The sequence below is a fragment of the Camellia sinensis genome, chromosome 14 (assembly GCF_055761805.1).
Source record: "Camellia sinensis isolate YWXY chromosome 14, ASM5576180v1, whole genome shotgun sequence".
NCBI classification, from domain to species: Eukaryota; Viridiplantae; Streptophyta; class Magnoliopsida; order Ericales; family Theaceae; genus Camellia; species Camellia sinensis.
Window position 1 is genome coordinate 42,766,115 of NC_138974.1, and position 72,089 is coordinate 42,838,203.

General features: G+C 35.5%; 4 pseudogenes across 3 annotated transcripts; 2 read left to right on the plus strand and 2 right to left on the minus strand.

Moving 5' to 3' along the window:
* Nucleotides 1-23,085: 23,085 nt before the first annotated feature.
* On the minus strand, nt 23,086-23,223 carry LOC114282772 (small nucleolar RNA snoR137; annotated as a pseudogene).
* Nucleotides 23,224-24,436: 1,213 nt separating this feature from the next.
* On the plus strand, nt 24,437-26,867 carry LOC114268921 (uncharacterized; annotated as a pseudogene). The gene is made up of 3 exons (XR_014351463.1): nt 24,437-25,231; nt 25,390-25,639; nt 26,506-26,867. The product of XR_014351463.1 is annotated as an uncharacterized LOC114268921 (transcript).
* Nucleotides 26,868-36,891: 10,024 nt separating this feature from the next.
* Nucleotides 36,892-40,479, plus strand: LOC114268922 (uncharacterized; annotated as a pseudogene). The gene is made up of 7 exons (XR_014351464.1): nt 36,892-37,027; nt 37,652-38,072; nt 38,819-39,002; nt 39,124-39,343; nt 39,469-39,585; nt 39,744-39,858; nt 40,182-40,479. The product of XR_014351464.1 is annotated as an uncharacterized LOC114268922 (transcript).
* Nucleotides 40,480-42,422: 1,943 nt separating this feature from the next.
* On the minus strand, nt 42,423-51,074 carry LOC114268924 (putative inactive histone-lysine N-methyltransferase SUVR2; annotated as a pseudogene). Its single transcript, XR_014351465.1, has 10 exons — nt 50,919-51,074; nt 48,877-49,114; nt 47,942-48,521; nt 47,133-47,344; nt 46,157-46,981; nt 45,469-45,734; nt 44,699-44,765; nt 44,532-44,582; nt 43,514-43,610; nt 42,423-42,860 (listed from the first exon to the last, which is right to left on the minus strand). The product of XR_014351465.1 is annotated as a putative inactive histone-lysine N-methyltransferase SUVR2 (transcript).
* Between the last annotated feature and the right edge of the window lie 21,015 nt (nt 51,075-72,089).

Consider the following 72,089-nt stretch of genomic DNA (forward strand, 5'->3'; position numbering starts at 1 on the left):
TTATTTTCGGTTTGTGTCTAATTCGTGTCACGCTAACATGTTATTGTCAAAAATTCTCACCATTAATAAAAAATTATATGAAATTTTTAAAAAAAAATTCCACGAGTCAATTTAATAAAACTAATCTTTATTGAATGAAGTTATTCAATATTTGATTTCAACACAATTTGATCATTCTAATTTACAAAAACTACATCTTATTATTATATTATTTTACTAGATTAAATCAAATAGTAGACAAAAAATATATTATCTTCAATAAAAACAAACACAAACCTATATTAACCTTAAAAATGTATTTTACACATAAATGTCATGATACCCCCATAATAGAAATAATATTATTCTTTATCATGTTACTTTGATTTCGTTACAGATCAAATAGAACTCATTTAAATAAATAAAAAAATCTATACAATCAATAAGACTCACATATATATAATAAGTAAAAATAATCGCGCACAAATATACAATAAATGAGACTTCAAATAAATCTATTTATGTGCAAGTATTTTGAACGAGAAGCTTACCACATTGGGTGTCTATGTTATATCTGAACAGGTTCACTCTAACCATGCATATGTTTACTTTTTTAATGTAGTCACTGTATAATCCAATTTTCGCCATATGCAAGATTTCAAAAGAAAGTCAGCCAAGTATTAAAAACTAAACTTAAAATTTTAACAAGTTTCAAAATAAATTCAAATTTAGTTTATTTATATTACAAGCCAATCTCATAACTCAAACAATAAGGCCATTGTTAATATTTAACAATAACCCCATTGGTTACTGTATAAAACAATAATTAATATTTTCAAATTATTACTAACTATGAGGGTGTGCACCTTAACACATTAATATGGAGCAATGGGGCGAGGATGCTACCAGACCAAATCCGACACTATAACGTATATCAACCATGTAGAACACATAATACTCCAAAATTAATGAATAATCACTCAAAACGAAAAAAACAAATAAAAAAAGTAGCACAATGAAACCAAAGATACTAAGAAATTGTTCACCCTTTTCAGACCACAAACAAGAATAGCCATAGCCAAATCCAGCATCACATCATAATAAACTCAAAACCAAAACTTCCTAGTTCTGACAGGCCCAAAACAAAAAAGCCTGATACCACACCTAGACAAACAAAACTGATTGTTCCAAATCACTTGCTATTCAACTTCCTAAACAATAGCATTTGCAGCACTAGCAATTCTCGGCCAAAGTTCAGCACACTTCTTTCCTATTGAACCTGTTATTGCAGAACCTACAAACACCAATGCAAAAAAACCAAATGAGAATCACCAACACAAAATATGATGGCTCGGTTTCATGGAAACAAGATAATTTCAATATTAATCATGTCCTGATGTAAAAGCATATGATCATTGATGTTATTCAAACAACCTACAAGGAAAAAAATATGATGGGTTAAACGAGATAGTTCCTTAATAACCCCTGGTCCAAAGTCGGATGATCAGAAGTGAATGGTTCCCTTGATCAATGATAACTTTAAAGTGGTTCTCCAACCAAAATCACATAACCCAAGTAACAAACCAATCAAGTTAATGGAGATTCCACACCAACATGCATTACAAGAAAAAGGCCTAAAAAAGACGGAACTTTTTGCGATGGCGCTTTTCCCGTTGCAAAAAATGATATTTTGCGACGGCAGTTTAAACCATCGCAATAAATAGCTTTTGCGACGGCAGTTTTACTGTCAGTAATAAAGATACGCGATAAGTGTGACAAATGTGGAAGTATTCGCGACGCCGTTGTGTACCGTCGCAAAAATAAGTGTTTTGAGACGGGAGTGGACAATTTGCGACGGCAACTGTCCGTCGCAAAAAAACCATTAGTAAAACAACGTCGTTTTAACTATTTTTATTTATCATTTGTGACGGTTCAAATGTACTGTCGCAAAAAGTAATAAAAAAATCAAATCCCGCTTCTCCTATTGCTTGGCGCTTGATCGTTTTGATCGAAAATCCCTAAATGTTTGAAACATATATTTTTTCCCCAAAATCCCCAAACAAGCGACGGCGAACGGCGATTTCTCTCTCGATGAGTGACGAACGGCGAGCAGGCTCAATTGCTCTCGACGACGGCTAGCGGTGGTGCGGTGACGACGTATTATGGCTAGCGGTGGTGCTGCGTCTCCATCTTTCTCTCTCGCGAGCTCAGTCAATCTCAAGCGCTCTTCTCTCACTCATTCAACGTATGCTCTCTCTCTCTCTCTATATATATATATATGTATGTATTATATATGTCTCCTTAGAAGATGTCCTCGGAGCCAGCATAACTTGCATATTTTCTCACTCACTCAATTAACATATTTAAAAGAATAAGTTAACTTATCACTCAGTTAACATTTCTGCAAATTCGTGAACTGTTAAATTAATAGAAATATAGCAGGGTTCACACTCTCATTCTTGAATTCTGAAAATTAGCTGCTATATTAGTATTCTGTTATATTAGTGCATCTTCAGAAAATCTAGACTATAGTATTTGTGCGTTCTTGTAGATTTACATATCTGCCAAGTATTTGTTAGTAATGCTTGGTGATTCCCCTTTAGAATTTTTTTAGTTACTAATCAAATCAAGTTTTCTAAATTTTTTTACAGGTGCATTGATATATTTAACCCTACAGAACAAAGCATATTGAAGAAATATAGGAAGGAAAATTTTGCAGAGAAGGAACTTGTTTATAGTGAAAGAAGAGCTATTGGGAAGTGTCCATTAACTCCAGAAGAGGTATGGTTCCCATGTTCTTTCCTATTCCATTGCTCCATTTTTATTTTTTTTTGTCTGTATGCAACCGATGCATGACTAAACTAAAAATTTAGATGTCTACAAGACTACAACCTAGTCAATCTTCTCAATGCAATTGAAAAAATACGAGACAACACAAGTGACGACATTTTATAGTTAAGTTCCACATTCCAATGAGGATAAAATCTTCTGTGCATTTAGTTGTTTCTTTATAAATGACCACTTGGATTCAATCTGATCAAAACTTGGTACAAGAAATTGTGCTTGTGCTTGTTGGTGCTTCCATCATCGCAGGCAAGTGCTTACTTCTGGTGAAATGTTTCTCCTCAAGGAAAATTTATGGAAGTACCAATGCTTAGTTGAGTAATTTTGTGAAAGCATGTTGAATTTGAATGTTCTTCGGTTACATGTTTAGAGTAAATAGTGACTCTTGGATACAAGATCTTAATATATCATTTGGTTGTTGAAAAAAATGAAGGCTTAGAACATGAGGTGAATTTAAGACTCAATTGGAGTTTAGGTTTAATCACTTATGAGACTTTGGAACACCACTGACATATAAATGCCTCAACTACATTCCAAGTTGGAAGTGTTGAATTGTTGTTCTGCCAATATCCATATAGCTACTCCAATCACTACCTTCAGAAGTGTAACCATCTATTCTGCTAGTAAGTGTTTCGAACAGATTATCATATCATTGAGGCCATATATTAGTTGTTGATAGATAATACCACCATGAAAGACACCCTTGCTATCCATCTTTTGCTTCTTGCACTTCGTTTAACGACTAACTTGAAAGATACATAACAATTTTTAAACTTGTAAAATTATAGCAGCTAACTTGAAAGACACCCTTTCTGTTTGTACAAATCTTGCAAAATTATAGTTAGTGTGTGAAGTCTAAGTAGAGTAATATTAAATTTCAGGAACCACCTTCTAAAATACCTTTTGAAGGCTTTTTTATACACTAATATCAACTTTAAATACTTGTGTCTTGGGCATAATGTAGCTTGTCCATGTCAAGTGAGCACATATCCTTAATTTCGACCTAAGTCTTAAACTATTTAGTGTTGCATGTGTTTTTAATTTTTAATTTTTAATTTTCATAATAGGTATATATACATACAAGTACACACAAATACAGACAATAGGATCACCTGTGTATAGTAAGCTTTGAAAAAGCGAGAGCACTTAAAGTCAAGGTAGTGGTCTTTTTGGTCATATATGTATTCTCCTTGTGAAGACAACAAGGACCAAAGTTTAATAATTAAAAATAGTAGCAATTTCAATTAGAGAACGAAGTGCTTGCCTACAAGGCTCTAGTATGATAGAATAACATGGTGCTTGCACTATGTTTTGAACTAAGTGTCGTATTTTTTAGAACTAAGTGCCTTATTCATGTCAAAACTTGTCGGATTTTTTAGAACTAAGTGTCTTACTCAAAAAATTTTTAAACTTAAGGAGTCTGAATGAATATGATCTTCATATTCCGTCTCAAATCAATTCATTTTAGATCTTTTGATAAGATATTTTTGTGGATGTGTGCAGAAGTGATATTTGAGGGAAGTACAGATGATGGATAAGAGTTGGATTGATTTGCCAAATAGGATGTCGAGGGAATACATTAATGGGATTGATGAATTCCTTATGTTTGCCTACACCAATATGGTTGAAGGTTCGATGATCAGTTGTCCGTGTAGGAAGTGTGAGAATCGATACCATCTTGTACGAGAGGGTGTACGGGAGCATCTAATTTTGAATGGTTTTTTTTAAAAAGTAAAAACATTGGATTAATCATGGGGAATCTTACGTATCTCTGCATGGTAATTGAGAGAATGAAACATTGGCTAATTTAGACATTGGGGATGATATGGTTGGAATGATACAAGGGACTATGGGAAATCTACATGCCGGTACAAATGTTGAGGGTAATGAACCACAAGGGCCTGATCCCCATGCATTTGAACCCCAGCTCGGTCCAAATGTAGAGACTGCAAAGTATTTCAAATTTCTTCAAGATGCACAAAGTGAATTGTATCTGGGTTGTCAGAAGTTCACATCTTTGTCATTCATTGTTCGACTTCTACATTTGAAGGTGCTTAATCAGTGGACAGACAAGTCTGTTGACATGTTGCTTGAGTTATTGAATGAGGCGTTCCCGTTGGGTGTGAAACTCCCGGACTCATATTATAAAGCTCAAAAGGTCACAACAGATTTGGGCTTCACGTATGAGACGTGGGATGCATGTCCCAACAGTTGCACGTTGTTTCGAAACGAGGACGCCAATCTTGATAAATGTGTCATATGCAACAGTTGTAGATGGAAATCAAATGGTGATGTTGGCAAATGAATAGCTGCAAAACAGATGATGTATTTTCCTTTACAGCCAAGGTTACAGAGGTTGTTTATGTTATCCAAGACGGCGAAGTTAATAAGATGGCATGCAGAGGAATGAACTGATGACGGTGTCTTTAGGCATCATGCTGACTCCCTTGCATGGAAAGATTTTGACCGTTGAAATATTGACTTTAGTAATGATTGTCGAAGTGTAAGGCTTGGCTTAGCATCTGATGGTTTTAACCCATTCAGGACGATGAACATAGTTCATAGCACTTGGCATGTTGTGCTCATTCCATACAACTTGTCGCCATGGATGTACATGAAGCAACCATTTCTAATTTTATCCGTGCTTATTGATGGCCCGAAAGGACCTGGTGACAAGATTGATGTGTATATGCAACCGTTGATTGAAGAGTTGAAAGAACTATGGAATGACGGTGTCTCCACATTTGATGCATCAACAAATCAAATGTTCCAAATGCATACAGCTTTACTGTGGACAATTAGTGATTTTCCTGCATATGCAAACTTGTTAGGATGGAGCATTAAAGGCGAATATGCATGTCCTTGTTGCAATAAGGAAACTACATCGTGTTGGTTGAAGCATAGTAGGAAACAATCATACTTGGGTCATCGCAGATTTTTACCTAGTGGCCATAAATTCCAAAAGGATAAAGTATCATTTGATGGTAGTCGGGAAGTCAGATTCAAACCAAAATTGTTGTTTGGAACTGAGATGCTGCTACAATTAGAATCTGAGGGTATTTTAACCCAATACAAGAGGGATGACCTTAAGGAGAGGCATATGAGACAAGTAGAGAAGGATAAAGCTGGACATCGCACCCATAGTTGGAAGAAAAATAGTATCTTTTATGAACTGCCACATTGGGAGCACAATCTAATAAGACACAACCTCGATGTGATGCATATAGAGAAGAATGTTTGTGACAATGTGTTGTGGACAATATTAGGGGTTGCAGGAAAATCAAATGATGGTGTTAATGCTCGGCGTGATTTACAAGAAATGAATATTAGGAAACCCCTACATTTGCAGTTAAGAGGGTCGAATAAAGCTTCTTTACCACCGGCACAATTCACGATGACCAAGGATGAGAAAGATTTGTTCTTGAAAGTATTGAAGGAAGTTAGAGTTCCCGACGGGTATTCATCCAATATATCGCGTCGCGTGCGCTTACATGATAGAAGTATTGGGGGTCTTAAGAGCCACGATAGTCATATTCTGATGCAACAACTAATTCCATTGGTTATTCGAAGATCGTTACCGAAGAATGTAATTGAACCTTTGATTGAATTGAGCAATTTCTTTAGACAATTGTGTTCCAAAGTGAATCGTGTGACGGATTTGCAATATATTCAAGATCGTATCGACGTAACACTTTATCATCTAGAGAAAATATTTCCTCCTACTTTTTTTGATATAATGGAGCACTTGCCTATACATCTAGCTGACGAAGCATTATTGGGTGGAGCGATTCAGTTTCGATGGATGCATCCAATTGAGAGGTATCTTCTTACTTTGAAGCAATATGTGCGTAATAGAGCTCGTCCAAAAGGTTCAATTGCTAAAGGATATCTTATGGAAGAATGCATGAATTTTTGTGCACAATATCTCAATGATGTGGAAACCAAATCTAATCGACCCGTGAGGAACTACAGTGGTGATGATAATCTGGGTCGTGCTGTTGGTGAAAGCACAAGCTTTTATCTTGATAATACTTCTTGGGTACAAACTCATCGGTATGTCTTATTCAATACAAGCGCGGTTCAAACATTCATAAAGTAAGTTATGTCACTCACTCAATATTTTATTATGTTTCATTTAATTTTGAACCAAATTTTTTTTTTTGGGATCAAATTTCAATCTACACAGCAAACACCTTGAAATACTTAAGGTCAAAATGCCTTGTGTTGACGATCATCAGCTTCGGCGTGAACATTTTGAAACTTTTCACATTTGGTTCAAGGAACATGTATGTATTTAAATCTACAGATTCTATTTACCTAAGTCGAACTACATTTTAAATTTTACATTTTATTTTTTTTAAAATAGGTTCAAACTTTGCAAAGGACTAATGATGTCATATTTTCTGAAGAGATTATTGTATTGGCAAATGGTCCTCATAACATGGCAAGGAGGTTTAACGGGTATATAATGAATGAGTTTCGGTATCGAGTAAAGACCATGGATGACCGTTGAGCCACACAAAATTGTGGTGTAGCTTTGAAGGCAGATACCATAAGTTATGCTAATCGGAAAGACAAGAATCCTCGTGTGAGGTCTGTGTACTATTATGGACAATTGACAGATATTGTTGAGATTCGATATTCCAATGAGAAGAAGCATGTGTTGTTTAAGTGTGATTAGATTGACAACATTCACAAGAAGATACAAGATGTCTTCAATTTCACGTTGGTCAACTTCAATCATTTGTTGTATCGAGATGATCGAATTTCCAATGAACCTTTTATCTTGGCATCCCAAGCAGAGCAAGTTTGGTATGTTGCAGACCTGTTAGAACCAAACTGGCAAGTAGTGGTGAAGATGTCTCAAAGAGGTTTATTTGATATAAATTCGACTGATCCAGAAATCGAGCCATATATGAGCCAACAATTAGAAGAAAACATAATGCTCCATGATGAAGAAGTTGGTTGGGTGAGGGAAGCCGCAGAAGGAGAAACACTTGATGTGGAAATAGACTGATATTTAATAAACATCAGTAATTGAATTAAGGCCAACATTGTAGTTAATGTTTAATTTCTTAATTTACTTTGTCTTTGTAATTGTATTAGTTCAATTAATGTCATATTATAGTTGATTCAAAACCATTCTCTACGTTTCTAATGTCAATTAATGTCACGGCACTTGCAGATTATTATGGTAAGGAAGAGGAAGCCTGCTCATCCCCTACGCATGATGTCCGATGTGGTACGTAAGAGGACATCAGCAGCACCACCATCAGAGGGGCCATTAGTGCTACCACTATCTGACCAGCCACCGCAGCGACCACTATTAGTGGCACCACCATTAGAGGAGGCATCACAGCGAGCACTATTAGTGCCACTGCATCGACCACCATCAGTGGCACCACAGCAGCTATCATCTACTCAGCCTCCACGCCTACCATTGGTGCGTCCACCATTAGTGGCACCACCGTTAGAGGAGGCATCACAGCGAGCACCATCAGAGGGGCCATTAGTGCCACCGTATCGACCACCATCAGTGGCACCACAACAACTATCATCTACTCAGCCTCCACGCCTACCATCGGTGCGTCTGCCATTAGTGGCACCACAACAGCTATCATCCCGACTAGAGTCATCGGCTTATGAGCCATCCGTAGGTATATAAATTTGCTTTGATTTGTATGAAAATTATTTAAATATATATATTTATTTGTTCTCATTACATATAACTTATTTATTTTCATTGTATTTTTTAGACCCTTCAACTTCTTCACAGCCCACCTCAGGTATAAGAATTCGATTTGTATTGACATTATTTAAATTTGCATTTGTTTATTATCATTGCATATTGTTGATTCTTATTGTATCTCACAGCTCATGTTAGTTCTTCATCAACCTCGAGTAGGCGTGGTAGAGGATGTGCCAAGGGCATTAGGAAGTGGGGTACTGGTACAAAGTTGGACATACAATTTGATGAAAATTACTGTCCAATAGGGGATAACGTGTCTAAGTTAACTACTTAACTTGGCATTATTGTGCGGAATGGTAACATTGTTCCTCTTACTTTTCTTGACTGGAACACTGTGCCTGATGATATTCTTGATGCTATCTGGAAGGATGTGAAGGTAAAAGTATATTTTTGTCCAAAAATTTAAATTCCAAAATTGTATTATTTAAACTTTGAAATTGTGTTTTATAGGACAATTTGAATATATGTCCAGAGGAGTACAAGCCAATTTGCATGAAAAACTGCAACAACATATGGAAGGATCACAAGAATAAGATTAAGGCTAAGTATTTCAAGCCTAGAAGTTCTGATCCTAATCTAAAGGATGATGTTCCTTTGCACATTGTGCCAAGCCAGTGGAAAGAACTTGTGGAGTATTGGTGTACTTCCAATGCTGAGGTATACAAATAAGTTATATGTATGATATGTAAACATACAAATCATATTTATATACTTACATTTGTTGAACTTGTTATAGAAAATTGCAACTAGGAACGCTAAAAATCGGCGAGCTCACGGCATAACTCATACCACAGGGCGTACTACTTTCGCTCAGATAAGGCATGAGGTTTATATTTTATTGTTTTATTTTTGTATATAAATAAACATTGTATATTTGCAAATTATTTGGATTCTAATTTTCATATTTCTATAAAAATGTAGATGACCAATAAGGGGGAGTCTACTGATAAGATAAATGTTTGGCTTATGACACGTAGAGCAGATGACCCAGAGGTTATCCGGACCTTGGTAGTTTCCAAACACCTTTGATTGTATTTAAAGTTTATTTTTGATTTTTTGTGTGTCAACCATCTTAATTTGGCATATATGTCTTATTCAATACATGATGAGTTTAATCGTCAACTCTCTATGCTACCTGAGGATTGTCGGACTTTGGAGGCTAGGAATGCCATTTTCCATGAGTTGATAGGTCATGACGGACATGGATATTGCCGCACATACGAGAGAATTGTGCCTCGGAGAGCGGTGTATAAAGATGATGTTGGGCCATCACAGTCAACACCCCAACTATCGACTATTGTTCAGATCACCCAGTAGGTTCGTGCGGAGTTAAGGGATGAGTTGAGGGAGGAGCTGAGAGAGGAGATGCGAGCAGAGTTCTCTACACATTTACAGCAGATGAGAGCTGAGATGATGGCCTTTGTGTCACAGGGGGCGAGTGTGGATCCCAATAGACAGGTTCGATATAAATTAAATTGTTTGATAGTTAAATTTTCACACAACATTATGTATAAAATTTGAATATGATTAACACATTATGCATTGATTATCATAGGCTCCTGATGCATCGAGTGGCCACCTGGCATTTAGGGAATCTGCAGAAGATGAGAATCCATATACAACACCACCAGAAGATCAGGTATAAAATATATCTTTGCATTCTAGGCAAAAATGTATCTATGCATTCTAAGCTAAGAGACTTGTGGGAGAAGACGGGACTCAAATCGAGTTCCTGGATTGGGAGTTAGAGCCGGATTTCACTTTAGGCAAACTAGTTCCTTAAGAAACTTGAATTTGAGATGTTGATGCCCCAAAATCACAAAACGACGTCGGTTTAGCACGAAACTTGGCACACACGACCGCCTAGGCACGAGAGACTTGTGGGAGAAGGCGGGACTCGAATCGGGTTCCCGGTTTGGGAGTTAGAGCCGAATTTTGGTCTAGGCAAACTAGTTCCTTAAGAAACTTGAATTCGAGGTGTTGACGCCCTAAAATCACCAAACGACGTCAGTTTAGCACGAAACTTGGCACACACGACCGCCTAGGCACGAGAGGCTTGTGGGAGAAGACGGGGCTCGAATCGGGTTCCCGGTTTGAAAGTTAGAGCCGGATTTCGGTCTAGGCAAACTAGTTCCTTAAGAAACTTGAATTGGCAAACCAGTTCCTTAAGAAACTTGAATTCGAGGTGTTGACGCCCCAAAATCACCAAACGACGTCGGTTCAGCACGAACCTTGGCACACACGACCGTCTAGTCACGAGAGACTTGTGGGAGAAGACGGGGCTCGAATCGGGTTCCCGGTTTGGGAGTTAGAGTCGGATTTCGGTCTAGGCAACCCAATTCCTTAAGAAACTTCAATTCGAGGTGTTGACGCCCCAAAATCACCAAACGACGTCAGTTTAGCATGAAACTTGGCACACACGACCGCCTAGGCACGAGAGACTTGTGGGAGGAGACGAGGTTGGAATCGGGTTCCCGGTTTGGGAGTTAGAGCCGGATTTCGGTCTAGGCAAATTAGTTCCTTAAGAAACTTGAATTCAAGGTGTTGACACCCCAAAATCACCAAACGGCGTCGGTTTAGCACGAAACTTGGCACACATGACCGCCTAGGCACGAGAGACTTGTGGGAGAAGACGGGGCTCGTATCGGGTTCCCGGTTTGGGAGTTAGAGTCGGATATCACTCTAGGCAAACTAGTTCCTTAAGAAACTTGAATTCGAGGTGTTGACGCCCCAAAATCACCAAACGGCGTCGGTTCAGCACGAAACTTGGCACACACGACCGTCTAGGCACGAGAGACTTGTGGGAGAAGACGGGGCTCGTATCGGGTTCCTGGTTTGGGAGTTAGAGTCGGATATCACTCTAGGCAAATTAGTTCTTTAAGAAACTTGAATTCGAGGTGTTAACGTCCCAAAATCACCAAACGTCGCCGGTTTAGCACGAAACTTGGCACACACAACCACCTAGGCACGAGAGACTTGTGGGAGAAGACGGGACTTGAATCGGGTTCCCAGTTTGGGAGTTAGGGCCAGGTTTTTGTCTAACCAAAATTATTTACTTAACTATCTTTGTAATTATATAGTAGTTAATTTTTTTATTTTTTTTGTAATTAAAATATTAACACATAATTATATTGTCATTAATTATTTTTATTTTTTATTTTCAGATATTTCCTGAGTAGCAGTTTGCTTCTTGTGGAATACAAGCGTGTGAAGATTACGACTAACTTTTGTTTTTGTAACCCATGGAAGAATCATGACGAAAACTCTTGTTTTTGATTTACATTATTTAGATTTGTGAACAACATTATGTATGTATTATGCAACATTATGTAGTGGGATAATTTTGCTGATGTGTTGTTATGAATGGAAGAATATTTTAATTATGGATGAATTTTTATTTATATACTGGACTTTTTATATTATTATGTAATTATAGGTTTCTTTTTTAGTTATTTTTCATTTAATACAGGTAATTTTTATATTTTTAATAATTTTATTGCATTTTTTTTTTAGACGGCACCACACACACCGTCTCAAAAAACAATTAGAACCAGGGTTTTTTGCGATGGTAGTAATGTTGTCACAAAAGATATGGGCATTAGTTGAAACAAAAGTCCTTTAGCGACGGTATTATTTGCCGTCGCAAATAATATTTTGGCGACGGCAACTTGTGCTGTCTCAAATAAGCCTTTAGCGACGGTATTTTTTCCGTCGCAAATAACCCTTTTAGCAACGGCAACATAGTGCCGTCTCAAAAAATCTCAGATTTTCACGCATTAATGCCGACAGCATTTTGCCATCGCAAAAAGGCATTTTTGCCGTTGCAAAAAAAAGGCAACGGCGTTATACTGTCGCTAAAACCTTTTTGCAACCCTCTTTGTTGCGACCCCCCACTTACTGTCGCTAAAAGCTAGTTGCTGTCGCAAAAAAGCTTTTGAGACGGCGTTGTGGATATTTGCGACGACATTTTGCCGTCGCAAAAAGGTAAATTTTGTTGTAGTGATGAAGCAAAGAAAATATGGAATGAATATTTGAAATTACTAAGAAAACAATGAATGTAATAACCCGACCCTCTTATATGTTTTCTAGTATGTTTTCAGTCTCTTATTATGTGCATTTATTTGGTTAATGTGAAATTCCATGTGAAATTAAGTTTAATTGTGTGAATTACATGGTTATGGATTTATAACTGTCAATTATGAAAAATATCTGTTACAATTGCGACGTTTGGATCAGTAATTGAGAGCCTTAGAGGCTCAATAATCTGAAATTGACGGCATAATCGTGATAAGCATGATTTTTAGATCATAATATGAATTTCTGTAAAAATCTGATTCGAAATGATTAAACTGATTAATTTGTGTCTAACCTTTAAATAAGCAACCTTTAAATAAGCCTTTAATATTTTAGTTGGTCACTTGTTATGTGGTAAAAACAAAATATCTCCTGAGAGAAGGAGAGAGAGTTAGAGAGGAAGAGAAAAGAAGAAAGCCTCAACAAGGAGGAAGATTGGGGAAATTGAGAAGGATTGTAGAGATTTGAGCTCAAGGTAAGTATAACCTACTTTGAATGACCTCTCTCTTGGACTTGAGTAAGAATTTCTTGTCAATTATGCAAGCTAGGGTTTATAATGTAAATCAAGTGTGTGTTAATTGATTAGTTGGAAGGATACCTCTTGTGTTTAGTTGATTTGGAATTATTTGAACTATATGGAGGGGAATTACACTTTATTTGTAACCTTGCATGTTGAAACTCATCCATGTGTTTAGATGGTAATATATATATATATATATATATATATATATATATGTGGAAGACCAAATATAACTACAAATTTAAGGGAATTGGGTTGTGTACATGAATTGGAAGTTGATGTCAACTTACTTGAACTTATGATTCATGTTATTGTGATATGGAGCCATAATATGGAATTAATTTCCCCCATTTTATGCCTTAGAATGTGTTTACCTAGTTGGAGATTTGCCTTGATTCGAAGTGTGCAAAATAGGGGTTCCGACTGCATGTGCGGGGCCCATGGCTGCACGTGTGGGAAGCACCACCGCACGTGCGGAAAACAGGGGAACCCGACTTGGAGGTACTAAAATAAAAGCACGTGCGGGGGAGGATCACCGCACGTGCGGCCTAAGGCCAAAATTTCTGTATGTTTCCCTTCTTCTGTTGGACTCTTTGGTACTGCTGAAATGTGCATTTGAAGCTCTTAAAATGCTTGAAATTAAATGAATGTTGAACGAATCGATTATTAATTCAAAAGAAAAAGGGGCTAATTTATGAGTTGCATGTGTGTGTAGGTCACATACAAGAAGGAACTATCGCTCTGCCATAACACTGTGAGTAGTAGTACTGTACTGTAGTAATATGTTTAATTACTGCTAATCGTTACCATTTTCATACTGTTATTCATGAATGAACTATGTTCTCACATGAAGAACAATTGGAATTTATGTGAAACACTGGATAAGGAAATTCTTATGGACCAGAGGTCGTTTTGCTTCATTGTTGCTGGGCCCGAGGCCGTTCAGATATAAGTTACATCTTATCAGCAACTCTAAGACTAAGAGAGGTGATGACATGCCGATGTCTCACTGACCCTAATGTGATTTGGAATTAATTATGATTCATGGCCTAAGGCGGAGGGAGGTGGTGTACATGTCGATGTACCACCTACCCTCCAATGTTCAGACAGCTGTTGATATATGGGCCTGAGGCCGTTCCATATGATATGTTTGGCCTGAGGCCGTTCCGCATGATATTGGGCCTGAGGCCGTTCTGTATAAAGATTAGGCCCAAGGCCGTTTTGGAAATATTTACAGAACAAGATCAAATATATGACCTATGCGTTTATATACGTTGTAATCCAAGTCTATTCATTTAAATTCTGTACGTACTATTATTCACTGAGCCTTGCTCACTCCGTGTTATGTCTGTCTATGTAGGTAATCAACCTGGAGGTCAGTGTTAGCCAGGCAGTCCAGTGAAGTTACCCATTTTTGTGAAGTTCCTTTCATAGCTCATAGCATTGGTCTACCCTTTTGTTAAATGTTGTTAAGCATGTATAACTTTTACTGTTGATGCTTTAGTTGTACCCCAAATATGGTGATGAGACTGTATATATATGTGTGTATATAACTGCCTCTTATGTGTGTGTTTGATTACGTGATGGACTGTCTGATGAAATGTTTATGATCCTGGCATATAAGTGTAGCTTAATGGATGTTGTTTTACTTTGATAATTGCTTCCGTTCAGGCCCCATATTTTATAATTATCGAGTTTTGAGACTGTTATCAAGTCGGTCATGCCCAAACTTTTAGGGGCAAGTTTGGGGTATGACAAGTGGTATCAGAGCACGAGTTGCTATCTCACACACGAATCCATTGAGCCTTAGGATGTCTAGAAAAGATTTAGGCATCATGCATGACGTTCTTGGTGTATATGAAACGATTGATAGCAACGTGATTTGTATATGTGATATTTGCTAACAACCATTTCGAAATGATTATTATTCATGTTATTTGTATACCTCTGGTGTACATTGTAATTGATTGTTATGTAGAACATGGTGAGAACAGGGATGGAAGATTCGGAGGATTCTACCTCCGCACGGTTGGACAGAATGGAAAGAATGATCATGGAGATGGCGGAGACTCTACGGCAACAACAACAGCAGCAGCCACAACCACAACCGCCACCACCACCGGTACCTCCGCCTGTGGTGCAAGACTATTATGCTGAGGACCAAACTATTACTCTTACAAAGGAATTCAAGAAGATGAAGCCACCAATATTTAAAGGGGGAATTAATCCGATGAAAGCTGAAGCATGGGTATTGGGTGTGGAGAAGCTATTTGAGGTGTTTCCATGCACTGAAGCTCAGAAGGTACAATTGGCTGCTTTCACTCTAGAAGACGAAGCTTGTAGGTGGTGGATGCTTACAAGAACCGAACATCAAGGGTTGATCTGGACCCGATTTCTGGAACTCTTCTATGCCAAGTATTTTTCATAGTGTATACGAGATAAGAAGGTGACCGAGTTTGAGACTCTGAGACAATGGAATAAGACTGTTGCGGAGTATGAAGCCCAATTTGCAAAACCAGCCCGGTTTGCACCCCACATGGTGGACACGGATTACAAGAAGGCAAGGAAGTTCGAAGGGGATTACGGAATGCTATCCTTGATTGAATCAATGTGTTGAAGTTATCCACATATGTTGATGTATTAGAGAGGGCTGTCATGGCAGAGGGGAATATTACTGCACAGAATCGAATTTTCGAGTGGAAGGGGAAGAGGCAGAATACTCAAGTATCCAAGGGGCCAACACCTCTACCAAACAAGAAACTAAATTTGGGAACTTCAAGTGCTTCCACTCCTACTCGAGATTCAGCCCCCATTTGTTCATATTGTAGGAAGAAACACCGCGGGACTTGCTATCGGGTGATTGGAGCATGTTTTAGGTGCGGTAAAGGACTGTCCTCAAAGGAATCAACAAAATGGAAATAGAGCTACTACAAGTTCGGCCGGATCTACACTAGCTCCCAACATCAAGTCAGCTGCAAAGTCTACCAATAATAAGGACACTGCTAGACAAGGAAGGGTGTTTGCGTTGGTTCCGGGTGATGTGCAAAATGCTGCAACTGTGGTGTTAGGTGCATTTATTGTTCACGGTCATTCTGCTCATGTGTTGTTTGATTCTGGTTCCACCCACTCCTTTGTGTCAAAAATATTTGTTCAAAATTTAGATAGATCTGAGGAATTATTACCTTATGTATTGTGTGTGTCTTCACCTTTGGAGGATTCTATGGTTTGTATTTCTGTTTATTTTGCTTGTGAACTCCTAATTGGGGATGTCCGGGTATATGCCAACTTGCTACCTCTTGACATGACTCATTTTGATATCATTTTGGGAATGGATTGGTTAAGTGAGTATCAAGCAACTATTGATTGTATGACCAAGCAAATTAGTTTCCACCCTCCGGGACAATCAAAATTCACTTTCAAGAGGCATGGAGTGATCTCTCCACCTTACATAATTTCTGTCATGAAGGCATGTAAATAATTACAGAAATGGTGTCAGGGGTATTTATGCAGTATCTTGGAGGGGCAATCAATGAATGAGGGTACTGATATGATTCCAGTTGTCTGTGAATTTCTGGATGTTTTTCCAGAGGAGTTACCAGGGAAGTTAGTAGACCGTGAAATTGAATTTACAATTGAAGTGGTGCCGGGAACTCAGCCCATTTCTAAAACTCCGTATAGGATGTCACCGATTGAGATGAAGGAACTAAAGATTCAGTTGCAAGATTTACTTGATAAAGGGTTCATTCGCCCGAGCATTTCTCCTTGGGGTGCACCAATCCTATTTGTGAAAAAGAAAGATAGAACACTTCGATTATGTGTGGATTACAGGGAGCTGAACAAGGTAACAATCAAGAATAAGTACCCATTACCTCGGATCGACGATTTGTTTGACCAGCTACAAGGGGCACAAGTCTTTTCCAAAATTGATTTGCGGTCCGGATATCACCAACTAAAGGTCAAGGCTGAGGATGTTGAGAAAACTGCCTTCCGAACCCGATACAGACATTATGAGTTCTTGGTTATGCCCTTTGGGGTTACCAACGCACCGGCGGCATTTATGGATTTAATGAATCGTGTCTTTAAGCCGTCCCTGGATGAGTTTGTGGTAGTGTTTATCGACGACATCCTCATTTGTTCAAAAGATACTGAAGCTCATGAAAATCATCTCCGATTAATTCTTCAGACACTTCGAGATAAGAAACTGTATGCGAAGTTAAAGAAATGTGAGTTTTGGCTACATGAGGTGGGATTCTTGAGACATGCAATGACGAAGGAAGGTGTTTCTGTTGACCCACACAAGATTGAAGCAATCGTGGATTAGCCAACCCTTACGAATATGACCGAGGTGTGTAGTTTTTTGGGATTAGCTGGGTACTACCGGAGGTTTGTTAAAGATTTCTCCAAAATTGCCATGCCACTGACCTAATTGACTCAGAAGGGTGTTGTGTTTGAATGGACAGAACAGCGAGAATCTACCTTCCGGGACTTGAAAATGAAGTTAACTATAGCACCGGTTCTTGCTTTACCATCTGGCACTGAAGGGTTTGTGATCTACAGTGATGCTTCCTACAAAGGGCTAGGCTGTGTACTTATGCAGAATGGGAGGGTGATCGCTTATGCATCTCAATAACGTAAACTCCATGAAAAGAACTACCCCACACATGACCTTGAGCTAGCCGCGGTGGTCTTTGCCCTAAAGATATGGCGACATTATTTGTATGGCACTACTTGTGAAGTTTACACTGATCATAAGAGCCTTAAGTACCTTTTTACCCAAAAAGAGTTGAATATGCGATAGCAACGATGGTTGGAACTTATTAAGGATTATGATTTACAGATCTATTACCATCCTGGTAAGGCCAATACAATTGCAGATGCCCTTAGTCGAAAAGGTATGGGAAATTTGGCAAATTTACTTACGGGGCAAAAAAAACTATCATTTGAATTGGAAAGAATGAATGTAGACCTTGTGATGCATGAATGAGATACCGTAGCAGCAGCAGTGGTAGTCCAATCGACGTTAATCGAAGTAATTAAACAACGGCAGATGTAGGATGAATCTTTGAAGAAGATTTGTGATGAGTAAGCGACAAAACCAAGACCCAGATTCGATTTTGTAAATTCAGTGCTCAAATTTCAAAACCGAATATGTGTTCCCAATGTACCAAGGATTAAAAAGAATTTAATGGAAGAAACACATGCCTCCAAATTTTCAATGCATCCCGGGAGTACCAAGATGTATCGGGACTTGAAACAAAATTTTTGGTGGCCGAATATGAAAAAGGAGATTGCGGAATTTGTCTCAAAACGTCTACAATGTCAGCAAGTAAAGACAGAGCATCAGAGACCGGCAGGGTTGCTGCAACCCCTTCCAATTCCGGAGTGGAAGTGCGAACATTTGACTATGGACTTTGTTGTAGGCTTACCACGGATTCCTCGGGGTATGAATGCTATATGGGTCATTGTGGACCGGTTGACCAAATCCGCTCACTTCCTACCTGTGAAAACTCAGTACAACGCGGATAAACTTGCTGTGATTTATGTGAATGAAATTGTAAGACTTCATGGTGTTCCAGTCTCAATTGTGTTAGACAGAGATCCGAAATTTGTGTCGAGATTTTGGCAAAGTTTACAAGATGCGATAAATACAGAGTTAAAGTTTAGCACAACTTTTCATCCTCAGACAGATGGACAATCCGAGAGAACAATACAAACCTTAGAAGATATGCTACGCATGTGCGTGTTAGATTTTCAAGGAAGTTGGGAGGCTCACCTACCGTTGGTGGAATTCGCGTACAATAATAGTTACCATTCGAGCATTGGAATGGCACCTTATGAAGCCTTGTATGGAAGACCATGTCGCTCCCCCGTGTGTTGGGCTGAAGTCGTAGATAGATCATTACTAGGGCCTGAAATTGTACAGCTAACGACTGAAAAGGTTAAAACTATTCAAGAAAGATTAAGAACCGCTCAAAGCAGGCAAAAGAGTTATGCGGATCACCAACGAAGAGATTTAGAATTTGAGGTAGGTAAACATATTTTTGTAAAAGTCACTCTGATGAAGGGACATCCAAGATTCGGGAAAAAAGGGTAAGTTAACACCCCGTTATGTTGGCCCATTCCAAGTTCTGGAGAAAGTGGGTTCGGTGGCTTACCGAGTTGCTCTTCCACCAAGTATGAGTCAAGTACATAATGTGTTTCATGTATCCATGCTTCGAGGTTACCTCCCAGATCCGTCTCATGTCATAGACTATCATCACATCGTAATTGATGACAAATTAACCTATGAAGAAAAGCCAATCCAGATTTTGGATCGGCAAGTAAAACAGCTACGGAATCGAGAAATCCCAATGATAAAAGTAGAATGGCAAGAATATTACGGGACCAAAGCTACTTGAGAAAGAGAAAAGGAAATGCAACACCGATATCCGGAATTGTTTCTATCATAAGGTAAAACAAGTTTGAGGGACCAAACTTATTTAAAGGGGGGAGAGTGTAATAACCCGACCCTCTTATATGTTTTCTGGTATGCTTTCAGTCTCTTATTATGTGCATTTATCTGGTTAATGTGAAATTCCATGTGAAATTAAGTTTAATTGTGTGAATTACATGGTTATGGATTTATATCTGTCAATTATGAAAAATATCTATTACAATTGCGACGTTTGGATCAGTAATTGAGAGCCTTAGAAGCTCGATAATCCGAAGTTGACGGTATAATCGTGATAAGCATGATTTTTAGATCATAATATGAATTTTCGTAAAAATCTGATTCGGAATGATTAAACTGATTAATTTGTGTCTAACCTTTAAATAAGCAACCTTTAAATAAGCCTTTAATATTTTAGTTGGTCACTTGTTATGTGGTAAAAACAAATTAGCTCCTGAGAGAAGGAGAGAGGTAGAGAGGAAGAGAAAAGAGGAAAGCTTCAACAAGGAGGAAGATTGGGGAAATTGAGAAGGATTGTAGAGATTTGAGCTCAAGGTAAGTATAACCTACTTTGAATGACCTCTCTCTTGGACTTGAGTAAGAATTTCTTGTCAATTATGCAAGCTAGGGTTTATAATGTAAATCAAGTGTGTGTTAATTGATTAGTTGGAAGGATACCTCTTGTGTTTAGTTGATTTGGAATTATTTGAACTATATGGAGGGGAATTACACTTTATTTGTAACCTTGCATGTTGAAACTCATCCATGTGTTTAGATGGTAATATATATATATATATATATGTGGAAGACCAAATATAACTACAAATTTAAGGGAATTGGGTTGTGTACATGAATTGGAAGTTGATGTCAACTTACTTGAACTTATGATTCATGTTATTGTGATATGGAGCCATAATATGGAATTAATTTCCCCCATTTTGTGCCTTAGAATGTGTTTACCTAGTTGGAGAATTGCATTGATTCGAAGTGTGCAAAATAGGGGTTCCGACCGCACGTGTGGGAAGCACCACCGCACGTGCAAGGCTCACAGCCGCACGTGCGGAAAACATGGGAACCCGACTTGGAGGTACTGAAATAAAAGCACGTGCGGGAGAGGATCACCACACGTACGGCCCACCTTTCCGCACGTGCAGGGGAGGACTGCCGCACGTACGGCCCAAGGCCAAAATTTATGTATGTTTCCCTTCTTCTGTTGGACTCTTTGGTACTGCTGAAATGTGCATTTGAAGCTCTTAAAATGCTTGAAATTAAATGAACGTTGAACGAATCGATTATTAATTCAAAAGAAAAAGGGGCTAATTTATGAGTTGTATGTGTGTGTAGGTCACATACAAGAAGGAACTATCGCTCCGCCACAACACTATGAGTAGTACTACTGTACTGTAGTAATATGTTTAATTACTGCTAATCATTACCATTTTCATACTGTTATTCATGAATGAATTATGTTCTCACATGAAGAACAATTGGAATTTATGTGAAACACTGGATAAGAAAATTCTTATGGACCAGAGGTCGTTCTGTTTCATTATTGCTGGGCCCAAGGCCGTTCAGATATAAGTTACATCTTATCAGCAACTCTAAGACTAAGAGAGGTGATGACATGCCGATGTCTCACCGACGCTAATGTGATTTGGAATTAATTATGATTCATGGCCTAAGGTGGAGGGAGGTGGTGTACATGTCGATGTACCACCTACCTTCCAATGTTCAGACAGCTGTTGATATGTGGGCCTGAGGCCGTTCCGTATGATATGTTGGGCCTGAGGCCGTTCCGCATGATATTGGGCCTGAGGCCGTTCTGTATAAAGATTGGGCCCAAGGCCGTTTTGGAAATATTTACAGAACAAGATCAAATATATGACCTATGCGTTTATATACGTTGTAATCCAAGTCTATTCATTTAAATTCTGTTCGTACTACTATTCACTGAGCCTTGCTCACTCCGTGTTATGTCTGTCTTTGTAGGTAATCAACCTGGAGGTCAGTGTTAGCCAGGCAGTCTAGTGAAGTTACCCATTTTTGTGAAGTTCCTTTCATAGCTCATAGCATTGGTCCACCCTTTTGTTAAATGTTGTTAATCATGTATAACTTTTACTTTTGATGCTTTAGTTGCACCGCAGATATGGTGATGAGACTGTATATACATGCATGTATTTAACTGCCTCTTATGTGTGTGTTTGATTACGTGATGGACTATCTGATGAAATGTTTATGATCCTGGCATATAAGTGTAGCTCAATGGATGTTGTTTTACTTTGATAATTGCTTCCGTTCAGGCCCCATATTTTATAATTATCGAGTTTTGAGACTGTTATCGAGTCGGTCATGCCCAAACTTTTAGGGGCAAGTTTGGGGTGTGACAATGAATGTAATTGTACAAAAGTCCTGAGTGCACCAAAAATATGTCATCAACTTAGTAAGGAATTAAGAACATCTCAGCCAGAGGCATATTCCACCATATAGGCAAATGGAACTGTTCAAATATTCAAAATTGCTACCTGAAAGCTATCACAAATCAAATCTAGGAAAACACACAACTTCATTTCCAATTTTGACACAGGCCACAACATAACTTCTGCCAATTTCATGTGCCAACATAACTTCAACAAAGTGGTTCAATTTGGTTTTTACTTGGAATTTATGAGGGCCGCATTTACCACATCTATCAAATACATCATCACATGTAAGTAGTACCTTTCATTTCTCCTTTGGGATTCACAATGACATCAGCGTTATCTGCACATACAAAAACATAAGTTTGGCATTTCCAAAAGAATAACTGAATAAGATAATTGTTTGCATTTAGAGCTCTCAAAAGAAGCAAGTAAATAAGCAATAAGTTGATAGCAACACCTCATTCCAATTATAAACAATGACAGTGGTTGGTTTTATTATTTTCCAACAGCAACAAAGTCTATGATAGATCATATAAAGATTACATTTATGTCATATTACTTGACATGTCCCCACTTTGGGAATTATAAAAACTGAAAAACAAAAGAAAAAAAATTAAAGCCACATACTGCCAAGATTTCAGTAGGAATATCGAAAAATCTAACACAATTGCAAAATCAATTTCAAGCCATTATACAGAAAAAGAAAACACCATTTAGTTACTTATTACACAATTGATCCATAACCTAAAAAACTAGACAACATCAGATTCAAAGAGCATAACTTTATTGCTAATTTGGTACCCAAAAAAATACAATCAAGCTACCTAAGAATTAACTAAAATGTGGATTCAAATGCACCACATGCAAACACTAAAAATAATCTCTCCCCTTAATTTGGAAATCTCGCTGTATGAGAAATAAACATTAGGGATGTAGAAAGACTAATAATAAAATAATTACCAACTTTCTTAAGGCAGCTTGCTGATTCTAAAATAAACACCAAATTTAACTGTGATTTGAATAGGGGGATAATAATAGTTACCAATTTCATCTGCAAAAACATTAAGTAAAATTTACCAGGTGACAGGTAACACAATGCAACAGAAGAACATTATGCTGTTTAAAACTGGCAATACATTCTTTATATATGCTTCCCGATATGACTGACCAACTTTTAGAATGGTCATTCGCCTTTCAAAAAAGCAACCTCAAAGAAGGGTAAGAAAAATCAAAGTACAAATCTCGAGCTACAAAATTTAACCTATGATAAAGCTAAAAACACATTATCAAGGATTCATCAAAACTTAACCCAAAAGCAAGCAAGCAAGATTCATAGGATGCTTGAGCAGCAAAAAATAAGGGGAGAGGACGCATGAGCAAAACAAACATTTACAATATATTTACTTCAATGAAACTTAAGACTATATAGAATGACATTAAGTAGTCTGTTGATGTATTAACTTATGAGTTACAATATTAATTAACTTAACAAAATTGTATATACTGGACGAAACATTTAATTTGGTGCAAATAATTAATCAGAATCAAATCACAAAAAAAATAAAAATAAATAAATAAATCAAAATAAATTATATCAACTTGAAATAAGATTCTTATTGAGTTTGAAAAAAGTCATACACCTTTACTTAGATTAGCAAGTGCTACCAATGCATTACCACACCTTGTGAGCAGGATCTCAAAATTGACTCCTAATTCATAAATAAGAATAGTTATATTTTCTTTGTGGGCAGAGATTAGTACTGTAGGGACAAGCTTGTCTTTAACTACCCAATTCCAAGTAGAACTATATATATAATTTCACAATTACATGCGTAACCGCATGAATAAAGCTGTTTAAGAACCCAAAAATATATATATATATATATATAAAGAGAAGACTTTAATACTTGCTATACAGTTCAAATGAAAAAATATATATATATCAAACTTCAAGATTGAGCGGTATCAATTGTTTTCTTACTGATCAAGGTAACAACAAATAAATCAAAACCATATAAATTCCCATTTTCAAACACAAATCATATAAAATAGTCTAAACCCAAGTGCCATCAATGGAAACAAGGACGAAAAAATCACCTTCGAAGTACATGAAGACACCGGTGCCAGGGCTTGCGCTGGCGGACAATGACGGCGGGCATGACCTTCTTCCTGAGATCTGGCTTCCCCTTCTTCACAGTGGCCATCACCATGTCTCCAATGCAGGCCGAAGGCAACCGATTCAGCCTCCCGTTGATACACTTCACTGATATGAGGTACAGATTCTTCGCCCCAGTGTTTTGGGCTTAAGGTGCAAAAACAGTCCGGTTCGGCCAACGCTGTCGTAGTGTCAAATTACGGAAGTACCCTTCTATCACTTTTGAGATCAATGGTCCGACTGTGTAGACCGATAACCAGAGACGATGTCCTGCAACTGCACTTCGCTGCTGACCTCAGCCCTATCCATCCCAACGAAGACGACGACAATGAAGCTCACCACCACCAAAACCAACTCCAAAACACGCCACGTCTGCCCTAGAATGTCATTGAACCAACAACAACCCCCGAACCCTAACCTCCTCACAACCCTCACCAGACTCCTATGGGGTCAGTCTCTTCCACCCCAACTCCTTATCTCCACCGTCCGTTCCACCTGGTCCGCCGCGTGGCACCTTATGATGTCCCAACTCGCCCCCTCCGATCCGATCGGCCGTTACACCCAACCCACCTCCCAATTTCGCTCCACCTAATTTTCCTGCCAAAAACCAGGCATTCTTTATCTCTACATGGGCCTGCCCTGTCCCTGGGCCCACCGGACTTTGATCGTTTTGGGCCCTCAAGGGCCTCGAAGATGTCGTGCCGGTCTCGGTCGCCTCGTCGGGACTGGACGGGTCGTGGGAGTTCCGGCATAGGGATATCCCGGATGGGGATAGGGTTGTCCCCGGTTTGGATAATGTGCATGGGCGTAAAACCCTAAGGGAGGTTTATAGGCTTCGGAGAGAGGGATATGACGGCCGGTCCACTGTTTCGATGCTTTGGGATGTGGAGAGGAAGGAGGTTGTGTGCAATGAGAGTTATGACATAATTGAATTGTTCAATTCAGGTTTGAATCAGTTGGCAAAGAATCCTGATTTGGATCTTTCATCGCCATCATTGAAGAAAAAGATTGAGGATTGGAATCGGATCATATACCCTAATGTTAACAATGGTGTCTATAGGTATATTGCATATGATTCAACGTTGGACTTCAAAGAATTATTGAAACTGTTTGTGCAAATATATATTGGATTTATGATTTGTATGATGCCAAAGGATTGTTGAAATTTTGTGTACAAATCATATTGAATTGTGGTTGTATGGTGGTTGCATTGTGCAGGTGTGGATTTGCTCAGAGTCAACAAGCGTATGATTCGGTAGTGAATGAGTTGTTTAGTACATTGGACATGGTAGATGATCACTTGGGCAGTTTTAGGTATTTATGTGGTGATGTGTTGCCCCTAGCAGATATATGTTTGTTTACAACTTTGATTAGGTTTGATCTTGTGTATAATGTTCTGTTCAAATGCACGAAGAGGAAGTTGATTGAATATCCAAACCTTCATGCGTACATGTGCGATATCTATTAGGTACCAACTCGTACTGTAACTGTTATATTCTTAAGTAGTCTAATGGTGTACAATATATGATTTATAGGGTTATTATGTTAGCTTGCAATCTACAACTTACCCATTTCAATGTTCCTGGGACTCATTGAGGAGTAGAAACAACAAATCTAATTAAGATTGAAATGCTGATTGGAAGAGGCTTTTTATTTTCTCTTTTCTTGATAAATAAAGGGTTTTATTAGATTTGTCATATTTGACTATCTGGGTGAGAGAACAAGTTGGTGATGATGTACATGAATTTTCGTAATTTCAACAATCATTCTTTCATCATCTATGCCAGATCGGTCTGGTGTTCACTGTTTTATTTGACATGGAGACCATGTTTTTTTGTGAATGAACTCCTTGCAAAGTGCTAATATATACATAATTGAGCACATGAGTTATTTCATTTATCGAGCAACAGGATAAAACCTTCTTTAATTGCTTCATCCACATATCAATATCGAAGTTTAGAACTAGCCTAACAGAGGGAGGGATGGGGAGAAAGAAAACCACATTGCTTTCATTGATACTCTCTGATTGTTTTATCTCAACCTTCTAGTATTTGTGTAATATTAATCCTTCAACAGGATTATCTAACTGAATAAGATCTCATATTTTCTTAGTTCAAACAAAAAAAAAAACAGAAAATGTAGTAGTTAATGATTCATAGTTGCTGATAATCCATAGTAGTAAAACTAGTATATGTTTATATGCCCATGCTTGAGCATCTATTTAGGAAAATAAGCTCTTTGGCAATGCAGCTCTTAGATATCATAATCTTCAAGCGTCTCACATCTGTTGAAATTTCATTACTTCTAACCTAATAACGTTCGTTTCCTGAACAGATTCCAAAGGTTGCAGCAACTTGTAATTTCGGAGCAATTATGGATGGTTACTACAAAATTCTTTTTCCACTGAATCCAAGCAGCATTCAACCTGTCATGCCTTCTGGCTACGAGCATGAATTCCTCTCTCAACCTCACAACAGGGCATCTTTGTCATCGGTAGATGAAAATGTACAGGCACTTGTTTCATAAAGTTCGCTTTCAGTATGTAATTCAGATGTATTACTCACCTTAAGCTTGCTTTCAGTATGTAATTTAGATGTATAACTCACCTTACTGCACATTGTGAATTCAGTGCTGTATATGATGCTGTAAACAAATGGCCTTTTGATAGAGTTGAATAGAGAATAAGGATTTATGTAGTTGACCCCATTTCATGGGACTTGAGCACTGCAAGAAATTAGTCTTTTAGAGACTAATATTTAGGGACTAGTTGAATTTGGTCGCTAAAAATGATCTTTTAGGGACAAATTTAAACATATAATAATTTACTTATAAGATTGTAAAAATAACTGTTAATATTCTCACCTAATATTTACAAACTTTTTGAGACCAATAAATTTGGTTGCTAATACATTATTAACATCTTTAGGGACCAAAAATAATGAAAAATTTGCAAAACTCCACCAGATGAAATACACGCTTTGTTCACGCTTCATTCACTTTTACAAATCCACGATGCGAAACAGCTCCATTGCAAATCTTCACCCTATCCATCATAGATTTCTCTCTCTTCGCTCTCTCTATCGCAGATCTTCGCTCAAAGTCAATTTGAGATCTACAAGTTTCAATCCACAGTAAATCTCTGTTCTTCAAATTTGTTGCAGATTTGGTGAGTCTCTCTCTCAATCTCTCTCTGCTTATACATACATATATAACAATGGAAGGCTGATTTTGAATTCAAAATTAAAAATGTCTATGTGTCAAAATGTGAATCATTAGATTGTTTCAATCTAAGGGCTAAAAATGTCTCATTCTCATTTGTTCTGTAAAGACATTTCAATGATTGAGATCAATGTTCTTATTCACTCTGGATGGTCCAGATTTGGCCTTTGCTCTTCCTCTCTCCTCTTTCATCTCTGCCCAATCCTCTCTCTTTCTCATTTCAGAGATATCCCTTCTCTCTCTTTCATATGCTCTTCTCTCTCTCTCTCTCTCTCTCTCCTCTCGCGACGACAACGCCACTCACCAACTACCGACCACCGACCACCGACCACGAACTCTCTTCTCTCGCCCTCCTGATTCGCCTCTCTGAAAAACAGAGTGAAAAACAGAGTGTTGGCATACGCTAGATTGGTTCTCATTTCAGATTGGTTGTTGTTGTTCAGGTTTTTCGTCGATTGGTGTTGTGTTTGAGAGTGTACATGCAAAGTCAGGGTTCAATAGAAGATCCAATGGTCGTCGATGCTGATGAATCGAAGAAAATGAACAGCAACCTAGAGAGCTTCTTCTTCTTCTTCACTGGTCCATACATTGACCACAGAAGACAGAAAGGCTCGAGTTAATGCCTTACGCGTAGAGGTGGAGGGGTTTGAATGAGTGTGGTTTGAGCAATTCGGTGATTGCGTACTTGCTCGAAGAGACCACTCTTTCGCTCTCAAAATTGGTCGATCAGATATATGAGAAGATGAGGGCGAGAGAGAGTGGCTCTGCTTTTGTGTTTTCCACCATTGTTGCTTCTGTGAAGAGCACTGTGCTTTTCATCTTGGCTTAATGGTCTGCACCTGCAGAAGACCTTGATATTCCCTTTAAGCTCAATCACTTCATTATAGAGCCGCTTCCGTTCAGAGCACTCTTCAAGGTACTTCTTTTTCACAAGTTCACACTCTTCGTGGTACTTTTTCTTTAAATGTTCATGTTCAGTACCTAATGCGAAACAAAACAGACAATAAACTAATTAGGGTTGGGTTGAAGAAGTGGATGAAGAAGAATAAAATTCATTTATATTTATTGGCAAAAGGAATATACTGAGGTCCTGAAGAGCACTGAAAACTTCAGAGCCAGGAAAAGAATTGGCAGTGATGCCGTTCAGACATGGATTGAGCTGTGCAACATTAAGACAAAACTTTACCTACCTGAGCTGTGCAACATTAAATGACCCAACAAAACAACAATGTAAGACTCCTAAATATACCAAAAACTAATCAAATTGGGTGGACAACCCAATAATACTTAAAGACAGTTCATTGCGGCACTCTATTTAGTCGATAATCAATATTGACACTTACTTTAGACTTTTTAAGTTTTATGCCAATTGTCAGTATAACAGCTAGCTGTGAAAGTCAGAAAGAGGAAAATGAACCTTAGAATGTCATAGGAAAAATAATTTTTCAAATTACATAGCAAAAAATCATTTTACCTATGTCCAATTTCACCAACAATCACAACCCAGAAATTCAAAGTTATATTGGATAAAAGAAGAGGTATTATACATCATTATTGTCAATAATGTGTTGGCAATTTGGGCAAAGTCTGGATGGGTTGCTCTTCCAGTTGACTCTTGCAGGATCACCCAGGCCAGATGCACTCCTGATTTTTGTTGCAATTCTGTTACTGTCAACTAACCATGATTGCCTGCAAAGTTTACACAAAATAATTACAATCACAATCATAAATTTTTTCTTTATAATATAAATGACAAAAGTAAACATTTATTATCTGCAAAATAGTTTCAAGATTGGATTCTTCAATACCACTTGCAAATACAAGGAGGCAGGAGCATAGAGATACAATGGGTAAAAACCAATTGCATTAACAAAAGCATAACAATGAAAAGTTGAGGCCTTAATCGTAAATCGTAATATAATTCTTTGCATTATTTTATTGTTATTAAGATTGATTCAAGGCCCAGTCTTTCTCTGAAAAATTACACTAGATTCTAATGTTCTCAATAAAATATAAGCTTTCATGTATAGAAGTAGAGAAGTGTTAGTTTATCAAATGTATACATCAGATTCTATAATCAAAACCAACACTTACTATCGAGTTGGCATTATAGGTATTAAAGAAAATGGAATAATATGTAGTCACTAACAATATTTGAGACAACTCTGCATGCTCCTTCTTTAAATTCTGAAACAAAAAATAAAAATTAGAGACAACTACAAGAAATTTATAACCAAATATGTCATTGAAATCAATGTTTAAGAGTATAAATTTCAAGATTTACCTGAACTTGGTTGCTCAATTGTTCAAATTTCTACAAAATTGGAAGAGTCTGCACTTCATCAGAACACATTTCTTGGGTTCCATGTCCATCCGAAACATCGCTATCCTCCATCAAAGCTGTATTTTCCCCAATAAATTCTATTTTTATTTATTTATTTATATATTTGTGTTTTCAATTCATGGCTATATTCAATCTCTGTCTTTCTTCAACCATTTGAAGCATTTGTTGGGTATATTTCCTCTTCATTGTTTCTTAATATTCAATGTCTACTATGTATCTGTAGTCTTTGGGAAACACTATGGTATACACTCCTTTTGAAGGTACCATATAAGCATTTGTTAAATCATTTCAGATTTATGTCCTTCTAAAAACTTTCTAAGCTTCAGAGCATTTTTTTTTTCTTTTTGTTTCACTCAAACATGCAAATTAAAGCTGGACCATGCTGAGTCATTTCCACCAATTGAAAGCTTCATAGAATTCTTTTTGTTTTCTTTTTGCTTCACTCACAAAAAGAAAAACAGAGTGTTGGATTTGTTTATATAGATTTCAAATTTGTTTTGTTTCTATGCTAGAGTTTGATTTGTGTTAAATCATTGAGTTTGATTTGGATTTGTTAAATCATTTCAGATTTGTGTCCTTCTAAAAACTTTCTAAGATTTTTTTTACAAAAAACAGAGCTTTTTTTTTTCTTTTTCTTTTTGTTTCACTCAAACATGCAAATTAAAGCTGGACCATGCTTTAGTCATTTCCACCAATTGAAAGCTTCATAGAATTATTTTTGTTTTCTTTTTTTTCTTTTTGCTTCACTCACAAAAAGAAAAACAGAGTGTTGGATTTGTTTATATAGATTTCAGATTTGTTTTGTTTCTATGCTACAGTTTGATTTGTTCTTTTTTTTTTTTTGATTAGTTCACATTTTCATCATCACTTTGTTTAATTTTAATTTTAAAATTAAAAAAAAAATTCAGAGGATTGCCCCGCCAGACCAAAAACAAAGTGTCGGTCATATTATATAGATTTCATATTTGTTTTGTTTGTACTCAACAATCAGATTTGTTTTGTTTCTATGCTAGAGTTTGATTTGCGTTAAATCATTAAGTTTGAGCTTTAAGATTTTCTAAAAACTTTCTAAGATTTTCTATTTTTGGATCATAAATATTTTTTTAAAATTTTGAAAATATTTGTTTGAGTTTTATTTTTGTCAAATTTAAAAATAAATAAATTCTAAAAATGAAATTAAATAGTGTGAGAGTATGGACCTGTTTCACATGGAATGGAATTACACAGTGAGTGTAATATTTATTTTTTGTTTGTTTCAATTTTGAAGACTTTTTTGAATCGGTATAAATATTTATTAGTCCATAAATTAGTAGTTTTTACCAAAAAAATTCTGTCATGTTTGGTTGGTGAGTAAGTGGAGGAAATAGTTCATAAATATTTTTCAGCCCCAAATTTTTATTTTATTTTATTTTATTTTTGTTGAGTTTCCTTTGGCTAATTATTAGTTTATGGTATCCTCTTTCTGTAATTTTGGGTTAGTTCAAAATAGAATTTTATCATTTTTTATTGTTATTGGATTAAATGGAATTAGTTTTTAGACCTATGTTCTTTTGTCTAATCTTTTGTGATTTTATAGATTTGCTACCAAGTGATTTGCAAAAACTATTTGGCTGTCATAAATGGTTAATTTTGTTTAAGGTTATTAAAAAAAACATTAAAAAGATTTTTTTATGGTTGTTGATTAGCATTGCTAATTTTTTGTTTCTTGGTGTCTAATTAAATTCAAATTTCCAAATTCCATCATTTTTATTGTTATTTTTTTATATTTTATATTTTCCTCTTTTAATTTTTTTTTTCTTCTTTTTATTCACTTAAGGATGGGATTTTTTATTAGAGATACATTTTGTTTCAATGATTTAGATTGTTCCATCCAAAATTCAACGGTTGAGATGCCTTTCATTTCCGCCCAAAATGCGCTCCAATTATCTACATTTGTTATAGAAAGACTCAAAGAATCTATAATTCTTTGAGGGCAATGAGTTTGCCACTTTACTGTTTAAATTTGTTTGTTTGTCTTCCATTTATTTTTATTTATATTTTCTTTTATTTTTGTTTATGAATTAAGATGTTTTATATGAGTGCATAGAAGTGGCACACAAAGTTGATTTCTGATTTCCCACAATACACATTGCCTAAGAAAGGCCATTATTGGACCATTTTTTTTTCTTTTTTGTCAACTTTGTTCAGTTGAATTTATTTTTTCTTTTTTATCAGAACTTTGTTTAGTTGAATTTGAACAAGCCAAAATTGCACTATATGTTTCTTAGATAGCACATAACATTATTTAAAGTGCAACTTTGTTTTTTACACTGTTGGACATTGTCAACTTGGTTACCAATCACTGAGATTATATTCCTTTCTAATTTGAGACGAAGTTCAAATGAGACCAACCTCTTCAATTAGAACAAGAAAGTTTGATAACTTGGGTAAGAATAATAGTGATGCTATAATAAATGAATAATTTTCTCCGAAATTATTTTGTGAATAAATTTTCCATGTACTACATAAAAGATTGGACATGAGAAGATTAATCCCAATATTATTTCCTCCATGCCTTTAGGCACAGGCATACATTTTTTAATCCTGGTGAGACTTTTGTCTATCTGTCAAAATATGCACAATCAGATTTATTCAATCCAATGGTTGAAAATGTCTTACTCTTATTTGTCCTACTTGGACATTTCAATGGTTCAGATTTTTTGGGTGAATACCAATGCTTCAGATCAGTTTTACATTTAGTTTTTCGATTCTTACCCTCAGGATTAAATCAATTCACACAGACATCTTCTCTCTCTCCCTCTCTCTGATTTTGATTTCAAAACTTGAAACTCCATTCTCTCTCACACATCTTCTTCCCACCACACATCTTCCTCTTTCTACTAAGCTTTGTCTCTTTAGAAGTTTAATCTCCGGTGGTGATTTCCGAAATATAGCTTTGACGGAATATAGCACCACTGACAGGGGGTGATTTCTACCATCTGCCTCAATCTCTACCTCCTCTCTCTCTACACAGCTCCAAGGTAGAAAGTTATACTCACTGTTGTTTTTTTTTGGAAGGTGTGAGAATCTAGGGTTTTTATTTGGGTTTTGGATTTTAATATGATAATAAATCTTTGCCTCCTCTCCCTCTCCCTCTCCCTCTCACACTTCCCATCTTTTATTTGGGTTTGTTTTTGTTTTTGTTTTTCCTTTTTTTTTTTGTTATCAGCATAGAAATTTATCAGATGTAGTTATACAAAAATATTTCTGTCCTGTTTGGTTGCTGAGAAAGTGGCAGCCAAAGTGAAGAAAATGAAATTTTGGTTATTGTCATTTTTGGGTTTGACTGAAAGGTCTATTATGAATGTATTTTTATCAAAATTATTTTTTTTTTATTGGGTTTTGTACTCAAGAACAAGTGCTAATGTTCTGAATTGTAATTTTTCATAATTGACTTGGATTATTTGTTCGGGCACCATTAATCTATCTCTTTATGTTTTTTCTGCTCCATCTTTAAGCACCATTATGTGATCTGCTTCATAGGGTGCAACAACTTCAACGGCGACAATGGAGAAGATTAGGTTGTGGGTTGCTGGCTCTGTTTCAGTGTCTTGGTTTTGGTAGAGATGTTATCACAAACAGGTATTTTAATTAGTTAGTTATGCCAGATGTGTTGAAACCATAGGAAAAGTTGCTAGAAACTTTAATTAATTAGATTTGTAATTAATTATGCTGGATTTAATTAATTTGATTTGTAATTAGATTAATTAGTTTGTTTTATTGCTAAAATTATGATAAATTTGAACAATATTCTTTGGTACCTATTAATATTTGATTTGATTTATTATTATTATTATTGTTATTATTATTATTATTATTATTATTATTATTAGTTGAAGTTATTTGTTGGTTATAGGGTGCTTGGTTTCCATTGGGAAACAAATTCCGTAGCAATTCGAGTTGACAATAATATTTGTGTGTGAGTTTTTTTTCCCCTTTTCTGTGTCTTGAGAATATTATAGCGTAGAAGAATAATATTTCTTTATATTTTCTTAGTATCTTTATCAAAAAAAATGACACAGATTTCATAAATTACAACTGCATTTTAATCCCAACATTATTTACACCGTGCCTTTAAGCACGGGCATACACTAGTACATACATATATATATGTATATATATATATATATATATATTTGTAGATCTATGAAGAACGTAATAAGTAGTTCACGTATTGTTCGATTGGACAGATTAAAATTGCTCTATACTACATATTATTATTGATTGAGCTCTCATTATCATCTTGTATAAAATCTAGGGTTTCTTTCACTTTCTACATCTCAATCTATTGTTCTTCTTCTCTGTCTATTCGATTTGATCATCTCTCTTCACTTGAGTGATTTAGAATCTGAAGAGCACAAAATATCTATTCGACTAGTTGAACGCCGAATCCGAGGCACTTGTTCTGCATATTTTTTGTGCTTTGGGATTGGAAATTTAGGTGCCAAATATTTTTTTAAAAAAAGTTTTTCAAATAATCTAGGTAGGTGCTTTTTTCTTCCTAGGTAAACTGTAGCAATCTGGATTTGTATTTGTTTTCAATAGTTTGTGTTTTAATTCAACTTCAGAATTGATTTGATTTGTATTTGATTGTTTTGTATTCTAGTTCATTCTAGAAATGATTGGATTTTGATGTTTATCAATGTATGGGCTTTTAGATTTCTTTTAGTTCAATTTGGATTTGACTGATTTGGATTTGGAGGTAAAGTTTTATTTCACTCTTCCATGGTTTCTATCAATCCATACTTTGCTATTGCTTGCTACTTCATATCACCTAATTAAGAGTGATTGCGTAATTAGGTACACATTGTATAAGTGAGAGCCATACTACATTAGGCAAAATAATTTTGTTATGAAATTAATTTTGTAGAGTGTTTATGCTTTTGGATCTGTGGTTTTATTTTTATCAATGGAAGACACAAGTTTAAGCTCATATACACCCACACTCATCATTCCCCCTTGCTACCTTGTTGATTGTTTGATGTTTGAGGATCAAAACAAAGGTTAAAAGCCCTCCTAAATACTTTCCATAGCAGAGGTTTGTTTCAAGAATACCAGTAACCACATGTAAGGATTCCCACATGAAATTGTGCTGGTTTCTTAATAAAAATATATCAATCTGGTTGAGATGTGTTTTCTAAGCTATGATGGAGCTTCTCCCCCTTAGCTTGGTTCTTGGTGTTCCATTCCTTGTAATCCGTTTGTTCTTATTATTTTCTAATGACAGAATTTCAATTTCCTTTGCCAATGAAAATTAAAATTAATATATATATATATATATATATTTGTTTTGGGAGGTAGATTAAAAACTAATTTTTTAACTTTTAAAAAATATTACTTTAACCTCTTTGCCAAAAAAGGCCTATGATATGAAAAAGGCATTAAGAGGTGCTAACATTTATTGAATAGGATTGTTATCATGCAATGATTTTTGAGTGGGTCTACAAACCTAGAACCTATGATGCACAGGTACGGGTACGAGTACTGGTACTGGTACGATACGGGTACGTCGATACGGTAAAATTCAAAAAAAATAAGGTATGGGTACGACTTGGTACGTTTGTAAAAAAATATTTATTTTTAATTTAGAGTAATGCAAAAATTAATTAAATTGTTTAATTTGTTAAGGTCCAACCTCTAATTAACATTTAATGCCAAAAGGAAAAGTATAAATCAAAATTAAATGTTAATATATCAAACAACTTACAAACCATTGTTTAATTTTAAAATCACGCTAAGCATAAAATAAAAACTAAAAAACAAATCTAGTGAAATGAGTTTTATCTCTGTAGTAGAAAGAAAATATTGTTTCAACTGAGGTACGGTACGGCTTGGATATATACTCGGTACGTCTGGGTACGTCAAAAATTAAGAAGAAAAAACTTGGGTACGTGTTTCGTGTACCCGGTACATATGCAGAAGTACCATACGAGGTACGGTACGCCGGTAAGTACCTGGTACGGGTACGGCATGTTTTTCGAAGTACCCATGCTTCATAGCCTAAAACACAACACCAGAATTTTGGAAAGTGCGAAGAGCACTTAGAAATAGCTTCTCAAATAGCTTATAAATAGCTTCTCAAATATGTTGTATTTTGGAATATCACATTCCTGCATCTCAATTTATCTCTTGGTCGTTGAGCACTTAGAAAGGATGAATGGCTTTAGGGCTATTTTTGGAAGTCTTGTCCCACCTGATTCAATATCATACCCTATAGAATCCTTTTCTAATCCCATCTTTGGGTTAGACCTGCCGAGATATTGTAAGATGATTGCAAGTGATATTGGGAACATTGGGTAATTTCTATTCTTATGTTTTAGATAGTATTTTATATGTCTTGGTGAAGATTAGTGATTTTGTATTGGGACATTATGTAGTCATCTAATGTAGAGTTTAGAAACTGCAACTATTTTGTATGTTTTGGATTGTTTCTTTTTTGTCTTCTAATAGTTCAAAACTTAATTAGATCGTTGAAGGCAATATCGAGTTTTAATACTTTTGGTTGGGTATATTTTGTCCAATCTGAGCTGAAAAATTGGAAATAAGGTCTTAATGGAGGGAAGATCTCAGGTGCGGAGTCTAGCTGTTCCCTCCAAGTTGACATTTTTGTGTTCAGCGGCCCTTGAAGGTTTTTGGTGGTGGTGTATCTTATACCCATTTCGAACTAATGTATATTCTTCAAGGTAAGTTGCTAGATGGTGGGTGATTCTCAATTCATTCTCTATTCTGCTCCTACCTTTCAGGATATTTTTAGTTTTCATTCACATGTTTTCAACCCTTCAGATTTGGGAAAGTTTCCTTTTTTTGGCAGTGTGGCTTCAGAGTAAGAAGAGAAACAAGTTTTGGTTGAATATTTTCAAATTTTTTATGTTGTTCCATGTAAAGTTGTATTGAATATGGACATGATGATATTAACCTCTTGTTTTCCTGAGAATTATTTTAACCATGGCCCCAATTGGTATGAAGCACTTTAAGAATAGCTCTGTGACTACCCAAAGGAGATTGGGTTAATTGCTTTTGCCTTAAAGCTTTTGCTACTTAAGCACTTTAAGAATAGCACCGCTGACTTTGAGACTGTTAGGGATATCAAAGAGAACCTTTGTTGCTTAAGGTGAAGAAATAACATTATAGTTTGGTATGCTTTTTTGGGATTTGTTTCATTACAATTTATTAGATTTGTTTTCCTGCAGTTATGATTACAATAGGGAATATCAATTGGGACTTGAGACTACCATCCTTGTTAAGAATTATACTGTAAGTTTATTCTCTTATCTATCTGTGTAATTATATAGAATCTTCTAGGAATTGTTCAACTTACTTTCCTTTTGGGCATGGTGTGACTGTGATTGTGACATATAAAATATCCCAAGCTGGGAGGTTTAAAGCAATTAATAGCAATGGTTGTTTTTTTTGTAAATTATCTCATAGTAGTTTCATATATGGTGCCTTCATGCGGAATATTTTAAAAGCAGTTGAAAATATGTACTTATGCGTACTTACTATTTAACTCGTGGATTTTTGTCTCACATTTCTCTTTGGTTTCTTCATTTTGTAGGAAATTAACGCACACTTTATATATATATATGACATAGGTTATACTTTTCCGTATTAAAATTTGTACGTATTTTTTGTTAATTTATTAAGAAAAGTTGATTTAATCAGCTGCCAGATGGACGGGTCATCAGTAATTTCAATGAGCATTAAAAGAGCTCTCTCTCTCTCTCTCAATATGAATGGTTGGAATTGTTGCTAATATATCTTTTGGTACTTGCTTAGAATTCTATAAATGATAAACAACTAGAAATTTCGGCGATGTTAGCTATCTCACTGAACTTTCCTGTCATTTTATTTTTGTGTTTCTTCTTTTCAACACTGAAGAAGCTATGGGATTGTTATTCAATGTGTACACAATTCAAGCGTGGTTGAGAGTATCTACTGGCCTACTAGAAATATCGTTGTTTGATTTACCTTATAGTGTGAGTTTAGATCTGCCAAGTGAATTCCTAGTTTAGTATTATGGATGAAAAATCAATTAGATTATTTGGGGCATTTGTTAAACAGAGGATTACTGGCCGTTATATTCCGTTGCTGGTGGAGTTGGGACGGTTATTGGGTGGGCCTGGTTCTTATTGCTTGGTGCACGTGCAAATCAAATGATGAAATTTGCGGTTCACATATTGACTACTTATCTCGCTGTGATTAGTGTGTTGTGTTTTTGGGGCGAACAATTCTTCTGGGGTGTTGCTTTTGCTGTTGGAGCTGCATTGCAGTTCTTGTATATCATATCAATTATGGACAGGTAAAAGTTTGAGCTTGTACAGCTTCATTTCATCTGATTATCTTTTTTGGTGCTTTGGCTCTGGTTAGAGTGATTATGTCATGTGGGATGTCACCAGTATCACAACTTTATAGTTTTTAGATGTATGCAAATTAGTAGGAAAGACGAATCCAATTGGTATATATGGACCAAATCATGATGTTATACTATTCATTATTAGAACAATGACTTTTGAATATTAAGACATTAATTTTGTGTGACTACTGACTGGACCTGGGTTTTTTTTCATTCACTTGCTCTTTAGTAATGATGAAGCATTTTGCCATATGATTGGTACAAATAAAATTCCTAATATAACACTTCAACAGTGAGTCCAACTCTAAACATGTTGGAAACATATTATGTTAGTATAGATTAGTACTTTAAATTCTTGGTTTAAATATCTTGGTCTTTTGTATTTCTTCTGAATCACTTGAATTAGTTCTAGTTCCTGCATGAGGATTCATACTCATCAAAGATAAATAATTGCACAATAGTTAACATTTTGAACATTCTCTTATTAGTTTGGGATGACTCTTCCAAATTAAAAGCATCATTGTTAGTAGTTGCTTATGAAAATCTTGCAAATGTATTAGGCTATGATTTAATTTGTAAGCAAATGGTTAGTTTGCATTAAATAAAACTCTCTCTTCTCTCTCATGATAAAGATCCGGAATAACCTTTAATCAACTGTTTCCATTGCTCCCTGACTATATATTTTTCTGTAGGCTTCCATTTACCATGTGGGTTTTGCAAGGAGCTGTTAAGATGGTCTGGGGTCTTCCCGAGGTTATGAGAGTAGCATGCACATTCATGTTAGTCATGCTTTTATGGCTAGCACTATGGTCTTTCGGTGCAACTGGTGTTGTGGCTTCAAGCATGGGTGATGGTGGACGTTGGTTGCTTCTTGTGGTGAGCTGGCAAGTTTTTAGCTATTCATGCTATTTGTTATTGTCAGGGTTTAGTCAGAACAAGGCATTATCATTGTCTGTTTCTTCCATTGAGATCAAGAAGTGCTGTTATTTATATGCAGGTATTCTCTCTAAGTTTATTTCGGACGAGTGCAGTTCTCTAATACTGTTCATGTTATTGTGTCTGGGATGGTGTTTCTTGTTCTTCTCCATGGTGGTCGAGAAGCGGCATCAATGCCTTCCAAGCCACTGATGAAGTCTCTGTGGTATGCCATGACTACTTTTGGTAGCATCTGCTATGGATCACTCTTTACAGCCGCTATCTGGACATTGCGGTGGAAGGTAGTCAAATACTGCTTTGAATTAAGTTTTACAGAAATATTATTTGCACAAGTGGATAGCATTCATAGATATTATCAAGCGTGCATGGGTATGACTGATTATGCAGTTTGATTGAATTCTTTCAGATTAGGGGATTCAGATCAAAGATTGGCAACAATGAGTGTTTGCTGTGCTGTGTTGATTTCCGGTTTTATCTTGTGGAGACTCTGGTTCGTTTTTTCAACAAGTATGCTTATGTCCAGGTAATTCTATTATCCTTTTATTGGTAATTCTACTATCCTATTTCATCTTGTGGCTGGTTTGAATTCTCTCGCCTTTGAATTTTTGTAATCACATAGGTCGTGATCTTTGTGTTTACTATAACCTCTTAATAGATCAATGCCTTTTGTGTATTTTATAGGTTGAGAGCTCTGTTTCTGCTCCTACGGATGGACAAAACTCCCGTGGTCTAACAATGGCCCAAGCACCCTCTGATATGGTCTGGCATCTATCCCATTTTCACACCAAACTATGAGGTAACTATCGTCTATCATTTTGTCTATCTCACAGATAACTGAGTGACCAATATTTCTACCTTCTAAAACCACAGAGAAGTGCAATCTTTCTAATATAACAACAAAATCTATATGATAAAAGCACAGTAAGCAAGCATTCCACAGCAAAAGTCGGAGTCCTTGTTTTAACAAAATGATAAATAGTAGATGAACAACTTAAATCATATATTAGCCCTCTAAGAAATCTTCTGATTGATTAGAACTTCAGTTTATGCTTTTGTCCCTAGACCTTCTCATTTGTATTTCTAAGAAAATGGTGTTGATCATCATCTTTGGTTTGCCAGGAAGAGCATTAGGGAAGGCCATTGAAGCCCTTCCTTTGCCAGCATTCTCAAACTGGGCATAGCAAATGCAAAGCCATAGCGTGGTGTTGAAGTCGACTGTGGTTGATATCTTCATAGAGTTTTAATTCATATAATGACCTATGTTGAACTATTTTGATCTTATTTTGAGTTTTAACTCATATAATAAACTATGTTGAAGTGACTTTAGATACTTTGTGTTTTAATTTTTGTAAAATTTTATTTTCTATGTACTCTTTGTGGTTTGGGAGTAAAATGCCTTTGGTGTGTGGATTTTAAATTTTTATTTTATTTTATTTTATTTGATTGGATGGCAAATTTAATTGTTGTGCATTTTAAGCTATGAAATTAAATGGTTACAAAATATTTTTTAAATTGACTTTTAGCGATGAAAATGTGTCTTTTAGCGACCAAATATAGTTGTCGTTAAACATGTCATTATTTTATTTTTTGCAACTAAATTGGAATATTTTGTGACGAAATATTAGCGACCAAATGTTTAGTCTTGTAAAATCAAACATTTTGTAACAATATAAAATTGGTCGCTAATTGTTATTTTTAGCGACATTTTCAAAAATTTGTCGCTAAAGACTTTTTTAGATGCATTTTTAGTGACTTTTTTAGTGACGAATTTAATTTTGTCACAAAAATTATTTAGAGACCAAAATAATAATTTTAGGAATCAAAATAATTAGTCGCCAAAAATCTTATATGTTGTAGTGAAGGCTTGACTTGGTTTTGTTTGTGTTGTAAACATTCCTCTCTTCTTTTTCTTCTGGTCAAATAATGGCTCCGCTAACTTTTGTGTCTAGGCAAATCTGTCAGTCTTTGTATTGTGATTATGGTGAGATGATATAATGGTGAGATGATCTAATGGCCGAAAAGGAATGGTAACTGTGATAATAAAAAAAAAATTTTACTTTTACATTATTGGAGTAACAGTGCCAAAAAATGGGCAAAATGACACTCGTAAGCTGAAAAATGGCTTTGGTTTTGCCAATTTGTTTATATCTATTTAAATATTCTAGCATTTTGAAGTGGGAGAAAATAAAATTGACTTTTTTTTTTTTTTTTTTTGTTGGAAGACAAGAAAATTGACTGGAATCTTGCAACGAGCTGGCTTAGGGAGGTAGTGGTATTCAAATATTTACTGGAATCTTGCAACGAGCTGGCTTAGGGAGGTAGTGGTATTCAAATATTTACTCTCACATGTTCGGCATTGTATGCTGTGAAGTTTATTAATAATAGAAAAATACTTATGCTGTGTTTGGTTGGAGGATTTGGAGAGGGATTTGGAAAGGGAAATGGAAAAGGTAGGTGAAATGTGAATAAATCATGCCTATATTTCACATAGTTTCACACACCTTTTCCCTTTCTCTTTCCAAATCCCTCCCCAAATCCCTCAACCAAACACACCATTAGGAGCACTAAAAGAGAATCACTAAAGGAAGCACTAATGATGTGGCAGTGGACTCCGCTCACTTTCTATGCCTTATTTTTATTATTTTATTATTTTTTTTGTCATTTCCAATGTATTAGTGCTATTAATAATGTATTTTTAGTGGTCTAAATCATTATTGTTAATAATAATAATAATAATAATAGTAAAACAATCTGATTTTTTTTGCACCTAGTGTTTGACAATATCCCTTGAAAGTCAATATCTGATTTATGAATTTCAAATTAAAGAAATTGGTCACTGATTTGAAATAGCTCAATTTTAAGTATGATAATTTAGACATGAAATTTCTAGATAAAAACATCAATGAAATGAATACTATATTTGAATTTAAAATTGGAGACAAAAAATAATAAAAAGTACAGGAAAAGTACCTTTTTTTCCCTTTCCCCTTGTCTTGTATTCGAACACATGGAGGTTCACATTGATCACTAAAATCAAACTCAATCAGGGGAGAGTGCTTAAAAAAGCAACGAGTTAGGAAGACCAAACCTCAAAAAAAGTTAAAATTTAAGCAGCTCTTATGTCGCCTGTAAAAAATGAAAAACCGACACCATGCACAAGACACCTGCTAAAACAAAGTCGAAGATAGGCAACTCCATTTCTAGAGACGGTTCTGTGGTTCAAACCCCCGCAAGCCACTAGAGACACTGACGATAAGCCTTGCTGTTGGGCAAACCACCCTTTCAAGCACCATCACTGATAAATGATAAAAGCCAAATAAGGTAAGCCTAAAGCCAGGGAACGAACATGGTCAAGCGTTGTTTTCAGCAAATTACTCTGCTACATATAATACACAATATGAATGGGGCAAACAAGCTTTTATAAGAAATGTCAAATCAAATACGACTTTTTTATCCAGTCTTTGCTCAGTGTAGGTAGCCTGAATCCGGGAAACGGACACAGCCAACCCTTATTCTCCAGCAAATTACTTTATGCTACGAATGCAACATAATAGGCATGGGACACACAAGCTTATAAGTATCTGTCAAATTAAAGCTGTGCCACCATTAAAAATAGCATCCTGAAAACTAACAACTCCTCAAGGCTTTCATAATAACCCCAAAATCCAGTCAATTGAGAGGTCATAACCTCTGGGAGCAAAGTCTCATTAACCAAATTTACTTCAACAAGGGAAGAAAAATAGTGAATGGCTTCCTGAACCCCACATGTTCATCTTCTATTCGCTGCAGATCTAGATCCTGTGCCAGATAACAATCACAATTAGCAGCAGCTGAAACATGAAGATAATCTTATACCAGATGTGGCTGCAAAAATTGACCAAAACTCAAATAATATATTACTCTTATGAGGTTATTTATATCCTGCCTTAATTCCAATAGTTTAAATTAAGTGAATCACACAACAAAGCCTAGGTGCAGATGGGATAGCCAATTAAGACAAGTATAACATATGAAAACAAAGGCCAATGAGGACAATGATGAGACAACAATGGATTGGGAAATAAATACATGAAACAGGACAAGGGGAGAATCAAAATCTCATACTTCAATGTGCTATCCAAAACAGACAGTACCTCCTATTCCATCCCAGATTAGACCATGGAATTCAACTATGTAGGCATGCCAGTATGGAAAGATAAAGTAGAACACAGGCACGTCAAGAAGTGCAACATTACATTACATACATATATGTAGAAGATAAAAGCAGTGCAAGGACTAAAGTGGGAGGATCATTTTTTGAAGGACCAAAGTGGACAAGATTATGCTCACAAGCTCGCCCAAGCTCGCTACTATAAAGATATTTTATCATTCAAATGAGAAAACAAGGCCAAATTAGTTATGCCAAAAAAAAGAACACACAACTTCATTCGTTACAACAGGTAAGCACTTACTGCTCGAGTGTTTGATGTTTCGGCAGAACTTGCTGCCATACCGGCACATAAATGCCTTGCTTGGATGATCATGATCATCGAAATCAATACCATAATCCTGCAGACACATCACATCTATCAGCTTCACAAAGAAAACAAAAACAAATCCCCAACAACTCTTTTTTATGCATCAACCAAGCTTAAATAATAAGCATCGATAATTTGTCATTTGAGTTCCAAGCAAAGTAAACTAGTATACAAGCACACAATTGGTTTTGAAATTTTTTTTTAAGGGAAAACTGCATGTATGCTCTTGTAGCACAATGTATAAACTCATTAGCAGACATTCCAAGTGGACTAGATTTGTACTGTGCAATACAGGCAACATTAACAGGTCATTTTTTGTGCAACTATTAATTAAAACTCACAATCAGATAAGAGTCATATACAATTCATAAACGGCATGCCAGAACATGTCAAAATGTTTGTGCCATCTGCCAACCTCTTTCTTATATGATATATATAGTAAAGCTTAGGTTATGTTTCACAACTTCAGAAGATTTTACGTAACTTCGTCAATCAAGTAAATGGTAATACACATCCACCTGAACACATTCAGGGTCTTCAGGGAAATGATTCTTTTAGACACGTCGAGCGTATTTTAGAGTCTTTGGAGATGAAGTCATGAGTGCCTGATAGGTTCGGCAAGGTACTGATGGGGATACCTCCATAATTGTGATCATCCACATTGATGACTACTTCCAAATTCACAACACATTCAGCTTTTCAAAACAATTTGATAAACAAAGCCTAACCTCATGAAAATATGTTCGCTTACTTTAAATAAAAAATGCCCTTCTATAACTACAACTGCAATTGCTAAATTCAACTACACCATAGATTTCTAATTACCCATTTTAAGCACACCGATATGGCGGTGCACACCTTCTAGTATGTATATATATATATTAAGTGAAAGTGCACAACCACACTGTCGCATGAATAACTTCAAAACATAATCTAATGAAAACTAACTTACCCACGTAAGTTCCTCCAATGCTTGAACCTTTCTGCTTGTGAAGAAGGCAAGCTGCATAAAGGGAAGACACACAAACTATATTACATTCAAGACTATAAATAATTAGGTCAGCACGGCAAGTTATGGCCAGAGGCAGAAGGATGTGCAGAAGGATCTGAGATCCATACATGATAATAATGATGGTCAGGAGTCTCCACCTCCACAGGTATCTCAACCAAGTTTGAATCGAAACATCTAGAGGAATAAGAAATAAATTTATTAAATATTAAAACCCAAATGAAGATTTAACTTCAGCAAACACCAAAAGAAGTAGAAGAAGATAAGCACAGAGAGATGATAGAGATTGTAAACTAAAATGTAAATGCAAAAAATGATAGGATGCAATCTAAATGCAAGTGCCACAGAGAGAGAGAGAGAGAGAGAGAGCAAAAATACAGTTCAAAGAAAATCTAGAAATCTAGATAGTTACAAGTCATGAAATGGTATGTTTCAACACCAGATATAAATTGAACTTCCAAAGGCTCAAGGCTTAATTGATAGGGGCATCACATGAAAAAGCCAGATTAGTTAAAGACTCAATCTGTTGCCACCCATAATTATTTTTTTGGTCCTCTCTATATCTTACCTTGGACTATCTCTTTTTCTTTTTCCTTTTCCTATGTTTGAATTTTTCTTTATTGTAAGTACTGAGAGCGATTCCCTTTCTTCCATTGTAAAGTGAAGTTAAAAATTACAAGTCATGAAACATAATCTAAAATACCTTGTATCAATAAAGATCCTGGCAGCGTCTTTATTATACATATACACATCAGTTATGATAATTTCAGAGTAAAACCAAATGTTAATGACTGAGGAACAACCAAGAAGGATCAGAACACATTAATAATCAAGAGGAAGCCACAAGGGCATATGCGCTTCTGTGTTTTGTTGAACTTACCTATGATTAATAAACCTTGCAACATTTCCATAATGCGTTGCATCTAAACAAAGAGCCTCTTCATCCTTTAAGACTCCTTCTGAACCCCAATCAGCATCAAGCAGCACAGGATATGCATGCTCCTCACTGCTGGGGCATTTCAAGACTCGCTCAAAGAGCTCTGTATTGGTTAATATTTCCCCAACATATTCACATACAAATGCACCTTTTGGGAGGTCCTCTAGGGTACGAAGACCCCATCCTTTTCCTCCAGGAGTCATAAACACCTGAAACATGGGGATAGGGGGAGCAAAACAGAGCGAACTAGTCATAGAATTGCATGTAAACTAACATGAAGATCTTATTGAAGCAAGTTTATTTACAGAACATGTAGACATTGCTGAGCCTCACTCTTTAAGAGACCCTTTTCTAAAGAACATAAAAAAACTGAAATCTTGGATTTTTTGCTTCAAGAGCTTGCCTTGGGAGGAGAGTCACATAGTGTGCATTTATAGCCTGTTTGATTATTTTAGAAATTTGATTTATGCTTTATTGACTAATTTCATATCAAGGTTCAAGTGTTAAAAATTGGTAAGGTTTACTACTCTTTTTCAAAATTCATAGTTCCCAAAAAACTCCAATTTAAAATAATAATAATAATAATAATTAATAAATACATAAACCTGAGATTTTTGGCTCATATTCTCACCTGCAAATTGCAACTTATACCATGCTGTACCACCTGATTACCACATTGCTTACTGCAGCCACATTTCCACCAACACTCTTTTATGAACCTCCTCACTAAGTGACCTTTGCATGGTTCTATAATATCATCATTTTTTGATCTTTCCAGTGGGCACTCCTTACAATAAAAGTGGCAGTGCTTTTGAGGATCGCGATTCATCGAAATAAACTCTTCTAAAAATTCATCTTTAACCAGGCCTTCTAAGGTGTATGCAAAATCACCACCAGTTTCATTTGCACAAGCACAAGGTGTTGACAATGATAAACAATCGCCAAGACAAATCGAACAACAATTCTCCCCAATCCGAGCCAGAGAGAAATTGACATAAGCATTCTGAAAAACTGCATTTTTGGGTATCTAGTGAAAGGATGGTGGACACTCATTGTTGACTTCATTTACCAATGAAATCACAACTCTTTCTTGTCCTTTGGCTATGTCATTAGCATCATGAAGAGACTTTATATCATCAGGCTGGTGAACCAACAGACTATGAGGATTTGCATGCCCAAGACTATTCTGTTCCTTTTCCTCATCAATTTCACCAATGTTCTCAATAGTATTCTTATCAGTTTGTGTGCAGTCATCTATCCCATTGGACGATGATGGAAATCTTGGAATTTGAGACTGTGCTACTTCAACAGCACATGGGGTAATGACTGATCCATTAGAAGCACCAAATGGCTTTACTCTAGCACCCAAAGCATCCAGTGCATTAGATTGTTTCAATAAATCAATAGCTGGCATAATTGTTTCCTGTGATTTATTGGCAGAGTCAATTCCCAGTTCCTGAAAATACTCAAGCATATCTTTCATTAGTTTAATCACATAAAAACTTGGGTCTAGGACTTCATATGATCTAAGACTAAGACATTTATCGTCCACCATTTTGAAATCAGATTTTTCCAAGAGTAGAATTACAGGACAAAGAAATTTTCACCTCTCCATAGCGTGAGGAAACAATATCTAAGTTAGAAGAAGACCCATCCACATTGTTTGCAAGCTTGCAATCAGTTCCCCTTTCATTTGATGAAGCTAGAACACCATCACTTCTAGCTTCCCCATCTACAGATTGGGATACAATATGTTCAGGGCCATCAGATGCTCCGATTGAGCCATTTGCACTTGAAGAATTTTTTTTGCTTAATGGCTCTGTAAAATTGGAAGAAACAAAGCTGACCATCATTAGTTGAAAGATACTAGTTGTCTGTGTATGTTAATCACCGAGAGAGAGAGAAAGAAGGAAAATTTACTGATCATATAAATTGTTATATCCAATAATAACTGAACAACATTGATATAACTGACCTTCAATGATATGAACACACTAACAACATTATCAATAAATTCATTGACATATCACTATCAAACAATATAAATTTTAATAAATTATCTATGTTAGCAGCGTATCAAAATATGTTGGGACAAGGTTCTGTTGGGATAGATATGTCTTCAAAAATGAAAGATTTCACACAAATATTTGATAACTTCAAGTAAGACTCATTCCTACTATTTTAAAATAATCAACCATAGAAGTCACTAAATAGAAAGCTTTTATAGATCACATAAACCAACAAAGGCCAACAACTTTTATGTGACAAAGCCCAGAGACAAGTCCACTGAACAAGCTTGAAAGGGTACAGACCAGCTATGCAGAGATACTGTGAAAGTTAACATTTTGCTATAAGATGCCAGTCATCAATAAGCACTTAAAATTATCACAGGTCAACCACAGGAAATAAGATGTACCTCCATGAATCACTGCACTAGGAACCTCTGACTGCAGTATGTCATCAGTAAATGGCTCATCTTTAGGCTTGATCAAAGCACGAGAATCATGTACGTGCGGCTTGGGTGAAAGGACAATGCCAGTGTCAACCGTTAGTTCTTTCAAGCGCACTGCATGAGGCGACCTCACAGAAATTCTTGGAGCAATTTGAGGTAAGAGAGGTTCCTTTCCTTTTCCCGTGAGACATACTGGAGGAGAAACCAAATCAGATTCAGTTCTCCTTGTAGCAAATGGCTCAGTTCTGTCAGCAGCACCTGGCTGAGATGGCTCAAAACTATCCTGTATTGACACGGGCTTAGGCAAGACAGGTTTCTTTCTTTTGCTTCTAACAAGTGGCTGTGGTGACTCTGTCATATCCTGTGACCGTTGTTCGGGACAAGTCTCAGGCAGATCAGCCTCCACTTTGGGTGGCCCTCTTGATGAAGTTTCACCCAATCCAAAAGAAGGTGAAACATGATCATTCTGGTTCCTTAAGCGCAACCTTTTTAGGGGACGTTCGGGCTCCTCATGCATCGGAGCTTCTTCATCCATTTCCTCTTGCTAGTCTCAGACAAAAAAATAAAAAAGGGGAGGGAAAAAAAGAGAAAAAAATAGTCAATAATTAAAACCAGTAAGTGAATATATCATACGAGGAAGTGAGATAACAGCATCTTGAATCAGTACAAATATGATGATAGGCCACATACATCGGTGTTTTCATGTTTCTTCTGTTACTCTGACGCCTGAAAGATGAATTAAATGAACTTTGTTTGAAAATTTTAAAATAAACAGGTGGAATAAACTAATAAAAATAAAGGAGCCAAACAGTCTGACTAACAAAAAAAGAAGGCTGTCAGGTAAGACAAAACACACACATGAGAGAGGGAGAGAGAGAGAGAGAGAGAGAGGGACGCACCTGTGTCTCCTCTTGGTCAAATATAGCATCTGTGAGGGCTCTGTAATTTTCTTCTTCAATAAGTTCCCAGTTTTTGTCGTACAATTTTAAAAGATTTTTCAAGACTGGTTTCACTTTTTCTTCAATGATGCCAATACTCCTCATAGCACGAAATGCTCTCGCAACTCTTGGATTTGGTGCCATTGCTTATCTCCAAGTCAATATTTTATAAAACAGAATTCCAAATATTCCAATGCACCTACATTTCCCTAGATTTTGTGAGAAAGGTAATAATGGGAGAAAACTACATAAGATGCATATTGAGACAAAAAACACAAAAAAAAAAAAACAAAAACAGATTTCCTATGACAGAAACATCAAAAAAAAAAAAAAATTGCATCACATAATTCCATCAAAATAAAAATGCATTACGAACCATGCAAAAAATATCATACTTAATCCAAATATGAAAAATAGATGAGAAAATTTTAATTGCAGTAATGACTTTGTCAAGGTACTGCACGTCTTGAAGGAAGGAGAAAGAAAATAATGTAAATATTTCTGTCAATTGCCATTAGAAATTGAAGATAAATTACATTGACCTATCTTGACGTTGATGGTAATTCTAGAAACCTCACCTACCATTTTTTAAATGACACTGACGTCCTATATAGTTCAATTTTCTATTCATGATTCCCCCTTTCACAAGTTGATTGTAAATGAATTGCTTAGGTTGCCCTTATTTTATATATACAGACATGAACACGATTGAAATCCATGCATAATAGCCAAAAATACCCTCATTTTTAGTGTTAAAAACAAAAATGCCCTCATTTTTCTGTATTGAAGAAAAAATACCCCATCGCCATCTTCACTAAGTCCACTTCCGGGCAGCCCTCTCTCTGAACTACCCATTTTTAGCACTTCCACTTTGGCATGTATAGACCTTTACAAATCATCTAAACAACCACAATGCAAGTTACAACATTTGTGTTAACCAAACAAAATTTAGTCCCCTTTTCTTTAATAAAAACATGGATGACCAATATAATTACCAATTATTAATTACAAAAAAGGGACATGCTACTTATTATCACACTGTTTAGAACTAAAATATTGTGAATAGAACCCCACCCAACATCCCCCATGCATGAAATTTACTCCCAACCTCAAGCTCCAATAAATAAGCTATAAAACTTTTTTAAAATATATATATATATATATATGAGTTGCCGATGAACCACCAAGAGAAGCACTCAGAGAATAATTCAAGCCATCAAAACCTGACAAAACAAGAAAACCATGATGCAGAAAGGCTTCAAATATCCAGATAAAACGATTACTGCTAGCTACAGATTTTCCAATTACTACAAAACTTAAAAACCAATCTCTCTGTAGTGAGACTAACAATAAACTGGGATTATTAAAGTTACCAACTAAATTTTTCTCAAAGTGATAACACAATTGACTGTTTTGACTGTTTCTTTCTTTTCTTCTATCATTTTTTTTTTATAAAAAAAATAATAATTTATTGTTTGGTTATTTTTTTCCCCTAATGTACAAACCAATAAGTTTCAATTACAGAGCCGAAATCATGATCGCTATATGATGGCCGCAAGACTGGCTCAATAATTTATTAGTAACCCAAAATAAAGAAATCTTTTAGGTTCCATGATAAATAGAGCTTAAATAAACACAATGCTCCACTAAAATTTATAAATTAAAAAAAAATAATCTTATTTTTCTTAAGGCTAATCTTATTTACCATGCAAAGAGAAAACAAAACTGTAAATATGAGGAACATTTAAGTTTCCCCCAAATATAGCTAAACAAGAGCAATGTATTTGGCGATTCAAAGCCCAAACAACCCTAGAAGAAAGAAATAACCAAATGGTAGTGATTGAAATACATTTTGCAGTTTAAAACCCATAAATTATTTTAAAAATAACACAAGCTGATTTCTTTTTTCATTCAAAATAACAATCGGGATAACAAAAAGGAAGGAGAAAATCTGAAAATTGAAGAAATGTAAAGACTGAGACGCAATCGAAGAAGAAACTTACCAGCTTTTTTCGGAGCGATTTGAAACGAAGTGAAGTGAGAGTGCGCGAGAGTGAGCAATAGGGCAGAGAGAGAGAGAGAGAGAGAGAGAAGGAGGAGAAGAAGAAAGGGGGACACATTTTGGACAGAGAGAGAGAGAGAGGTGGGGCGCGGAACTCTCTTTGGACGCGTCATCAATCTAGTTGGGAAGCAAGTTTCCAAATTTTTTTCTCATTTTTTACATTAAAAGACAAAAGTTTTGCAAAATTAAAAAAAACACATCTAAACAAAATATCACATCCAATCCCATAATCATTTCATTTTTTCTCTCACAAATATCATATCCAACTACATAAAAATCCAACTATCTTCCCAAACACTAAAAATTTTTTATCTCATAAAAACCTACATCTAATAAAATCTACATAAAAACTCACTTCCCAAACACCATCAAGGTTAAGTTTGGTAATTCTAAAATAATTTATTTTTTTTATTTTTTTATATATTTTTTTATAAAAAGATAAAAATTATATTTATTTAAATCATTTCAAATAATTTCAAAATCTTAAAACTGTGACGAACTAACTCGTTATTTATTTTTTTTATTTTAATTTTAATTATTTTTTATTTTTGTCAAATCAAATTGATATAAAATAATATTTAAATTATTAAACTTAGGCCTCGTTTGGGAACAGACTAATTTAGTAACTTTTTGGCTATTTGGCTAAAAAAGGAGGTAAAAAAAACTTATATGTTTGGGATGACTTTTTGGCTAATTACGAAAAGATGTGCAAAAAGTAGAGAGAAAAGAGAATCTTTGACTTTTTGAAATGAGTTGTTGGTTTTTTGGCTAAAAAGATAACTTTTTGACTTTTTGACTAAAATGATAAGTCCCCAAACGGGGCCTTAATATAAGGCCTCGTTTGGCAACAGGTCGGTTTAGACCAAAAGTCAAAAAGTCAACAACTCATACCAAAAAGTCGAAAATTTTCTTTTCTCTCTACTTTTTGCATATCTTTTCGTAAAAAGTCAAAAAGTCATCCTAAATATACTAATTTTTTTAGCTCATATTTTAGCTAAATAGCCAAAAAATTACTAAATTCGCCTGTTCCCAAACGATGCCTAAGTTTATATTAGGTTTGAATTGTCTTAATTTTGTCATTTAATTTTAGAGAGCAATTGGATTTTGTAACTCCATTTTACAATCAACCTCGATAATTCAATTCAAGCTGTTTAACTTTTAGAATTTGTTAAGTATAATATTTATACACAAATTTAACATAATTGAGCATCAATAATTTTATGTTTTAAAAATTCAATGGCAAAATAAATTATACCAACTTCTTTATAATTTACTTTTTACTTTACTTATCGTCTCGGTCTTACACAAAATGGATCATGGGCACAATGTGTGTGATAAAGAGATAGGTGTGGGAAGAAAAGTTTATGCTGTGTATTTAGAAGTATTTAAGATTATAATCGAGCCGAGTCAAATCGAGTTTTGAGACATTCAAATTTAATTTGTTAGAGCATCTCCAATAGTTTACCAAACATTTCATTAAGGCCAAGTTTGGCATCTACTAAATAATACAAAAAGTCAAAAGTCACTATCTTATTTAAGTCACATCATCTTATTTAAATCACATCACCTCTCTAACACATCACATCAAACACAACCCAAACCCAACCCATATAAGCTAATAAGTCAAAAAGTGCACTTTTTTAGAACATCTCAAACCAACCCTAAATTTGAGTAAAAATATGACCAATTCCTCTATTTGCTATTAGACGCTCTAACGGTGCTTTCATCAAACCATAGGACGTTCAGGCAGTCGACTGGCGAGAGCAAAATTGATTTTTTTTTTTTTTTGTTGCCTTCATTTCTATTTCCTCAATGTATGAAGAATGAAGTTGCGAACAATATCATACTCTTCTTTCAATAAGAAAGCTATCCTAGAAGGTAGAAAGTCATGAGTAAAAACCTAATCATAATTCAGAACATTGGAACTGGTTAGGTCCTTTGTAATTATTGTTTTTTTCTTGATTTTGAAAGTCACGCGATTCAGAACACTCTTAGTGTTGTGGGGCTTAAGAGGAGGAAGAAGAAAATGATGATGGCTTGCATTTTGGTTTTAATTATATGAGCTCCACTGCTCCTCCTTCCCTCCCTTCTCTCTCCTCACTCTTTGTCTCTCTCTAGAACTAAAGGGAAGATGAAGGAATACAATGATCTTTGATGGATACTCTTCAATCACAGAGAGAGAGAGAGAGGTGCTTGATAATGGAGGTGCTGAGGTGGTCGACCTGTCAATGTAAATTTTTACAAATTTTTGCTTTAAAGCGGTCATTCGGAGGGACATCCAGCCGGTCGTTCGGTGGGTCCAACTCAACAGCTATGCATAGTGAATTGCTGAAAGGGGCAAGCCATCCTCAGTTTGGTGAAACGTTAGATGTTTTCTCAATTTGATACTGTTTTGGTGCAACTGTTGGAGCACAAAAAACACCTCTTTTTTATCAAATTTGAATTTGATGATGAATTTGGTGAACGGTTGGAGATGGTCTTAAGGATTAGTTAAGTTTGAGCTCAAATTAATTTAAAATATCAAGCTATAAACTCAGTTTATTAAATATCTGAAAAGCCCAAGTTGCACTTTAACCAACTTTTACATAAACAACTCAAATTCATTTGCATTTTTACAGAAAAACATATAAGTTTATTAACAAAATATATAAGAATACTCACATTAATATTAAACTTTATCAATCAAATGTGTAGATTTAACTCAATCATTAAACATAAATATATTAATACACCATGGCTTTGAGTTCTCTTTGGCTATTGCTGAAATAGGCATCTCATTATATAGCTTCACGGCATTCAAATAACAATTCACATATTTCTCTTAAGTATACTTTGACATACCAACAACAACTGAAGCAACTAAACCAATTGCTTTGTCAGTCTAAGAAACAAAAAAATGAAAATAATATCGATTTACTTTTAGTAGCTTTAGAAAAAAAGAACAAAAAAAAAAAAAATTCACATAATGATTCACATATTTCTTTAACTTGGTATGACATGATCAGTACAGTCCATCATCTGTAGCCTTGACCTTGAGACTGCAATCAACCTAAGAAAAACAACAAAATGCACGTGAAAATTTGCAAAAGTTTTCATATGAATCAGGTCAAAAGTCTTACTATTTATTCATATGTTCAATCACTTCATTAATGACTTGAGTAAATAACAACTTGTTTCATCTCGAAAACATCCAATTGTTTGCTCAATATCATTGTTGCCTCTTATTGGGTAAGTCCATAAGGTTTTATTACAAAACCAGATGGTTTGATAACAGCGTAGATGTTTATGGTTGGTTCATTATCGCAGATACGATGAAGGAACAAAACTCAGGCCTCTTAGATAACATACTACTATTGGAAAAATAATGATTTTTTGGTAACTTTAATGCAATATTAAAGTGGGTGCCAATCCTTAATTGAGGTGAAATAAAGTGGGTTTAGAGTCTTTGTAGTGAGATCTTTACACCACAGAAAGAATGACCAAAAATCATTAAAGTTTGAATGAGAAATTGACTTAAGTTGGTCTCATGAAAGAGGTGTGGGGAAAGGTGTAAAACCTCGTATCCCACACTGATTGTAGAGGAGAGCATTGATAGATATTTAAATCCCATTTTTTGTTTTAGGGTGTAAGCCTTTGGGGCATCCAAATTTTTCGAAGAAAGGAAGTTATGGATATTTCAAGGATGGACTTGGGCAAAAATTATGGTCTAAGTTGGTTATGAAAAAATTGCCACACGCGTGCGTGGCACCTGCTCGCCCGGACCGGGCCATGTCTAGGTTCGTGGGACCTTAGGGTTGGGACTTGGGCTTGAGGCTTGCTGGAATGGATTGAGTGTGGGGGTTGGGCTTGGCCTACCCATCTTAATCTTTTTAGGCCAGGCCAGTATTGTGGGCTGCAGAATTATATACATTACACAGATTTATAATATGCATGGAACTTCTCTATAATAATGATGATTTATTCATGCAATTTTGCAAGTTTAATACAGAATTCATTTCTACATTTGTGAGGGGCCTTGATGGTTGGAGCCTCTTCCTCTTTCCCTCTATGTGTATAAAAGGAGACCCTTCTCCTTCAGTTTTCAACCCCAAAAAATTTGCTCTTTGTCTTCTATAGTTTTCTGCCACGACCCAGACCCATCTCTATAGGTTTAGCGTCATGACCGACCAATAATCATAGATTACCTATGGCCTCTATACAAATAAACCTTGTAATATAAAGTACGGCCTTAGCGAAAGTCTAAAGTTAACATAAAAATTATCCATTAAGCGGTGCGTATATGAAAGGACTTCATATCATAAGCAAAGATTCACTCTTTATCTACATACACCACATTAGTTCCAAACATCCATATTTTATAGTTATACAAAACCCCAAAATATACATGAATACAAAAGCATTTATCAAGCAAAAAGGGGTTCAACTAGCATGGCTCCACTGAGCCTAGTTACTTCACTTGGAAGCTCCTTAAAAGGCTGACTTGGATAAACTCGAAGCTTTCTTAACTTTGATGTTCGGCTTGCCCACCTACATATATATATATATATATATATAAATAGTGAGCTAGGGTCTAGTGAGTAATAACACAATAAAGAGGTTATATGAATGAAGTTCGATAACATTGCCCAACCAGATCTCAATAATCAGTTCTCATAAATCAATAAATTCCATCATCAATATCTTTCAATATTGTGTTAAGTGGCACATCCATGAAGCAATAATATTTCAATAACAATGGACCATAAAGGTCAAGCCAATGGACCACGAAGGATCAAATCAAAAGACCACGAAGAGTCAATCCAATGGACCACAGAGGGTCAAACCAATGGATCACGAAGGGTCAATCCAATGGAGCACAGAGGGTCAAACTAATGGACCACGAAGGGTCAATCTAATGGACCATGGAGGGTCAAACCAATGGACCACGAAGGGTTAATCCAATGGACCACGGAGGATCAATCTATTGATCTCTGTGTTTCAATTAATCCAATAACTATGGTATTGTTATCCCCAGGCAAGGGCCTATGTTCGAAGGATGCCACAAACAGTTTCAAAAGTGAGCTTCATTCATCGATAGAAAATAACACTTTAATAAACCATCCAATCGATCGCATATTGATTTCAAGAACAATAACAATTTCAAAAATAAATATTAATTGAACACATCTTTATAAAGCTAATACTCACAGTGGTTTGTGTTGTCACTAAGTCTCGAACATCCACCTAAACAAAACACATAACAAAAGCATAATTGAAGCACCATTTCATTTTAATTCAATTCTTCTCACGTGTCTTTAACTCATTCTATGATTCTATGAGTCCATTAGGTGCTTAAGGATGTTAGAAATGACATAAAAATGCAATTATGCACATAGGAGAAAATAGGGTCCATGCTTGAGCGCAGCTTCCTTCGCTCAAGCGGGGGTTCAAAAATAAGGGTGGTCGTTCAAGCACAACTTCAGTCACTCAAGCGGTTTGTAAACTTTGCAAAAGTACTGGTTGCTTGAATTTTACGCTCAATGGTCACTCGAGACAAAGACTGAATAAAAGTGGGTCCGCTCGAGCGTGAACTTTGCCGCTGAGCTACCGTGCAAATGTCTATAAAAATGCTAGGAGCAAGAATTTTATGCTCGAGCGAGGCTTTCCTCACTCGAGCGGACCGATCAAATTTTGGAATTTCCAAAATTGAGTTTGAAGTTCAAAAATGATATACAAAGCCCAAAACTTGTATTTCTAGTACAAAAACATGGAAAATCATTATATAACTTGAAAACACTCCCAATTTGAAATCATTTACTCAAAATAATGATCCATTTGACAACCCAAAACTTGAAACTCTATATTATGAACCATGCATGTATCACATTGAATTTGTATCTTCTTATATCTTTAAAAAACTTTATCAACCCACATGACAAGCATGAAAACATGGGAAAACCCTCAAGTTAAGTTGCAAAAATACCATGCATGTAAGAATTTCATGGATTCTATCTCAAAATGCACATGTATGTATACAATTCAACTCTCTTCTCCATGCAATATTTCCAAGAATTAAAGATATATTTCATACCTAGTGTTGAATACAAGTGTTGGACTAGCTTAATTCATCAAATCTCTAGCAATTCTCTTTAAATCTCTTCTTTCTCTCTCTAAAGTGTTGAGCTCTCCTTCCTCTCTCTCAAAATCTCAGCTCATGTATGTATATTCTATGAGTTCAAGTCATGAGTTGGCTTATATATATGATGTAATGAACTCAGCCTAATCAATGTTGATTAAGGTTAATTAATTAGGCCCAACTCTAACTAAGTTAAATTAATTTATTCTAATTATTTTGATCCGAATCAATTTTCAATTAAAGTTGCCATAAAATTCTAAATATTCTAATTACTCTATTAGGCTAATCAATTTCAGTTTCTGAAGCTGTCTAGGCACTTAATTTCTATCTCTAAGTTGCCGATTCGAATAGATATTCCATGTAATAATAGATAACTACAAAATTAAGCATGTAATCACACAATTAAACACACAATGATGCAATTAAACTTATTGAAATAATATAATATAATAGTTCGGAGGTCGGGGTCGTCACAGTTTTCTCCAATTTTTTATATTCTTCCTGTGAGAGAGTGCTGCAAAGTTTTGTTCGCTGAAGCTACACAGTAGGTGCATTGCTGTAGTTGGTCTAGCCATCATATCTTAGAAGACAAACGTCAAAGAACCTCCAGCACCCAACCGGTGAGGTGGCGAATCTATTTTAAGGACACTGTCTAGTGCAGGCTTCGGTTTGCTTTCTTTTGCTATTTTATTTTATTATGTATTGTAATTTTTAGCATGGTTTGTTTGTTCTGAAATTTTAATATGAATCTATGTGACAAGATTACTGGCCATATTATAAAATTCCGAATAGTAGACTATTGATCACTAGGTTTTCCAAATAGTAAGCTATTGACTTCAGAGTGACATATTAGACCTAACTTGATTTGGTGCCTTGAATTCGAGAAAGACCTAATTCGGTTAATGACGGTCTGGGAATATGTTTTTCATGATATGATTATGAGAGTCTCATAATCATTGTGACACAAGGAATTATTTAAAGACCCTGTATGAATTTTTGGAAAGGTCGAAAGCCTTTAGATAAATTCTTATGAATGTGGGGGTGTCTTGCAAAAGTGGCAGTGTCTACACCCATGCAGGTTCGGATAGGACCGAAGTTAGTGGATTGTGTATTCATTGGATATGCACATAATAACAATGCATATTGATTTCTTGTGTATAGGCCTGTTATTCAAGATATACACAAAAATACTATCATGGAATCAAGAAATGCATTTTTCTTTGAAAATATATTTCCGTGTCATCTCCAAGAAGGGATTCAGAGTTCCATGAAAGAGGTTGAAGGTGAAAATGATTACATAGCTGATCAAACAGATGATCATTTCGATGATCAAATTGATGATCAAGCTAAAGATGTAGATGAGCCAAGAAGGAGTAAGAGGACTAGGACTACAAAGTCTTTTGGTCCAGGCTTCTTGACTTATATGTTTAGAGGGAGAACCTCGAACTTCCTATGAAGCTATGACTTCACCTGAAAGTCTTTTGTGGAAAGAAGCAATTAAGAGCGAGATTAACTCCATCTTGCAGAACCATACTTGGGAGTTGGTTGATCTGCCCCCTAGGCAGTAAGGCCTTGGGAGTAAGTGAATCTTTAGAAGAAAGATGAAAGCTGATGGGTTAATTGATAAGTATAAAGCTAGACTAGTTATTAAAGGATACAGGTAGAGGAGGCCTGGATTACTTTGATACGTATTCACATGTGACAATGATTACATCCATTCGCATGGTGATTGTGATAGTATCTTTACATAGTCTGGAGATACATCAGATGGATGTGAAGACATTTTTCTTAAATAGAGATTTAGATGAAGAAATCTAGATGGAGCAACCCGAGGGGTTCTCTGCTCTAGGACAAAATAAGAAAGTCTGTAAGCTTATCAAATCATTATATGGTTTGAAGTAAGCTCCTAAACAATGGCATGAGAAGTTTAACAATGCTATGTTGTCAAATGGGTTCAAAATCAATGAGTGTGACAAATGCGTATATGTCAAAGACACTGACAGAGGTTATGTCATTTTGTGTCTATATGTAGATGACATACTCATTGTTGGTAGTAATGATGAAATGATTAGAACTACCAAGAGATTGTTAAAGTCCAAGTTTGACATAAAAGATGTGGGCCTTGCAGATGTTATTCTAGGTATTAAGATTACTAGAACATCTAGTGGTATTGTACTTTCTCAGTCTCACTATGTTGAGAAAATACTTGAGAAATTTGGTAAATCAAATACAAGTGTGTCTAGGACACTGGTAGACGTGAGTCTACACTTGACCAAGAATAATGGTGAGAGTGTCTCTCAGCTAGAATATTCTCGGGTCACTGGAAGTTTGATGTATCTGATGAGTTGTTCAAGGCCGGATATGGCCTACTTAGTTAGCAGGCTTAGTAGATACACAAGTAATTCTAATGCTACACATTAGAGAGGCATTATGCTGGTGTTAGGTTATCTACACTACACCTGGGGTTATGGGCTGCATTATACCAGATACCCAGCGGTACTAGAAGGGTATAGTGACAATGATTGGATATCTGATATAAAAGACTCCAAATCCACCAGTGGTTATGTGTTTATCCTAGGAGGGGTAGCCGTGTCTTGGAAATCTTCCAAGCAAACATGTACATTGAGATCAACGATGGAATCTGAGTTTGTTGCTTTGGATAAAGCAACTGAAGAAGTTGAATGGCTTCACTAGTTTGTTGAAGATATTCCACGTTGGTCAAAACCTGTGCCAGCCATCTGTATTCATTGTGATAGCTAATTGGCTATTGGACGGGCACATAGTAATATGCATAATGGAAAGTCTAGACATATTCGTTATAGACATAATTTCATAAGACAACTACTCTGTAATGGAGTTGTCATTTTAGACTATGTGAAGTCTAAGGACAACATTGCGAATCCACTAACCAAAGGGTCAAATCGAGTGTTAGTAGAGAAGTCATCAGAAGGAATCAGGTTAAGGCCTTTAGTGTAAGGTGTTACCAGAATAGAAACCCAACGTAGTTGACCGGAGATCCCAAGATCTAGGTTCAATAAGATAACCTAATTGCGTGTAATGGTGGTACGTCACTAAGGAGGTTAAACCTCCAGCCATTCCTTTTATCAGTGATATCTGCAAGTGTAAAGATTAAGTTAAACTTTTAATGACTCTAGTGTGCTGAGCTGTTGAGCTGAGTATAGCAGGATACTCAAGTAGAGTCACCTATGTGAGTGTGAAGTGGGGGCTGCTTCTATAAGAATTGATATGGCCTAATTCTTTAAACCACTTACTAAATCGGGCTAGTGTTCTAGGGCCAAACCGGACACAATAGTGAGAACAGAACGATGGTTTGAGTAATTCCTGTGTGAGATCTGTTGTCTTGGTTTACATAAACGGCAGAACAGTTCAAGACTTCGTGTTCACTGGACAGCCAGTAAATCCGATAGACCTCACTCGGAGGGGTTCAAAGCCAAAAGCTACCCTTTCCGATGCCAGGATTATTGCGTTGCACTCTCTCCGAATCTTTGTTGTTAAGAATTTTCCATTTGTTGTTATTCGGTCAATTTTTATTCATGTAGGGGATTGTTGGAAAAATAATGGTTTTTTGGTAACTTTAATGCAATATTAAAGTGGGTGCCAGTCCTCAATTGAGGTGGATTAAAGTGGATTTAGATTCTTTGTAATAAAATCTTTACGCTACAAAAAGAATAACAAAAAACCATTAAGATTTGAATGAGAAATTGACTCATTAAGTTGGCCTCATGAAAGAAGTGTTGGAAAAGGTGGCTGCAGAATTATACATATTACACGTGTATAAAATGGGTGTAACTCCTCTATAATGATGATGGATTAAAGCCATCAATTTGGGAGTATTGCAAAATTAAGTCTTGCCATCAATTGAGAGTTTTGCGATATTAAATCTCTTACATTTGTTGCAAGAGCCTTTTCCTCTCTCCCTCCATGTGTATAAAAGGAAGCCCTCTCCTTTAGCATTCTACACCAGAAAACTTGTTGCTCTTTTTGTCAAAAGTTTCCTTTAGATTTATATTATATTCTTCTTGTGAGAGAGTGCTGCAAAGTTTTGTTCGCCGAAGCTATTTAGTCGGTGCATTGCGTAGTTGGTCCAACCGTCGTATCTTGGGAGATAGACGTCGAACAACTTCCAGCACCAAACCGGTGAGACGACAAATTTGTTTTAAGGACAATGTCTAGTGCAAGCTTCAGTTTGCTTCATTTTGCTAGTTTTATTTTATTATGAATTTTTGTAAATTCCACCATGTTCTTGTTTATGAAATTCCAATTGTTTGTTCCATATGAATCTATTTGTTTTATGTTATCACACAATTTATACAACAAGCTTAAAATAGATTAGTATTTTTTTTCTCAAGAAATTAGAACAAATAAATTCATATGTAATTGGACTAGTTAATTTTCCTAGGATTGTACACTACTTACTGTTTCATGAATAGGATTTGTGTCTTATGTAATTGGACAAATATGTGGATCATTCATCGAAATTCTAATTGTCCGTATGTCCCATAAATCTGCTTCTATTGTACGATTTTTTTTTTAAGGTTACTGTTTCTTTATACCACCGCACATGATTTTAAATCACATTGAATTGCATGTTGTTGTGTTGTTTCTATAAGGTTCTATATTGCATGATATAAGGCTTATTGTGTTGGGAAAAAAAAAAAAAAAAACCAACATTTGTTTGTTACGGTTTTGTCTCGAAATTTGGTACCTATTTGGGCTAATAGTTCACTGTTTTCCCTGTACATACGTGATTCTAAATTATGCAATGTTATTCTCTAGTTGCTTAGTTTAATTAGAATGCTCTAGCTTAATTGGCATCCTTAATTGTTTTAGTATGATTTTATATTAAGAGTATGGTTAATATTTGCATGACATATATTATATAGGTTTTGTATAATAATATGCTCATAATCTATAATTTGATAATATAATTTGTATGTTTAAATTTTCGAGGTTTTGTTACATGCTTATTATTTTAGAATTATTTACATGTGCATTGCTAGCATTATTTACAAATTTATTGTGTGATAAGTTCATACATAATTCATGACTATTAATTTTTAATTAAATGCTTAGAGTTATAGGTTTATTTTGTAACTCTTGCCTATTCATATATTAATTTAATTGTGGAGTTACAAATTTTAATTGTGTAACTTGTCTATACTTATGTACATGATTAATGTATAAATTAAATTATGAATTTAATTTTGGAGTTTTAGTTTTATTTTGTAACTCTTGTCAATTAAAAGTGTTAATTGTACATTTATTTACATGATTATTGTGTTATAATTTCATATAACTCTTGTCAATTAATTTTAATTAATTTTTAGATTTATAAGGTTTGTAATTTATTTGGGAGTTATAAGTTTAATTAACTTGTCTAGCACTTTAATTTTATTTAATTTTGCTATTTAATTAATTTATTGCTTTAACAGTTTCTTTAGATTATTTGTTTTGTATTTTGTTATGTTTTTCTGCTAACATTCTTTACAAGAACACCTATGCGAAAGGGGCGGTGCCTACACCCAAGCGGGTTCAAACAGGACCGAAGTCAGTGGATTGTGTATTCATTGGATATGCACATAATAGTAGTGCATATCGATTTCTTGTGTATAGGTCTGTTATTCCAGATATACACAAGAATACTATCATGGAATCAAGAAATGCGTTTTTCTTTGAAAATGTATTTCCGTGTCGTCTCCAAGAAAGGATTCAGAGTTCCATGGAAGAGGTTGAATGTGACAATGACCACATAGCTGATCACTTAGATGATCATGTTGACGATCAAGCTGAAGATGTAGATGAGCTAAGAAAGAGTAAGAGGGCTAGAACTGCAAAGTCTTTTGGTCCAGACTTCTTGACTTATATGTTAGAGGGAGAATCTTGAACTTTCCATGAAATTATGACTTCACCTGAAAGTCCTTTGTAGAAAAAAGCAATTAAGAGTGAAATTGACTCTATCTTGTAGAACCATACTTAGGAGTTGGTTGATCTACCCCCCAGGCAGTAAAGCCTTGGGGAGTAAGTGGATCTTTAAAAGAAAGATGAAAGGTGATGGGTCAATTTATAAGTATAAAGCTAGAGTGGTTATCAAAGGATACAGGCAGCGCGAAGGCTTGGATTATTTTGATACGTTTTCACCTGTGTCAAGGATTACATCCATTCGCATGGTGATTGCGATAGCAACTTTACATGATCTAGAGATACATCAGACAGATGTGAAGATAGTTTTCTTAAATGGAGATTTAGATAAAGAAATCTATATGGAGCAACCCGAGGGGTTCTCAGCTCCAGGACAAAATAAGAAAGTCTGTAAGCTTGTTAAATCATTATATGGTTTGAAGCAAGCTTCCAAGCAATGGTATGAGAAGTTTGACAACGCTATGTTGTCAAATGGGTTCAAAATCAATGAGTGTGATAAATGCGTATATGTTAAAGACACTGACAGAGGTTATGTCATTTTGTGTCTATAGATAGATAACATACTCATTGTTGGTAGTAATGATGAAATGATTCGAACTACCAAGAGTTTGTTAAACTCTAAGTTTGACATGAAAGATATGGGCCTTGCAGATATAATTCTGGGTGTTAAGATTACTAGAACATCTGATGGTATTGTACTTTCTCAATCTTATTTTGTTGAGAAGATACTTGAGAAATTTGGCAAATCAGATACAAGGGTGTCTAGGACACCGGTAGACGTGAGTCTATATTTGACCAAGAATAATAGTGAGAGTATTTCTCAGCTAGAATATTCTCGAGTTATTGGAAGCTTGATGTATCTGATGAGCTGTACAAGGTTGGATATAGCCTATTATGTTAGCAAGCTTAGTGTCACCACCCAAACGCGCCTTGTAGGTTTAGCGTTGTAACCAGCCAATAATCCTCGGATTACCAAAGGCCTTTGATTTGAATATCATAAAATGTAAGGGGCTGAGGAAGCAAATATATGAAATATACATAGTCCATTAAGTTGTGCTGACATACATGGGACAGAAATTTAAAAATGGTATAAAATATATACATATATGACGTCATATCCACATAAGTCTCGCAACACCATACAAGGTGTGCGAATGAACAAAAACAAAACAAAACAAAACATTCTTTACAAGACAAACTCTAAGCATGGTCCACAAAACTTGACTTTTATACACGAGAACCTCCCAGGAGGCACGATGGCTGGCTGACCCCAAAACTTTCCAGGCAGCAGCTTAGGCTTGGTCATGTGCCTGCTAGTCTATATACATAATATAAACAGTGAACGGAAGCCCAGTGAATAATAACAAAGTAAAGGGTTTAATTGAATGATGTCCCAACAGATTCAGAAAGAGAAACAGATTCATATTCATATTCTTGTTTGAATCATATACAAAAATCAGAATTCATGCTTGTTCATATGTGGTACATCCATTAGCGTTAACAGATCAAATACGGAGCATTAAGGGTCATACTTGTCAGTTCCATAAAGGAACCTTCGGTACGGGGGACAGATAACATACTTGCTAGTTCCACAAAGGAACCTCCAATATTGGGAACAAATAACATACTTGCCAGTTGCACAAAGGAACCTCCAGTACTAGGAACAGATAACATACTTGCCAGTTCCATAAAGAAACCTCCAGTACCGGGAATAGATAACATACTTGAACTACAGAGTTGTTGCCATGAGTACTTGTCAGAAACTGGACAATTATTCATTACACTGAACATAACATTTCATAAACAGATCTTATTCCATATACAAAAATTAAATAAAGTTGAACATAGTTTTATTAAGTTATTACTCATATATGACTCCAAAGCAAAGAACAGAGCAAACAAATCAGGTAACTTGTGGCGCGTGGCCTACACAAATACAAAACAAATATGTAATGAATTACACACCTGGAATTATTAACTCACTTTTTTCTTCTTCAGGTGTTTCTACTTCTTATCCTTATTATTATGTCTTAACTATGGCTTAAGAATGCCTAGGATACAATGAGGATGCCAAAACATGCTATTTAACACTTAGGCAAAAATGCTAGAAAGAGGGGTCTTGCTCAAGCACAACTTTCTTCGCTCGAGCGGACGTCCAAACATGTGAGTGGTCGCTTGAGCGCAACTTCCTTCGCTCGAGCGGTCTGTAAACTTTGCAAAAGTACTGGTTGCTTGATTTTTCCGCTCGACGTACGCTCGACAGTTGCTTGAGCGTGAGATGAGGTCTTTGCTCGAGCGCAACTCTTGTCGTTCGAGCGGTCTACAAAAAAATGGTAAACTTCCGGGAGCATGCATTTTACACTCAAGCCAACTTTTGGTTGCTCGAACAGAAGTGCAAGATCACAAAGTGGCCGCTCGAGCGCAGGCTTTGTCGTTCGAGCGGAGAGATAGAATTTTGGAATTTTTTAGATTGCTCTTCCAAGCTCAAAACTCAAATTCAATGCCGAAATTCGTGTTCTTTTGGGCTAAAAACTTAAGGAAACTTATGTAAACTTAGAAAACTTAGTGAATTTATGATCATTTCGCAAAATCAAGGTTCAAGAGTATGTGAATTGTGCAAAATTCAAACTCAAAGCTTTAAAACATAACATGCATGAGTTATAAACTTCGACCTCCCAAAACAAGATCAAACAAGGCAAAATGGTATGAAACTTGATGAATTTCCAAAAATACACCATGATCAATGCATGCATGTAAGAATTCTTCAATATCAAACTCTAAATGTAAGAGGATGTGCATGCATGTATGATTATCATTCTAACTCTTCAATGATAGTCAAATTCATGCATCTCATAGGTTAGTTTCCTTGAATTCATGCATTAACCAACTAAGTCACAGCACTAGGGCTTGAATTCTTACCTAGGCTTTCCAATTTAAGCTCAAAAGGCTAGATTCTTGAGTCTCTAGGTTCAATCCTTCAATCTCCTAGCAAGTCCCTTAGCTTGAGTTTAATTCCTCTCCAATTTGACTTTAATCTCACTCTTCTCACTATCCCTCACGTTTAGAGCTTCAAAATGAAGAAATGAGTATGCAAAATGAACTACTGGAGTCAAATGGGCCTTATATAGGCTTCATGAAATTGACTTAATTAATCTTGACTTAAACTAAGCAAAGGAGAACTAATTATTTTAGTTAATTCGTTCCGAATCGAATTTTAATTAAACCTACCATAAAATTCCAGAAATTCCAAATAACCCATAACCTAAGTCAATTCCGTGATCGGATGCCGATAAAGCCTTCAATTCGCAGAACAAAATAGAAACACAAATAGATATTCCCACCGCAGATAAATATAGACACAAATAATGCAATGTGTATGTAATTAACTCAGGATTTCATCTTAATTACTTATTAGGCATACTTGATCATGGCTTAACAGTTAATCATGTATTGGGGTTGTTATAGTCTTCCTCCCTTAAAGAGTTTGGTCCTCCAAACTTGGATTACCTTCATTTCAGAAGAACACGGGGTCCAAAGGAAACAACTAAGGGTATCTTTTCTGTTTCCCATGTCGCATAGGTTCCACCATGATTCTGCCAATCAACTTTCACTAATGGAATTTCCTTGTTTCTTAATCTTTTGACACAACGGTTAATTTGAATTGGCCTCTCCTCATAGGAGATCAAGATGTGTTTGTTTCTTTTTGCTTAAGTAGTGAGACTAAGGATTGTAAGTCATTTGACAATTTGATAATTATAAGGAAATGGGAATGTGTTTTCTTAGTAAGTGTGGTATTGAGGCTAAGGTTAGGAATGATTATGGAATTTTGGTGTGTTGACTAGAATAATGGTGGGTACAAGCATGTTGATTTGTGAAAACATGATAGGCTAAGTGATTTTGATCTTTACTTGAAGCCATGAATTTATATGGGTTGCATGTTAAATTAGACTATGAGAATATGTAGAAGATTGAGCCATTTGATGATCAATGAAGTATTTGGAACTATAGTGATTGAGATATTTGGTGATCGATAGCATATGGAATTATAGTGATTGAGAATTAGCAAATTATTTAATATGCATAAGGTTGATGTAGTAAAAGACATAATGTATGAGCCTTAGAATCAAAGAATGTGTCAGGAAGTTTGTGGTAAGAAAGATCAATGAATAGATATTTAATGAATGCAAGAAGTGTTCAGTTGAAATTAGTGTTCCTATGTATGCTCAAACGACTATTGGAGATTTAGAATTCTTTTGTGTGGATAATTGAAACTCGATCTGAAATGCTAAGATAATTAGAATAGGGACAATTTGATGTATTAAGACATAATGAGTGTTTAAGCTAATAGTGAGCAATTGTTTGTATGATTAGGTCAGGACCCATTCGTTTGTTGGGATCATTTCATTATAAACTGAATTGATTTTTGAGGCTAAGATTATGTATTAAGAATTTCTTTATTACCCGAAGGATCTATTTTATTGGAGATGTTATACTATGGATCTGATTTAATGCCTTCCATAGAATGTATGATAAGTAAATGTTGTTAACATGCTGAAGCAAGTTATTTGTGGCTTCCAAATGTAAATGACTCTCCTATTTGATTTATCAATAAGGCATGTAAGTTGTATGTGAACGACTATTTGGGCTAATGTGGCTAAGGAATTTGTGAACCAAGACTTGAATTCGATATTAAGGTTATATTAGATACTTAGCCTATGTTGAAGGCTCATGGATGTCAATAACAGAATATCATGAATATCATTTGAGATTGAACTTTGATTATTTGGGCAGCATATGAATTATTTGGAGATATGTGTGGATAGTAAAACAAGAATATATGAGTGTTATGTCCGATGTGTTTTGTGTTTTGATGCTATGAAGTTAACTTTGAGAACTATTATTGCATCGTAGAATAATTTTGGTGACTAAACCAATTTGGGCTAATAACCTGTAAATAAATGATAACGAGTTAAACTCCTGTGAAGAGAAAATTAAATGGTAAGGAAGTTACTTGAGAAATGGAATGAGACAAAGTTGGTGAATTATTTGCAGTACAAGTGGCATAAGTTTGGAGGACCAAACTTTCTAAAGGGGGAAGAATGTAATAACTCCATCGTGTAATACTTTATATTTAATTAATGATGGAGATTTGAATTTTAATTGCCTACTATGTTGATTTAATTTGGGAATTATGAAAATTATGGAGACTGATTTGTATACGATTCTATTGAAGATTTATTTAGAATTAGAAATTAAAAGCCTAATTGGCTTCAGAAAGAATAAGTAGTGAGTCAAATTATTTTAATTTTGAGTATCGGATCATATGGGAGTTTACTTAAATATTTGATTTAAATTTGTAAAATTGAGATTTGATTAATTGAGTCTGAATTAGAGTTAATTACATTTTGAGGAGTGGGAATTAAGATTATTGCAAATTAAATTTATTTATGAGGTATTGAATTTGAGTATGTAATTTATTGACGGAGACCTTGAATTTGACCTGAAATTGAGGGCCTTATTGATGTGAGAAATCAAAATTGATGATAGATATAAGCTTAATTTGATATTTGGAGCCTTTTGGGAGTGCGATTAAAAATCTGATTCAGACTGATAATTTAACTATAATTAATTGGGCTTTAAAGGAAGTCAAAGTAAGTTAATTAAATTTTGTGGGACTTGTGATTAGTGATGATTAGTTTAATTATGTTGTTGATGTGGAATTGCATGTCTAAGGATGAGAATTATATGGATTTGAAGTTATATATGTTGATTGGAGAAAAATTTGTTGAAATTACAACTTTAAACAGAAAATTAAGGACCTTAGAGGTGCCAGAAAACAAAACCAATTACATAATTGTGATCAACATGATTTTTAGAGTCATTTGGAAAGTTTAATTGAAATTTAATTTTGTCTGATTCGTTAAGTCATGTTTGGCTCTTATTATTGGAATAAGTTTTTGGATATAGATTTTTATGAGACAAGTTATAGATATAAGTGTATTGAGCTCTTATTTTGCTTATTCTTATTCCCTGAGAAACAAAATCTGGGGGAAAGAGAGGGAGAGTTCTAGAAAAAGGGATTGAGAGCTCTAAAGAACTCAAAGAGAAGAAAAGGAAAGTGTAGGGATTGAAGGGGGAACTCAAGATTTAGCTTGGTTCTCCAAGAATGTGCAACAATAAGGGTTAATGAAGGCTTTAGGTAAGATTTTACCTCTCAAACCTTGAAGATCATGAATTAAGAGTTAGATTTATGGATTTTATAGAAGCTTTTACATGTGTTTTGTCACGTAAGGCAAGAATATAGCATGATCTCATAAGATTCATGGTTATAACTTCTTGGTTTTTTTTTTTTTTTGCATGATTTCTAAGATTCATAAAGATTTCAAGGGACTTTCTCCATGGATTTTGGAATTAGAACTCATCACATGCATAACTTTTGATTTTGTTCTTGACTTCAAGTCTTTGATCTTGTAAATGGAATTTTGAATTTGCTTTGAAATCATTATTTTCATTGTAGTAAGAATTGTTTAATTCAACATGGTTTTGAAAGGTTTTAATGCCTTTGATTTGGAAAACAACCTTATTCCCTTGAATTTATAAGGTTTGATTTGGAGAATATACTAAAATTTTGGACCTGCTGCTAGAATCCTAGAACCGCACGTGCGGCTTGGATTTCCGCACGTGCAGATTGCCCTGTTTCAGCCAACTTTAAATAGGTATATCTCCCTTATTCAGACTCCGTTTTAAGTGATTCTTGAGCCAAAATTTAAGCCCCGGAAGTCTAGTTTTCAATGGTTGTGGTCTCACATCCAAATTATATGTACACAAATAGATATGTTCATATTAGTGAAGCCTGTTCACTTTTTTTCTAACCGTTTCATGTTATTTCATCTCTTAACCCAGTTTCCTTTCGTTTCTTCCTATTTTCCTAGACACAAATTATGACCCATTGAAGACTAATGAGTTTAGAACCAACATAAATAATTGGTTAAGGCAAAGTAAGGGATCGGTTTATTTGATTAAGAAAAGATTAAGAGAAGTAAATTTAATCGAGAGAGTAATTCTATGTTTCGATATGTTGTGTTATGTAATTGTGTTTGTAGGTCAAGATGAGGACATCGCCCAATGGCTACCAGAAGTCCATCACTATGAGTAATAGTATAGTAAAGATATGTTTTTCATTATCTATTTTGATTTATGTATGACATGAACCTCTAAATATCGTATTTTGTCAAAATGCATAAATTTCCACGAAATGTGAAATGAGTTATGATCAAGAAATGCGAATGATTTGTAATATGATATGGTGGGCCTAAGGTTGTTTCGCTTATCCGTTCCGTTTATGCTATGACATGATATGAATTGTTCGGTCTTTAAGACCTATTGATTTTTGGTATGGGATAAAGTGCTGTACAGAACTAAGTGCTACAGTGAGAGTCACCTCTAGAGTCCGTACAAGTCACCTCTTGGGTCCATACATACATAAATTGGGCCCCGGGAGAGGTGGAGGCATGTCGATGTTCCATCTACTCCATGATAAGATATAGTGATACAATATGATATGTTTGGACTTAAGGTCGTTTTGATATATGATTGTACCTGAGGCCGTTCTGATAGATGATTGGGTCCAAGGCCGTTTTGTTATACGTGGATCCGAGGTTGTTCAAAAAATATGATATGAATACAAATATTTTTACATCACTATATGGTTCATGTTACGAAATGTTATTTTATAGGAATGAATTGATATCCTATTTTGAAATGTGTTTCTGACCGTTTGTATAAGTGGGCGTACCACATACCACTTAAAATGTTTTGTAATGATTTCAGATATGTATTCTATATGAAAAAGCATGGATTTTGATACGATAAATGTTTGTTTTAAAATGATTTAAGATACGTTTTAGAATTGTGAAATATGTTTTCCTAATGTTAAGGACATCATTCATTAACCTTTTCACTTTATTATTACTCAATGGGCGTTAGCTCACCCTTTTACTTTATATATATGTAGGTGAGCCATTGAAGGACCAACATTAGAGTTTGTACCGAAGTCCGCCTCTCTGTTAAGCCTCCCAGGAAGTGCATCTGTGTAGAGGCGTAGTGTTATTTCGTCAAGCCTAGTTTTGTTTCAAGTTTTTCATATAGTGTGTGAGATCTGTATAAGCTCTGTTATTGTATATGTAAATATGGAGAGTGTAGTTAAATAGGTTAATTATTTTAGGTCATCATGTATACACAGCTCAATGGATATTTATTATTTTTGTTTTCCTTCCTCTTTACGTACCAATATGAATTGAATATTTTGAAATTTTATCTTTGGGGCCTGAGTACAGGTCAGTCATGACCTAAACTTTTAGGGGCGGGTTTGGGTCGTGACAATCTCAGTGCTAATTTGCCCTTTACGCCAAACTGAGTTTGCCTTTTCATTAGAGTCACTTTTATAAAAATGTGATCCCCGACTTCATATTCTCTATCTCGCCTTCGGACATCTGCATAACTCTTTTGGTGGCTCTGAGCAGTCTTCAATCTTTGTTGAATTAATTTCACATTTTTTGTCGTTTCTTGCACCAGTTTCGGTCCCAACAAAGATTTGTCACTTATCTTAGCCCAACATATCGGAGAACGACATTTCTTACCATATAAAGCTTCGTAAGGAGCCATTCCGATACTCGAGTGGTAGCTGTTGTCATACACAAACTCGGCTAATGGTAAGTAGGTCTCCTAATTGCCTTGAAAGTCTAACATACACATCCGTAACATGTCTTCCAATGTTTGAATGGTCTGTTCAGATTGGTCATCTATCTGTGGGTGGTAAGCACTGCTTAGTCTCAGTTCAGTCCCCAAAGCCTATTGCAAACTCTGCTGGAATCTTGAGGTAAACTTGGGGTCTCTGTCAAACACTATGGAAACTGGAACTCCATGCAATTTCACAATCTCATTGACATACAAATTAGCCAACTTATCTGCATTATACAAAGCTTTAACAGGCAAAAAGTGGGTAGATTTAGTTAAACGATCAATAATGACCCAAATAGAATCCATACCTCGAAAAGA